The sequence below is a fragment of the Python bivittatus genome, unplaced genomic scaffold, assembly GCF_059951505.1.
Source record: "Python bivittatus isolate LINGU-HERP-01145 unplaced genomic scaffold, Pbiv_v1 ctg000980_np1212, whole genome shotgun sequence".
NCBI lineage: Eukaryota > Metazoa > Chordata > Lepidosauria > Squamata > Pythonidae > Python > Python bivittatus.
Genome location: NW_028277125.1, coordinates 25,197,688 through 25,269,776, shown reverse-complemented (window position 1 = coordinate 25,269,776; position 72,089 = coordinate 25,197,688). Strand labels below are relative to the sequence as shown.

The following is a 72,089-nucleotide window of genomic DNA, read 5'->3' as shown; positions in this document are numbered from 1 at the left end:
GGCCACAGCTGGTAAGAGGTTGGAAAGAATTGCAGAAATAATTTCTCCATGTTTTTCCTACCTTGACTGAATTTAAAGAACAGAATAAATACTGTAGCTACATAAAAGGAAAAAAAAGTGGAAAAAGACATAGCGGATGAAGATTGCGTCTCTCTCTCTCTCTCTCTCTCTCTCACACACACACACACACACACACACACACTCACACACACACACAAACACACAAACACACAAACACACACACACGTGTGTAGACTATTGGCTCAGAACCTGAGGTGGGGAAAATATACAGCATAAAAATATAAAGAGTCAATACAACAATCCAAACCACAAAAAGAAGAAGAAAAGTATGGCCAGACAGGGAAACAGCAGACATAATGACAATGAACCATACCATAGCCCAGTGCCTGAGGTAACAGCCAGGACTTTAAGATATGCCTAAAAGAAAGCTGGGCTGGGGCTGTTTGGATTTTTGGGGGTGCAGTTCTAGAAGGGACGTGCTGCAACAACAAAAAAACATGCTTCCTGGGTCCCATTGGATGGCATTGCTTAATAGACAGGACCTGAAACATGCCAACTCTGTCAGATCTTACAAAATGGGCAGACCCTACAGGATAAACATGATTTCTCAAGTAACAAGGTCTAGGACATGAAGAGGTTTATAGGTGGCAACCAGCACCTTGAATTACACCCAGAAACCTACTGGTAACTAGTGCAGCACAGAGCAGAAGTGGTATACTGGCAACCCCAAGTTCCTGCTGAAACCTATCCGGGTCTATTTGTTTCCTAAAATGGACTAATTTAATGGTTCCTACCTCCATGGTGGGGGTGGCAGAGAGCACTAGCAAGCCAAAAAGCAATCAGAGAGTGATCTGGCCATAACAAAGAACTTGTGATACTATCTTCCATCTTCAGATCACAGCTGCCCCAAGACATTAACCATATGGCCACCAGTGTGAGTCAGATGCTTAATTTTCTGGGTCAGGTCCATGGCTGCCATAGTGGACTTGAATTCCCAAACTGCATCAGACTCAATGCCACATGAGGGCGAACTGAAATTTCCCAGAACAAATAGCTATGATGGAGTTTAGCAGTTCAGAATAGAATGTCACCACCCAGCAGGAGGTCAGTATAACAATAAGAAATCCATCTGCTCCCTTAGAGCCCAACTCCAACCACAAGGCCTTGCATCCAGTTATCTACAGTGCAAGGCCTCTGAACACCATTAGGGCTTTCCAGATGACAAAATGCCATCCCACTCCCCCTGCTCTGGAGTCATGACTTGTGACACATTCAAAACCCAAGAGGGCATACCTCAGAGAGGGAAACCTCCCCTCCCATTCTGGGCTCACCCAAGTCTTGGTTATACATGCCAGGTCAGCTGCTTCATCCACAGATGACAGCTTTGTTACAAACTGACTGGGCATTTAGCAAGAATAGCCCGACATCAGGGCAACTGAGGATCTAATGATTAAGTACCAGGGTTGAATGCTGAGGGTTAGCAGTTAGGAATGATCTCAGATTTCAGTTCTGTCTGCCTGTGAGCAGCCTGTCCCCAGATTCCTATTATATCTCCCTCTGCCCATCACAACACTGGTGTTACCCCCTGCCCTCACCTCCCTAGCAATAACACAACTCCTCCAATCTTCCCTCACAGATCATAGGCCGCACACAATCAACCCCCAAGCAACTAAGCACTTCCACCCCATCGCAACCTCTCTAGCAACTCCAGAATTGTTCCTGCTCTCAAGCACTGAACAGTAACCAGGGTCAAAGGGCTCCAATGAGGGGGAATCCCTACATACAATCATCTCACATACCTACACCAATCTTCCACAGTACTACACCTACTAGTCCTGGACCACCAGAGCCTGATATTAGTAAATTGACCAACAGCACCAGTCCTAGGGCCAAGGCAGACATACCAGACAACTAAGCCTCATCAGCTGCAAGGCTCTGGGTAATATGTCCCTTGATCTGACCTCAATCGCACTGTCCAGGTTCTCTGTCAACATGCCTCAGGGAGATATCCCATACCAAAAGGCCAGCAGGCACTGCAAAACAAAATTCCTGTTGCTATTGTACTACCAAGTCTACCCAAGCCACTCTGCTCCATGCAAAAGGAGAAACATCTGGAGAGGAGAAACATTTGCTGTGGCACCAGCAGGCAGAGCCTAAGATCAGGCAAGGATACTTATTTGAGAGACAGTCAAGATCTTTTAGAGGAGACCAGCTCACCAATGTCAATTTCCTGCTGCCTTCATGGAGTAAGCCTCCCTGTGCCAATCTCCAAAGCAATATTGAAGCCATTCACATTCCAATGAGGCCAACACTGACCACAAAAACACCAGATCAGATAAGAACACTCTGACAATCAAAACCATCGTCATCCTCCACCTTGAGCCCAAAACACATGCAAAGAAACCTCTTCTTGGGCCCAGACTAACACTCAAACTTTCCAGGACACCATGTTGGACAAAAATGAATGTAGGGGTATCGCTCAAATTTTCCAGGTCAACTCTGGAGAGTAGCATGCATCCCTATTGCCCAGTACATCTACAATTATAGAGAGTCAAATTAATCAATCAATAGCATAAAGTGAAATTGTCTATGCTGAATATGATAGGAGAGTACTTGTAGATGTTTGGCATCCTGGGAGGAAGCCAATGTACCCTAAGCTCTTTTCTCTGGAAGATAAAAAGATTTATCAACTAATACCAGCATGGGTGAAGAACCTCTTTTTTTTTTCTTTTTTTTTTTTTTTGACTTATCAAGGAAACTGCATTTCCTCTGGAATATTTGTTGAAAGCCACTCATCTGTGGTGGGTGAGATTAAAGCCATTAGGAGAAAGAGCCAATAGTCTAGTGGCAACTCTTTCTTTTTGTTACCCTCTTCTCATTCCATTTGTTTTCTTCTTTGTCTAGTAAATGAGCAGGGGAGGGACAGATGGCTCCTTTATCCATCTATGGAAGTAAGAAAAATTACATATATATTAACTGTAATAGCTTTTATAATGGTATAATTAATTATCTCTCTCTTGTTCAATCACATATGGAAGTAAGAAAGCTTCAGTTTGGCTACATACTTGAAGCTAATCAGTCCTCTCACACTGTGTCCTTCTAAAAAGGACAACAATGAACTTAATATGAAGAATATTGGCAGCGAATAATTAAGTTTGGATAAAAGGAACTTAAGTACTTACATAAATGAGTATTTCTAAGATTCTTATTTTAGGTAATGCTCAAGAAAGTGTTGTAAATAGCCAGCTAATATTCACAATACTCCAGTTCAGTATATGTCTATTAAATTATATTTTATTTAAACTTTTAACAGATTTTTAAAAGCTAAAGATACAAAACACAGTTATTAAAAATATACAGAATAAAAATATATAGAAATACTTTTTAGTAAAACTTTCTCCTCTTTCCTTCCATTTGTTTCCCTAACTGCTAACCTAAATATTTGTACCCTGCACTGAACATTGAGCGTTATTGCTAGTATCTGTTTAAGTCATTTGGATTAGCATGTGTAGTTTTAAAGACTATTGTTTCCAGTTGTCAGTGGCCTATGAAGTGGCTTGGAGTAATATGAAAAACTATATACTATTCAAGAACATGATGAAGTCCCACTTAGGACAGATAGCAGAAAGTGCCAGAAGAAACTTCAGGCCTTTGCTCAGAAGTGAAAAAGATTGTGATACTGGTGTGAATGTGCAGCAGCCAACATAGTTAAGGAAGTCAAGGACCTGATGCAATTTGAAAAATTTGGGCCCAAATACTATGATCTATGATTCCAATGAAGCATATGACCCTAAAGGCAGCGGAGCAAATGGCCCAGAATCTGGCAGATTCAAGGTACCAACATGACCACCCCAACATATCTGTAAGGCAGGAAAAACCCTGGCCAGTCAGAGTTAACTCAGGGGCTAAACTACATCTAGTGCCAGCTATGCCAGATCAAATACCAGCTACACCATATCAAGTGGCACTTAACATGCCACCAAGGAGCAAAATTCCTGACAGTCCTCTAAACACTTCAAAGGTGGAGAGGCATGACATCTCAAGAAAGACTGTCCAAAATGAAAGCCCAAGTAAACTAAGTTGATCTAAAAGTCCTAGGCTGGAGGAAACCCTAAGTAAAATGTTTCCTAAATTTTCTGTGATGCTTTTCCACCTGAGGTGAGTGGATGATATAATAGATAGACATCCACTAGCAGCTTGGAGAAATACTAGACCCATGAACTCCACCAAAGGCACCTCACTTATCAAGGACCAACATTTGGTCCAAGCAGCACAAGGATTACTCACTCTTTCATGTTTAAAGAACAGTAACTTCCAACTAAGTGCCTGGGTACTGCCATAAAAAGTACATTACATAAATCATTGAAGTCTCCTATGAGATCAAAGTACGTCATAAAAGAAGATGCTTCTTCTATTTCTATATTAACTCATTCTTTGCTCTTCTTGCCTTCTAAGGTCATCCCCAAGCCTGAAGGACATAATAGCAAACACAGCAGCCTCTATGAGTCTTTCAATCAGCAAAGCCATTGAAGCTTCCTCAGTGCCTTAGCTGTAAGTGGGAAGGAGGTAGTTAGCTGATTACTCCATTCCATAGGAGAGGTGAAACTCCTTGAATCTTAATCTATTGCTTCTCTCTCTCTCTCTCTCTCTCTCTCTCAATTTTCTGAGAGAGAACATTCTTACATCCATGTCAACCAAGCAGTTTGGGTGGAGAAATAACCTACAAACTTTGTGAACATCATATAGAAGATAGATGGGAATGTTGTTTTATATTTTAGCCAGCCAGGAAATATTGTGGAAATGAATTAGAATGAAATATTTCACTCATTTTACCACACAATAGCCCTGCTTTCTTTGTTTTCCTTGTAACCACTGAAATTAGTGCTCTTATCACAGATACTGTAGATGTCTCAGTCACTGGGTTGGTCTTAGATACTTTTAGAACAGTTCACCAGAACTCGGTAGGAGAAAGGAGGGAAGCACTTTTGTATGTTTTAAACCTGACACTACCATCAAGATCTATTCAATTAAGGTGTCATGTCTCATCTCAACTGGAAAAACAAAGGTAAAAAGCCAACTGGTTCAATAGCATTTAACAGCTGATAATAGTGTTTCTGCCTGATTTAGTCTAATTACACAGATTGCCATGCTCTGTGTTACAGGCAACCATGAATTATCTGTTCCCTAACTCGACTGTATATTTTTCCTCAGATTTTTGTGGTTAAGGTCCAAATAAAATTGCTGCACACAAAAGTTAACCTCCTCAAAAGTGAACAACTAATTGTTGCTTTTTCTTGGATTCTGTATCAGTAAGGGTTAAGGTCTGCCTCCAATCTCCATCATACATGAAATACAAAGCCATAAAAGGTGAGTGAAAATAATATAGTGGTTGTCTCCTAGTATATTAGTTTGCTTTGAATATAAGAAATATATTCTAGTATAACATATACCAAAAATATAACATATACCAGTTCTAATTATTACAAAGACCTCCTAAATTTAAGGAACAATTTACTTTCCCAAAATAATTCCAGATCATAAATTCAATGCTACAAAAGTGGGTAATTATTAAATAGATGACTGGGGAATCATCATATTACTGATATTTAACATTAAGATAAATGAAATGAAATCAAATTAATTTTTTCCTCTTTTCTCACCAACTACTATAGCTCCTGGCATGCCACAGGAAGGCCAAATTTAGTCCCTGCCCAGAAAACATTGAAGGAAGTCATAGCAGCCATTATTGTCCCCTTAGAATCTGCTGCTGGAGGCAGTTTTTATAGTCTGATTAATAGTAAGGCTTTGAGAAACATTTCAGGAGATTCATCAAGAAAAGGATTAAAGGGAAAATCCAAGAAAGAAAGGAAACATCTCCTGCAACTTACCTCAGCTTGAGCCCATCATGGCCTGAGGGAATGTGGCTTCACTCTGCCAGTCCACACAGTCTCCCCAAAAGCTATCAATTCACAACCACTTACTAAGAGGAATAAACAAAATTCTGTTTCAAAGGTTAACACGTTGCACCAGTTAAATCCAACAGCATCCTCTTCTTCTGTTATAATTGGCTGACGTCTACCCAATATTTTTCTATTTCCCTCCCAAAAAAGCCTGTTATTTTTAATAGTTGTTCTGCATGCATATGCCTCTTACAAACACATTTGTTCAGAGTAAATACTTCAGGTGAATAATAACTCTAGTTTGTAGTCAAGGGAATATCTTGGCCTGGGTGAATACAGATCTTTCACTTCTGCCTATTATGTTTCACCTCCATACAGCAAGAAATTCCCATCAATATTATTAGTCTGTGTATCCTCCAGAGGCTCCCTATGTGAATTTGCTCCTGCTGATTTATTCCCATATAGATTTAACAGGAGAGCTAGGAAGATCTCAGAGGCTCCGTCATAGCAATATTTAAATACACCTCTGGGTATAGAAGTATTGCTGATCTGTTTAGTTTTTTAATGATCCGCTGTGGAAAAAAAGTCCTTGGGGAAGCCCAGGTTTCTGCAGTTTTTAAATCTCATATTGTACTGAAATTTTGTATTTCCTTTCTCTAGAGAATGGTGATGATTACCATGCTAGTTACAAACCTTCCATTTATAAAACAAGCACCAAAACACACATGTACCAACATTTTTTTCAGGTTGACTCAAGAGAAAAAAAAAAAAACTTCACAAAAATATAGGTTATTCCACATGCTATTATGACATTTCTAACAAACTGTGCCATGAATTAATTTTCATAACATATAACTTGGCACATGAGTGGCATGTTTGGACTCACAGAAGAAGTTAAGGCTTCTGAACTTGCATAAGGGCCAGTACAAATGCTGCCAGCTTCTGCTTCAGATCTTTAGCTACCATCAAAAAGTTGGGGTGCAGTCAGACTGACATACAACATCATCAACATGGCCAGAAAGCATCATCCTGCTTTCTTTCTTTGCTTTAGACTTTCACATTTTAGGACAATGCTTCAAAAGGGCTCTTTCATGCTAAGCTGAACTAAAACAGAATTCCACAGCTCTGCTTTAAAGTACATATTTTTCAAGACAAAATATTCTGGCTACTCTATTGCAGGAGACTGAGGGCATGTAGAAGATTTCTGCAGGGTTTACTCCAGGGAAACCCACCTGTTTAAAGTAAAGCAAAGTATACCCTCTGCAATGGTGATTGTAAAACAGGAGGAAAGCAAATCTAAGCCCCAGAGGGGGAACGCTATAGTCATAAGATACTTTAGGAAAGAAGATCACACCAGGGTTCTATCTTATGTGCTGATGAAAGAGAGAGAACCATAGGATGCAGCAAGTTGGGTTACACCAATAGTCTTTTATCTGTTTCAGAAACTGTTCCAGGATGTATAGTAAAAATATATATTTCTTACCAGATTTATGCTGGTATATCCTTTGAAAAAAAATAATCAATATTTGGTAATCTATTATGTTGATTTGAACTTCTAAAAATCTAGATTCGGTATGAGAGAGATGGATTGCTTAAATGCAATCTTTGTTAACTTGGTAAGTAAGTCAAACAATTTACTCCAACAGCTTCAGTCTGACTCCCTCATCTCGAATATGGAAATGACAATGTTTTATCATCATCCTTTAACAACACTAGTAAAAACAACAGTCCACTATGGAGTTTTTTGGGGGGGAGGGGAAGAGTTCTGTCCTAAAAGGTAGAAGAATTACTAGGTTTCATTCAGCTTCATGGTTTACAGTTTGTAAAGGCCACTCTTCAATGAACTACAGCTAGTGAGAAACTCTAGAATTTTTATCAGGCTTTTATTTTGCTAATCCTCTGAAATGGGGCTTCTGATTAACTAGTAATGGAATATATGGTGGCTTGGGGGAAGGGATGCATCAATATCCTAGCAACCAATTAGAACAATTGCAGGATCTCTCTCCTGTGGGGAAAAACATATCAGAAGCACTTCCTGGAAACTGAAATAAATGGACTTCTTAAAACAAGTTTTACAGTTAATGAAAAGGGACAAACAACATCTTCCTGAATTCAGAGTATACCTCCCTTCTATAAAGTAAAAATATAATATATTATAATAGTGAATGCACAAGAAATGTCTGTTCCTAGCAGAGTCTTCTATAAACAAAAAGAATTTCTCCTGGAAATAGTGAATGCCTTTAATAAAATCTCTGTGTCTGCATGAACTTGTATGTATGCATACACATACATGGAATCACATGTGAAAGCAAGCAGAAATATAAACACATTCATTTAACAATATTTTAAATGCACAGCATAACTGGGCTTGCATTCATTTTCAGTGTTATGGGAATACACTGTAGCTTTTTTTTGTTTATTTCTGATATTTTCTTGAAATATTGTTTGGGAGGGAGGGAGGGAGGAAGGAAGGAAGGAAGGAAGGAAGGAAGGAAGGAAGGAAGGAAGGAAGGAAGGAAGGAAGGAAGGAAGGAAGGAAGGAAGGAAGGAAGGAAGGAAGGAAGGAAGGAAGGGTTTGTAACACTGTACCCTGATTGTCGAATAAAAGTAAGGGATTTTTTTTTTAATCTCACTTTGAGTGGGCTTTGCTGAACAGTACCACAACTGATCAGTATCACAACTGCATCAAGAAAGTGGAGCAATTTCTTTAAATTATCTGCAAAATGGCAAATAAACAGATGTGGGAAAGTGAGTGCAGAAAGAAAAAATTCAAAGAAAATTTTTATCCCTTTGAAAGTTTATTGCTTTCAAAATTCCAAAATGGTTATAACAGTTTCTTTTTTTCAGTCTCCCTTTTTCTTTCTTGTTAGGTAGTAGTTTTAAAATTAAAAAAAAATAGTACCTTCATATCAACATATTCAGTTAAATTACACAATTAATTATGTAGAAAATGATGCATGGTGCATGTTACAAATTCCACAAAACAAGGGTTCAGCAATTCCCAGCTTTAATTCCTATCTCTTTGTTATATTATTAAACAAACAAACATCAAGATGCTGTCATAAAATGAACCGGCTTCTCCTCACGCCTATCCATCACTGCTCAGATCTATTCCTTTTTTAAACTCGTCTGGCAAATACCAAAGCTTATATTTAAATATATGTTTGTACACATTGTAACATTGTGTCTTTTTACATTGAACTAAATCATTAGAATAAGGTGTAAAAGCTAATAGAAATGATTTCATAAGGTGCTGGAAAAAAGTAATACAAGAACAGCAAGAGTCCTCTGAGGCTCCATCTTTCAGAAGTACATCTCAACAGAATACATCTAAGTAAATCTCTTTTTTACAAAGCTTTCTGCATAGAGCTCACATGAAATCTTTATAAATCCCTTGATGCATAAAGTAAACAAAACTCCAAGGGAACTGTTTTATGGTATGTGATGTTGGCATCATAAAACAATGGAAAAGAATCACAAAATAGCCATCATATTCCATGGAGACATTATGGATACTTTTTAAAAAGCTCATTTGCTTATTGCTACGATATAGTCAAGTGTTATACCATCAAGTTGCATTTTAATAAGCCAAGAACATAAATAGAAGGTATGTTACTGAAAATGACTTCCTGTAGCCATTTTATTAGAATGTAGGATAGATAGATAGATAGATAGATAGATAGATAGATAGATAGATAGATAGATAGATAGATAGATAGATAGATAGATAGGAAGCAGGGCCACTTAACTCAGTTCAGAAATTCCTCTTTTATTGAACATTTCCATTCCAGTGAATTATAACAGAATACGCTCCATTGCAGTAGGAGCATTATCAGATCCATAACATATAAGAAATGCTACATATTGAGTATTTTTATTGATGATTTGGAAAATCAAGTTAGGTAATTTTTGATGGATTATGCAAGACATCCTAGGTTACAACCACATAAATTTGTATGGTTGTGAACTGGAATTTCACTGATATGAATGCAATCAAATTAAGCACATTTATTGGAAGTGAAGGGGAAACTTGATAAATTATTGCCTTCTAGATTGAAGCAGTATCAACCAAATAATATTATTCCTATAATAAAGAATTTTCAAGGTAAACTACATAAGATTTGAAGTCAATAAACCAGCAAATTATCAATTTTGTACTTGACAACACAATTTAGATTCAGGGATTTGGGATGATTTTGGGGGGGGGGGGATGAAATAAATCTTTCAAGGATTACCCATGCTCAAACTGCTTTTTTAGTTGTACCATTATCTTTTAATTGTTGATGCCACTAAACAGTAAAAAGTGATAAGTTCCAATTGATTTATAGTACAACAGTCAGTTGCACCCAATTAAATGGAGTCAGTGTAATTTACCTCCAATAGGATCTAAAATATCTGTGGAAAGTTGTATAGATTGGCACCTTCCATTTTGTTCGAATTCTTTTAAATAACTTGACATAATAAATCCTAAAGACTCCAGGTTGGTAAAGGCAAGTATTTCAAGTTGCTTATTTCAGATTATTATTGATATCAATAGAAAGTTAAGAATGCCTATGAGGATGTGGAAGTATAAACATGATCAAAATGAATATCATTCCAAGACTGATTTATATTCTTACAAAGATTTCTGTGTTAATATATGTCAGGAACGTCCAACAGATAGATAAAATATTGAAAATACTGAAAAAGTTCTTACAGGATTGACAGACTCCTAGATTTTCTTCATCAGTTACAACTTCTTAATGAAAAAGGGGGGTAATTTTCTAGGTTTTAAGCTTTACCAATCAGCTTATATGCTGGCATCTATATCTTTCTCAAAATTTAAGTAATTCTTTTCAAAAATTCTTTTCTGTTATTTGTCTCTCTTGATATCTTGGCAAGGCTTGGTTCCCTTTTTCTTGCCTTAAAGCTTGCAAACTACATTTGGATTATGTTGGGAAGTAATTTGATCTATATTTCTATGAGAAATTGATACTTTGGGACAATCCCTGCCTGAGAGTTGTAGGTAAATCTTTTAGTTTGAAGTTAATGGACAAAAAAACTATCAGGATCTTAAATTCTCAATTACCTTTTAAAAATGTTTCCTACTAAAGGTACACATGTATACACCTCCAACATGTATAAGCACTGTACAAATAGGACCCTACAAATATATGAAGGCAGACATGGGAAAGAATTTCAACTAGCTGATACAATCCAGATGTTTTCTTACCAATATGTGTGCATGCATTCATGAGGAACGTGAGGCACTCAGTGCTACTTTTTTTTAGGCTGAATGTAGACTAACAGCACCTTCATATCTAGTTCTTGCAATATAGCCAAAGAGGTTCTGCAGCCATGTGATCTCAGACTGTCATATCTGTTTGACACTCGAGTTGATTTATTTCCAAGTCAGCTGTAGTACTGAAATCAGTTTTCCGCTGCACGCACTGAAGCTCTGCAGAGCTTGAGAATGCTCATTTTCCCATTGCTGGGAACATTTATTTCTGAGGGACAGTTTATTATTATAAAGAGGGGAGGGGAGAGAGAGAGAGCATCTGCTAGAATCAATTCTGCCACCCCACCCCCTATTTCCCTCCCCATATTTTTTAATCTGGTGCCAGCAGATAGACTGTGCTATATTTGTTTAAGTGATAAGGTCTAAAAGACCCAGATGCTTGATGTGTTCACTTGCTTAGTTTTCACACCTTCCAAACTGTTTTGCTTGTTTCTGAACTGATGGACATCTTAATTATTCTGCAGCTGGAAGTGTTAATTATGCTAAAGAACTAGGTGATAATTCACATGTACTAAAAGTTCCCACCATGGCTTTGCCAAGGTAAGTTGAGCACCCTTTACTCATTTGTATAACACATAAATGTTTTGCAAATGTTCCTGGAAGCAAAATTATCTGCCTGAATTTGGACTTAATACCAGCTGATTTTATAGGAACAAATTAAACAAATTTGATACTGCCATTGGCATGTCTTATCCAAATCATTGCCTGGACTATTCACATAATATTAAATGAGCAGTCTGTCTGGGCATTCAAACTTTTATCCCATCAAGAGTATGTCATTTGATAAAGTTACACCATGAAGTGTATAAGAATTCTGTCCTGCTTTCTTGAAACAGAATGATGTATAGTGATAGACTATGATAGTACTCAAATTTTATTCATTTCATGTCCTGTTTTGTCACCTTGCTCTGGCTGAAGCAGGAGCTCTTGAAGTTTCATTCTTTTATTGGTAAGAATTTACCAAAATTCAACTCTTCCTTCATAAACAAGATAGAAAGAAATGAAATTGATATGGCTAGATTGACCTATCTAAATATGTGGCATAAACACAAAAGCTTGGGACAAGATCCTTGGAGAGCTCTACCAGATGTTACTAACTTTTAATTTTTAATATGGAAAATGGATGAATTATTAAATACATTATTGACAAGTAGACATCTTAACTGTAGTCAGTTATAGACATTTATTGAAATGCATTCATTTCTTCATAAATGGGTTGAATAATTCAAAGTAACGTAAATGTTGGAGAAAGCAAAATGTATAGATTTGTCCCCCTGATGGGCTGTTTGGGCATTCAGAATAAGGAGTACTGACCATTCAAGCTCTTCCAATAAGCATCCACTCCAACCACAGAGAACAGCATCCCTTTAGAACAGTGTTTCTCAAACTTGGCAACCGTAAGAAGTGTGGATTTCAATTCCTGTGCTGGCTGGGAAATTCTGGGAGTTGAAGTCCACACATCTTAAAGTTGGCAAGTTTGAGAAGCACTGCTATAGAATATCTAGGCCAGTGTTGTCCAAACTTGGCCACTTTAAGATGAGTGGACTTCAACTCCCAGAATTCTCCAGCCAGCCATGCTGGCTGGGGAATTCTGGGAGTTGAAATCCATTCATCTTAAAGTGGCCAAGTTTGGACAACACTGATCTAGGCCTATAGCTCAGACATCTTCAGGGAAAGAAACTTTGCACTGGTCCTCAAGTGAGGAAGAGCTCTGCACTATTAGGTATCCTGCTCACGTGGAAGCCAAGATATATACAAGTATATATACAGAAGCTTTCCCACTTTAGACATCCATAGTATGCATATTGTTGATGGTCTCCATGACAGCTACATAACACAGGCTGCCCCCACACACACACACGCACACCCCACACACACACATTTCTGCTCCACTGCTTCTTACCATCAGCACCTGGGTGCCCAGGCACTCTGAAATACTGAGGCCAGGTGTCCCTGGTTTATCCCTACCATCACCACCAAGCAGATGACACTGCCACTGGATGTCTGATCACGGCTGAACTTACTGTCATAGTTGCTGCCAGACCAAGGGTCACCACTAGTTCCACTGCCATCATTTTGCTGCTGAATCTTCTGATCTTCTGAAGCTGATCTTCCCAGCAGAGACCCTCTGATTATATTTTCAAGGCTGTACTAAGCTATCCATTGCTAGTCCAACTAATCTCACAAAATTATGGAGCATTACTGTGGATGATGTTGACTGACTTTTACAATTTATAGTCTAACCGGAGAGTTACATAAAACACCTATTATCCTAAATAATCTGAAAATTCCACTAGAATTGCAAAAAGATAAGGTGTTGGAACAACTATCAAAAGCCATAGATTCCAACAAAACAACCTTAATTGCAGGGAAAAGTGTGAAAAAATACCATCAGGAATCATAAGCTAAATATTTTACTGAATCTTCCTTCCTTCCTTCCTTCCTTCCTTCCTTCCTTCCTTCCTTCCTTCCTTCCTTCCTTCCTTCCTTCCTTCCTTTCTAGCAAATCATCCTATCATTTTGAGCTAAGTGATTCAATTTAGGCCACGTAGGATAGTTGAGATTTAAGAACTGGTAAAATGCCTTATATAATTATAATAAACCCAGTCAGAAACAGAATGATAATAAAAGTGGTTAGAATAAATTAAAGGTGAAATATGACAATATTGTGATTGATATATAGTATCATGATTTTTATCAATAACTTTGAACGATATGGATTTTGCATTTCACATGTAACAATATCTCATGAGTTAAATGAGATGAATCCAAACGCTTATGCTGAAACTAGAAGGCTTGAAAAATATAATTCATCAGTTAAACATCTGGTGTAAAGGAAGTCAGTCACTATGCTTTCCTCCAACAAATTTTGGAAACATCAGAACAAATCTTCAGACCAGTAATAAATTAATTAGGCTCCTATTCACAAAAGAATAGGACAAAAAAAGACAATAAATGTCCAGAGGGTAGAAAAGCAGTTTTCAAGCAGCAGAAATCAAAAAAGGCAGAATGTACAAAAGAAGAAGAAGAAAAGTGTAACACAAAGAAAACATGCAGTGCGCCTTAGAGGGAGGCAGCGAAATAGAAGCTTTAAAATAATAACACAAAGGACACACTGGAAAAAGAATTTGGAACTTTAAAGGTTCAGAAGAAAAAGAATTAAAACAAGGAGAAAGCTACAGAAATTTCAGAGGGTATAAAGGGAACTTTAAAAGATGCAGAATTTTGACTGTTAGCCCTGATCTTTGACTTAGGAAGACTTTGAAGACATAAAGCAACAAAGCATTTGACAGAAGCATAGTATATATAAATAATGCCTCTGAAATTTAAGCTCATCTGTGCCTCAAAAGGATTAATAATTTAAAACAGAGTTAATTAATTCCATTTACCTGATGTTATAGAAAATGTTCTACATTCTCTGCTCTTCCAAAATGTATGCTACTTTATAAACTAGTTTATCTATGAGATTGCATGCAGTCCTACATAGGTGTATCCAGGAATAAACCTATACAATACAGTGCTGTAAAAATAGAATCTTGACTGTTTTAGCTTGTGTGTGTGAGTGTGTGAGTGTGTGTGGTGGCATAGTAACCTGTTGCAGAACATAGTTCATGTAAAACGTATCATTACATAAAATATAGCATGATGTGCTTCCTGAACAGAGTGTTGTTGCCTCTAGCATATTTTACATTTGTGCCATCTTCTTAACTTCATCAGTTGCTACTGGTTCTTGGAATTTTTAAGAGAAAGATGAATCCTTAATATACTCAAGGATAATTCCTTGAGATCTATAGACCTACGGTACATATACGTTTCTGCTTTTTCCATTGATAAACAAAAATAGTATCTTGCTGAACAGGGATTAAAAATAATTTTTATAGTAGCTGCTGACAATCGTGTATATGTGGTTTGAAACACACACACACACAATAATATACACGTACACTTGTGCGTACACACACACACCCCTCTGATATGAAAGAAGACTGCCTGAGCATTACTCTGGTAATTGTCAAATGAGCTAATTATAGCTGAAATCATAGTTATAATTCAACAAATGTTAGGCAATTTTTAATATCATCCATTTTAGGGGGAAGGAATTCAAGAACTGTGGATTTCATCTGAAAAACAGGATTTGCTTGGATCACGTTCTATAGTCATACCAGGTAAGGACCTGGATGATGTGGCTACATATGATCTTGAGTTTCATTAATTTGTATAGCCTTAGCTTCCTTTTTGACAGCTGTGGAGATTTATTTATTTTTTTACTACCTCAAGCAGCTCTGGTTAGAAATTGCTTGTTATTATACCTCTGTACCATGGCACAGGTAGAAAATAGTCATCATGCAGTACCCACAGTCCAGAGATAGCTTCCTTGAGAAGATTCAGGATGAGGATTTGTAAGACAGCACCATATCAGGTTGATGTAGCATGGTGAAAAAAATATATCCCAGATTATCACTTGTTCTTGCCAAGGTGATAGTGAAGCACTATGAGCAACAGCAGAGATCTCCATGCCCATATAGCACTAAAGTATTGAAAGTCAATACAGAACATCCCCACCAATATTGTGATCCATTCAAAATTGCCCATTCTCTCCATCTCCTGCTTGCTTTATTTTCTCCACTGAAAGCAGAAAATTAAATAGTCCATTTCACTGTGTAGGTCATTGACGATCTTCATTATCATCTCCATTTTTTGTGGCTCTCAGCATTCCAGATGATAGTGCTGGGCAAACTGTGTAAACAAAAATATGACTTTTGCACTGGCTTTGCTGAAAAATAATAAGCAAAATAGTTTTCCCTTAGGGAAGAATGGCAATTAAATTTAAAACCATCTTATGACTAACACTCCCTTGCCATTTACGGTCAATATCTGATCCTATTGCAATAAATCATTGATACAATTCAGCTATCGGGAAATGTTCCTAAGAAAGCCACACTTAATACAGGTCAAAGTGTTTGTGCACCTGCAAAAAACACAAAACTTTTGTTTTCTATGGATTCTGAATGAAAAAATAAGTCATGAGGAAACTGAGGGGGGAAAGTCCTTGTCACTTTGCCATTTAATTCAGGAAATACACATCTTTGCTAACTCACGAACAAGCTCTGCAGGATTAATATCTCTGTTAGTGTTATGGTTTCAAAAAGTGATTCAGTAACAGTATGTTCCAGGTCACAGGACTGTAGGATACAAATAATTGGGAGAAGATTATAAGCAATTCCCTTCCTAGGATGTTTGGGCTGAAAATTAAATGTTTCCAAGAAAACCATGCATGGTAGACATATTAAGCTCCATTTAAGCATTCACAAAAGTGTTTGCTTCATGACCAAACAGGCAAAGTTACACTGATGGATATTTTGCCCATAATTTTGCTCATGCATTGAATCAGTGTATTTTTGCTACCTCATCCAGATTGGCTTTAGGATTACTTAAATTGCTTGTATTAACTGAAATAATAAAAACTAAGCTTCCCAATGTATGCCTTATGCAAAGTAGCCTCAGCTAGATCAAGATTAGAGAGCCCTTTGTCAAGAACAATCTAGTTATCTCTATGTTTATTGATTAAAGATGAATTGATTCTAAATGGATCTCCTTTGCATACCCTTCAGACTTGACTACTTGCTTAAATAAACATGAAATAATAAAATCTGTGGACATTTACAAAGAAGCATCAGTTACCACATTTATCAGATGCTTATCCATCCAATGTGATTAGTAAGAATTATGTTGCTATTTCTGGGCTTCATTACAATGCCTGCACTGAATTTGAATAAATTAAAAATTAATAATAATAATTTATTTAACTTATATCCCACCCAACTCTCAACAACTCTCAATGATTAATTAAATTGATTTTAATTAAAAACACCACCAATCTAGCCTGTTAATTATTAAAATTGTGTCCATTATTCAACACATTCACTGACTCATGTCATTATTCCAAAGGTTCACATGTAAACATAGTAACATTTTTAAAAGTAAGATCTATTTGTTAATTTTTCAACCTATGGCAGATCCTTTTTAAAAAATCATAATATCAGGAAATGCTACTAAGACAGCCACAATTAAATCAGGGTGCTTGACCTTCTGTTTAATTTTAAGGTTGTTTAGAAAAATATTAGGACTAAAGGCTGTAAGCTTCATAAACCATTTACTTTAAACAATACAATTTAACCCTATAATAAATGGAGCTTGCTTAGAAGGAAAGTTGATCTCCCCCACCACCACCTTTGAAGAAAATAAAGCATATAAAACATATAAAACATATAAAACAATAAAGACATAAAATAAAGCATATAAAACATATAAAACATATAAAACATATAAAACAATAAAGACATAACTTTGGTTTTCTACTCAGTTTTCCTAGAAAAACCAAGACCGTACAATTATACTTTTCTGTCATCTGCCACAATACAGTTGCTGAAGATAATACATCTGAAATTATGAGGACAGATCAGTCATTGTGACACTTTTCTGTTAAAAAGTTGGGGGTATTCTATCAGATCTGTCTTCAAAATTAAGACAGATGGAATAAGCTTAAGTCAAATCAGGCATTACTTTCTCAAATATACAGCTAATAGAAAATATGCATTTAAGGGAATATAGAACAGGTTCCACAACTCTTACAGGTAGTCCTTGCTTAACAACTCTAACTGGAACCAGAATTTCCATCGCTAAGCAAATCAGTCATTAGGCAAAACATCACGTGACTGAACAGCTTAGTGACAGCAGTTTTAGTAGTCCCAGTTTCAGCTGTTAGGCCAGAACTTGTCAGGCCCAGCCCAAGAACAACAGGGAAACAGTCCAGCCAAGTTCAGTTCTTTTATTGCATACACCATATAGACAGAATCTTGCCACTCTAACCTAGTGGATATTCCCTGGGAGATTCTAGGGAGTGGCTATCCTAATTCCCTTCCTCTTCCTGCACTCCTACTCTGGACTGTGCTGCCTCTTGTTGCCCCCCCCCCCCAATATCCTGGAATGTACTCCCTCCTTCCTGAAACTTGGTGCTCTATTGCATTGCATCACATCACTTCCCCCTTTGTAGATACATTCCATCATAGGACCACACCATCGTTAGGCCAGGATCTCACACTTCTCCTGCCCTGCTGTGCTCGCCTCTGCTTCAACTCCTTCTACCCGCCTATCTGCCCCCATTTCTGCCCTTTTGGCCACCCTGCGTCCTGCTGTCCTACTGCCCTGCACCCCACAGCCCCTGACACCCACACCACCATGCACTCTGCCTCCCCTGCCAACCCCAGCTGAGCTTCACCATCTTCTTCCTCCCTCTGCTGGTGAGGGAGCCTGGCCCTTTGTGAGGTAGCTAGTGGCTGCATGAGGCTTTGAAGCTTCACATGGCCAGCATCTGCCTCACAAAGGGCCAGGCTGGGCGGGGTGCAGGGCAGCAGGGCGGCAGAGCAGTGGAGTGGCAGAGCAGTGGAGTGCCGGGCAGCAGATGTGCAGGGCAGAGAGCAGAGCAGCAGGGCAGTGGAGCACAGGGCATCCAAGAGGGCAGAAATGGGGGGAGATGGGTGGGGGTTGAAGTGGAGGTGAGCATGGCAGTGTAGAAGAAGCATGAAGTCCTGCAGTTGTAAATGTGGGCGGGCTGCCAAGTGCCTGAATTTTGATCACGTGACTGTGGGAGCAGTGCAATGGCCACAACTTCAGGGACCAGGTGTTAAGTATCATTCATTCAGTGCTGTTATAACTTTGAATGGTTGCTGAAAAATGGTCATTAAGCGAGGAGTACTTATAATGCACTTAGACTGGTTGTACTTGAAATCTAACTACTGAACTGAAACTTCTTAGAAGAATAGTTGACTTGGAAAGAAGACAAATTTTATGGAACCATTTTTTACATGTAATCACAAATTTCATCACTCTCCATGTGAATGCTGGCATACTATTATATTGAAATAAAATCATTCCATGCTTCTCTTTCACACACACACACACACCCCTTCCACAAAAAGAAGCATTGCTTCTTTCTAGTTTTGCCCTTATTTGTTTTTGGTTTCCAAATAGATATCCATAGGTCTCCCTATCTGGAGCCCAGAATTCAGAGTTATATGAAACTGTTTGTATAAATGTTGAGCATAGATCTGTGTAGTACAAGATGATCTACACAGAATGGCCAGTAAAAAAATAATACCAAGTTTGTTTGGGCTGGTAGCAAACCCCGAAAGCTTCATTTGTGGGGCAATTTATTTTAATAGCTTGATTTTAAAGGTATCAAGACAGACAACTATAGCTCTCTTTTTTCCATTTAGTAATCCTGCCAATGTAACATACTTCAGCAATGCTATGTTGAGGTTACCTCAGATCCCAAAGATATTGAAGGAAATGAAACTAATGGCCTCTGTAACCTCTGACCTATCTGTCGGGTACTTCTCTCTTTGTCAAATACTTAATTGGCGATGACATTGTCAGTGCCACACTAAAATATACAGCCTTAAAGCAGACCTGTATCAGTATGGTGTGCATTTGAGTACTCCATTAAATATTTTGTGAATTATTTTAAATCATTGTTATTGTACTCATGCAATATTTCCTCACAGGTTTTTATCTAATAATCTTTAAAAGCATGCTTTGTTGTACGCATCTTTCTGAAACACCAGCCTCTTGCCCGAAAATTTTGCAAAGATGGGGGGGTGTTACAGCTTTCCCAAACATATATACATGGTTGTAATCCAATTTTTGAGCAGAGTTATATGTTATGATGTACAATAGCAATCTCCATGAATTAAATGTCCATTTATGCCAACAATATTATGCAAGAATCTCTTTCCAAGGGTCTAACAATCTGTTGAATTTCTTTTTTTTTAACTAGCCAATTAAAATGCTAGCAATGACCATGTGCAGAGATATATTTTTATGACTTCTTTTAATTAAATCATGGAGCCAAAACAAAACACAAATGTTCCTGACAGCCTAGGACAAGTGCTTTAGAACTTGTGTCTAAATATATAGCAAGTCAAACGAGGCTGACAAAAAGCAAACATTCAGCTAGTTATTAAACCATAAGGCAGCAAAATGAATCACCAAGAGAATCATCTAGAGTCAATGAAGTCTGAACTCAGACTGTCCTTCATGTGAATTGCTGATTCCATTTATGCTATGGATTTTGAAAGGCTGAATTTGAATGGTGATTTTGATTAGCTCTTTAAATCGTTTTTTCTTGCAGAAGAAACATCAAGGTTTCCGCATTGCTATAAATTACATCACTTCAGTGGTACTGCTAATGTTTTCTGTATCAGCTTGCTCCTTTCCTAGGTTTTTGTAGATGCAGTTCTCTAGTATCATCTTTAAGAGACCTCTGACATATGCACATAAAGAGGATTTCTTCTTTTCTGTATCAAGCAACAGTGGCACAGCTCAGTTCTGGAGAAGCTAAAGTGTTTCATCCATTTTCATGGACAGCTCCATGTGTTGCAATAATCTAATCAAAGTGTTATCAAAGCACTGACTGTGAGTTTAGCACCTGAATTTGACATTAACAGTTTGCCCCATACAATTATATGTAAGTTATGTGTCTGTCAGAAGTGAAAAAAAAGACTAATAAAAGAGTGCACAGGCAAATGATAAGTTTGCTTCATATTACTGCATTTGGGAAAATATGCTACTACTGTTAGTTGGGGGGGGGAACCCTCACTTTCCATTTAAACAACTACAAAGGCAATGCAAAAAGAGCAAAAACTGATTCCAATATGATACAAATAAAAATATGGCATTTTCTGTCAATACTTTGCTTCAATATTCATAGTAAGTAAAAAGGATGAGCAGAAAACTAGATCTAGTCTTCTGCACTTATTGCACTGGTGAGGATCTGTAGCCCTCCAGTTCCTGGTGAATATTGATAAGTCCCAACATTCTTCACCTTTGCATATGCAGCTGTTGGGCTTGCAATATATGGCGGAACATGGGTTTCCCATCTTAGAAACCACATCTACCTGCATTATCTTCAGCTCACTGCATAGCAAAAGCATGTTGTACAATGAGTGATTGTACAATGAGGAAGGCAGAAGGTCTTCAATTTACAAGGTCTTAAAAATTATTAGTGAAAGAAAGATGTTAACAGCACATCATAATTTTAAGCAATGTTTGTAAATAAACAAAGTAATAGGCTACCATAGCATAAACGTAATCTAACATTGGTTGTCATGGAACAGTATTACAGTCAATCAGTTCAAAATCCCTCTTGTGTTGACTCAACAGATGGTGGTGGAACATTCACTGTTTTTGAAAGCAGCATGTCATATTTTTGAATAGAAGACAAAGATATTACAGCAGAATAAAACAATAGTGGAGCGTCAATGTTTCTAGTAGCTTGTCACAGAATGGCAGCCACCTCCATTTTGTAAGTAACTGACCAAAAGTTTATCAGTCCAGCTAATGACTGCCTCTCTTTTTTTTTTCCAGGGTGGGAGGTGGGAACTTGATGACTATGTTGGCTTGTCCAAAAATGATAAGGCCCTGCCATCCTATACTCTCTGGATAACTTTTCATGTATTTTATATACATAGCAACATAATCTGATCAACACAGATATGTTTGTTGCTGAGACAAAGTAAGGGAAGTTAGATGGATGGTTGCATTGGGAGTCAAGTGGCAGGAGAATTAGTGGCACCTTTTTCATAGTCAAATTACAGGTGCTTCTCGCTAATATTCACAACTAAGTAGAGGGACAATATTTGTGTAGGATTTGGATGCATCGGACCAGCAGTTGCTCAAGAGAGGCATTCTTGCACTTTTATTTGTTTGGGGGAGGGTTACTGACATATTTTGAACACGACAGAATTCTGATTTGATTCATGTGGAAATGACATATGGCTGGCCACTATTGAAAAAGAATTCTAACCCTTTTTTTCCTAGGAATATACATCTGGATGTAACCAAATGGCCTTTTTCTTTTACCTTTGAAATGGGAATATTCCAAAGACATTTTGATTTTAAGAAATATATAGGCAGAGAGGCTTTTACATACTGTATGTGTGTTTTCATGTGCCTCCATCATTTCAAAATTCACAGCAAAAGGTTGATGTTATAAAAATAATTATGATGGCAGGGGGTGGGGTGGGAATAAGGCTAACTCATTCATCCATGTTTAGTCTTATTCTCTAAAATTGTGAATAATGATCATGAGTATAGAATGAAATCCTTATACGGTTTGCTCTGGTTTTTCAACTGCAGTCTTGCAGATAGCCATGGGGAAAGTGAGATTGTTTGGCAGAAGTCTTAGTCTCAACATGGCTTCTTTTGTGCTGTATATTTTACAGCATATTAAACTAAACTATTCCATATCATGGCACGGTATTTATTCTAGTTCATTATTCACAGTTTAGCTATTCCTTTCTACTGCTTAATGCATTGCACGCACTGAGAGCTGCCAGTCTGGAAATCCTAGGCACGTTCACTAAGACAGACATACTAGTGAATTCATCTCTGAGTAGCCATGAAAGAACTTGGAAAATAAAATCTCAAGCTCTGAGTTCTTTTTGGTTCTTTTCTTCTTTTGGGGGGAGAGGGGGGAATGATGGGGTAGGAAAACATTTTACACACATGGTAAAGCTTAGTTCTGATGACAGCACATATGAACTCTGGGCTCACAACAATGCCAAGATGAAGAAACACAGAAGTGTATCAAGAGTTATGTTTGCAAGACAAGAATCAGTAACAGAGTTGAGAAATCATCTGTTCCACTTTAGATTTCAGTGAATTATTGTAGAATGTGATCTGGGAATTCATTTGTGACACTTCAAATGTGCTTTTAATCTTCTGCAAAAGTGAAATCCAGGAACATAGCTCTAGCTCTTCTGTAATCCTGATTTAACACTAGTTATGTCTACTGATATCAATAAAGCTGCCCCTTGCTAACATCAGCAAATACTACACAATTCTGATAATATGTTTAATAGTATTCCCGATAGGAATCTGATTTACATAAGAATCCTATATCTTGCCTCCAGACTTGAAACCAGATCTTGGCAAAATCAATATTCTGTTGTGTTTTCTCCAGATGTTTTTTAATTCTTACAGTACAGTTTAGTAAGTATAGTACAGTACAGTAAGGAAAGTTATTCATCTGCCATTGTAGAACTGCCTTTTGTATCTCCCATATCACCTAAAAGAATGGAATGGAAACTTTCTTTCCATTTTTAGACAATTATGGGTACAAAAAAGGAGTGGGGCAAGGACCGTAGGTGACTCTGGAGTCACAATTACCAACCTCTGGCCTAGAGAAAGAACAGGATCACAACTTAAAAAATAACTGATCCCTTTAAGAAATGCACAGGACCTATGCAGGGATGCTGGGCAAGCCCTTACTGGCACTTACATGCAGAACTGACCTTGCCTACCTGATCCAAACTTCTAGAGTGGGTCTGGTGGGAAGGCCTCCTCTTAAGAAGTACATAGGGAGTGGAGTCATGACTGGCCTTTTTGGTGGTAGTTCCCATGCTGTGAATTATGCCTCTCCCAAAGTTGCATATGGTAACAGCCTTTCTTTCATTTCACAAGCTTCTTCATTCCAATATGCCTCTGGCTCTAGTTGATTGCAGGGGTCCATCATAGTTATGTTTTAAAAAATATGTAACTTCTTGTTTTTATTCTTTTCATAGTATGCTGTTTTGTGCTTTGCCATTAACCACCCAGTGTCCATTTGCAAATATTGTGAATTAATTGATGAATTAATTAATTAAGCAGGGAAGAATCAGAGCTAGAAGAAAGCAAGGACTTTCAACCAACAGAATTCACACTGGAAAGGGATATTTACAGCAGTCCTTTCTTCAGCCTGTTAGAGGTTTTTATTACTTTGCAAGTTGAATGTCAAGTTGCAGATTGTAGACATAAACACTGAGGCTCATGTGAAACCCTCCCAAATGTTGCCTCTTGCTGCTGGTGTGTTTCCAAATAGGGAAGCCTTAAGTGGCTGCTAATGAACTAAGACACAGTACAACGTTCCATTTAATTTTGTGTATGTTTGTGTGAGAGCAAAATTCATCCTGTGACCTTTGCTGGGCCTTTTGCCCCATGAGATTTCCATTTTCCGGAGGAATTGGGATATGCACCAAAGCCAACCAATTCTGTCCCTTATTTTTCCAAGGAGAACATTTGTCTGTGACAATTTGTTTTTATATAGCATTATAGTCAAGGAACACAGAGTTCTGGGGAAAGCTAGTAAAAGGGAGACAAGGAAGTCTAAATAAAGCCTTTAAAAGAAGAGAAAAACAACCATTCAGAGAAAACGAAGCTAATAGAAGTACATTCAGAGAAGGCATGCACCTGTAACTGTTCTTCCAATTTCTCATATTTCATATTTGCTATGAAAGGATTTACTCAGAGTTTAAGGCAACATGTTGTTCTTTTGACATTTTTGTTCTTTCGAGTCTGTGCTCAGTAAAGTACAGATGGAAGCAAAGAGGTAAGAGAGATCAATGTATTGCCCTTGGACAGGGTCTATTTAGTAAACTATTTATGACAATCTCAATAAAACAAGTTACTGCACCCTTCTCAGCCAATTTAGACAGCTGCTTTTTTTTTATCACACTTTATGTTATCATTAAGCTACATTTCCAGCCCTGAGGCTCCATATTCAATACAAAAAACCAATGATACTGATCTGCCTTAGAAGGTTATTGCCAAGATTGCAGTAATTCCTGCAAAGTGCCTGAAACATTCAAAAGCTCTGGAGTTCACACACTGCATTAAACCATGATTTTTTTAACCATTGTTGATCAACCATAATTATAAACCACAATGGCTGGGTTTGTGCACAACACTAAGCCAAACCCAAAGAAAATACATTATAGCAGAGCCTTCACAATATTATCATGGACATCCTTTACAAGCCACAATGATGCTAAGTGGGTCATGATATTATTATGCAATTGATGTAAATTATAATTCACATCATTTGGGGATGTCACTTGCTGATGGACGTTATCAACCTGTTTGCAGGAGTGGAAACCACAAGTCCGGCTGATACAGAAGGCAACTACCCTCAGCAAGCTTTGCTAAGATTGGAGAACGGTAACAAGGAAGTCTGCTTTATATCCATTAGTACAGTGTTTCTCAACCTCAGCAATGTTAAGATGTGTGGACTTCAACTCCCAGAATTCCCCCAGCAAGCATCTTAAGGTTGCAGAGGTTGAGAAACACTGCATTAGTAGCATGAAAGAAGTCTTCAACTTCTATAGATAATTCCTAGGGGGGGTGGCCCAAGTTTGAATTATTCATTCCAGACACCATTAAATTATTATTATTATTATTTTTATTTAAATGTATTGGCCACCCATCTCCATTGGACTCTGGGTGGTGCACAAAACTAAGAGACATAAAGAGAACTAAAAATATTAAATCAACAGACAGCCCAGACTAACATGCTCTAGTAACAAAATCCACAAAACAAAACAAGGGCCGTTAAACAAATAACAGACATCAACCCCAGGCCTGGGACCAAAGCCAGGTTTTTAAAGCTTTCTGGAACCCTAAGACAGATGGTGTCATCCTTATCTCTGGAGAGATGCTGTTCCACAGGGCGGGAGCCGCAACAGAGAAGGCACTTCTTAGGTCCCACAGATGGCAACATTTAATGGAGATCACCTGGAGTGTACCAACTCTGCTGGAATGTACTAGACCGGCAGAAACTATTGGAGACAAGTGGTCTGTCAGATATTCAGGCCCTATGCCATACAGGGCTTTATAGGTAATAACCAGCATCTTATATTGCACTCAGAAGCCAACTGGCAGCCAATGCAGCTTGTGTAGCAGTGGTGACACATGGGCACACCAAGAGGCACCTGTTACTCATGCTGCTGCATTTTGAACCAGCTGTAGCTTCTGGGTGGTCTTCAAGGGCAGCCCCATGTAGAGTGCATTGCAATAATCCAATTGTGAGGTGACCAGGGCATGAGTGACTGTCTGAAGGGCCCCTTAATTGAGCACAAAATGAACCTGTGCAAAGGCCCTCCTGGCCACAGTTGCCACCTGCTCTTCAAGCAGTAGCTGCAAGTCTGGAAGGCCTCCCAAGATGTGACCAGTCTTGACTTGGGAAGTGCAGCTCCATTCAAGATCAAAGATGGTGACATCCCCTACCGAGGGGGTCCGAGTAGCCACAGCCACTCAGTCTTGTTATGATGAGCTGAATGCTGTTCTGCCCCATCCAGACCCAAACAGCGTCCAGACACTGGGTAAATACATTGACAGTTTCACCTATGCCACTTGGGGTGGAGATGTAAAGTTCGATACTGATGATACCGCACCCCAAACTGGCAGATGACCTCACCCAGTGGTTTCATGTAGTTGTTGAACAGGAGAGGGGAGAGCGCTAAGCCCCAAGGCACCCTACACATAAGGGACCACAGACACGATCTCACCCTCTCCCTGTCAACACCAACTGGAACCAACCACTGAGGAAGGAGGTGAACCACTGGAGCACAGTGCCTCCCACTCCTAATTCCCAGTCCAGAAAGCTACTGTGGTCGACAGTATTGAAAGCCACTGAGAGATCAGGGAGCACTAGGATGGATGCCCCACCCGCATCCCGGCTCCACCAAAAGTCATCAACAATCATGACCAATGCTGTCTCTGTACTGTACCCTGGCCTGAAGTCAGACTAAAATTGGTCCAGATAATCTGTTTCCTCCAAGACTCTCTGTAGCTGACATCCAACCACGTATTCCACAGCCTTCACCAGAAAGGGCAGATTGGAAACTGGCCAATAATTCTCCAACAGAGAAGGGTCCAGCAATGACCTCTTGAGGAAGGGGTGTACCACTGCCTCCTTCAAGGCTAGTGGGACCATCCCCTCTCTCAAAGGGGCCAAAACCACCACATGAACCCATCCTGTGGTCCTTTCCTGGGCTGTTTTAATAACCCAAGAGGGGCCAGGATTTAACTAACAGGTGGCTGGACTAACAGACAAAAGGACCTTGTCCACTTATTTGGGCATAACAGAATCTCATTCAGTCCAGATAATATCACAGGACTGTTCCCTGGACAATTCATTAGGACTTGCCCAGTCAGATCTAACTCTGAGTGAATCTGAGCAACTTTGTCTGCCAGATAGTATGAATATTCCTCACCGCTGCCCTGGAGATGATCCTGTGGCCCAAGCCCCCCAAAAGGGGCAGGTCATGCTAAACAGGGCTGCCGGGTTGCCATTGACATGTTTCACTACCCTGATTGCCACAATGTAGACCCAAATATGGGGTCTTACTCGTATTCAGTGGGATTCACTCTTTGTCTTTCAGTGGGGCTCTAGGCATTGCTTCAGGCATTTCATCTCTCGGAGCACTTTGGAAAACCAAGGAGTACCCTGAGATCAGTGCACAGAGAGAGGCCACATAGGAGCAATCCGGTCCTTGGCCTCCATCATGTGTATATTCCAGGCTTCAACCAAGGTGTCGGCTGAAGTGCCTGACAGATCCTCAGGAAAAACTCCAAGCTCCCTCTAGAACTCAACAGGGTCCATCAGTTGCCTGGGTGGGTCATCTGAATAGGCCCTCTCTTTAAACCAGTATCTGATCAGTAAGACTCCTGGTCTGATCTCTTTGGAGTTAATATGGAGAACTGCAAGTCATACTTTCAAGCATACTTTGCACTGAGCAGGGCACAGTTCAGTTCCTGGCATCTCCAGTTAAAAGGATCAGGTAGCAGGTGAAGGAGGACCTCTGCCAGTAAAAAGGACAAGACTTGATGATTGATAAATCATCTAATCTACTTTTTTAAAAAACAGAATTTTGTGTGGAGTTCTTAGTGTTCTCTGAACTTGGTTGTTTGCGTGCAGACCTTTCATTACCCAACTAGGTAACATCATCATGTGAGTATCAGGTTTGCTGCCTATTTATATGCAGTAACTTGTCCTGCCAGGTTTGGTGGTGGTGTGGTTTCCTCCTTGGTGTTTCCTTGATTAGGGTATTGTTCTCTGCCTGTTTGTCTGGCGCTGATCCCTGCTTATTAGAATGTGGGCTGCTGGAGGAAATGTGTTGCAGTCTTTTTGTTTCATTCCTAGACTTTTTAGTGTCTCTTTTGAATGGTGAGTAAATGTAGTCTATTTATTTATTTAGAGATAATTTTGTATTCCTGTGTCATTTTTCTCCTCAGTCATCAATTCATAGATGCTACTGTTTTGGGTACAGTTGAAAAAATAACTGAAGTTCAGTTACATTTCAGGAATAGAACTGATGTTACCTCCATATAATTCTGGCAAATGTTACAATCCAATAATTTAAAATTATAATCAGAGTAGAAGTGGCAACACCTTGCTGACCTTCAGGGTCCCCCCAAAATAAGCAAGGTCAAATCTGGTTAGTACTGGGATGGGATACCACCAAGAAACACTAGGGCTGTAGACTAGATTAGGAAGTTAAAAAGAAGGAGGAGGAAGGGATGACATATCACGTCCATGTTTCTATCAAGAAAATAATGTGGTCATGCAGTCACAAAAAGTCTAGCTCAATTCATAATCATAGTCAGATTGTGTAACTGCAGAACACTATTGAGCTACAATAGCCCTCAGCAGCCTGGTTCCCTCCAGATGTGTTAGGTCTAGAATTCACAGTAGAGGAACAGCCCTGCTAGTTTATAATCCTAGGACTGACAGCTCAACCCATCTGGGAGGCACTAAAATGAAGAAATCTGTTATGTCTTCTTTCCAGTATACGCCCTTTCAGCAGTGAACAAGGCTTCCATCAGTGAACTCTGGATGTGAGCTGCCCAGAGTTGTTTAAGATGGGCAGCCATATAAATCTAATAATTACATACATACATACACATATAAATAAAACTACTATATCCTTTAGCTGCTGTTCCTCTTTATCAATAATAAATAACTACCCATTTTATAACACATTTTTCAAACAAATTAACTGCATGGAAGTCCAAATGACAGCTCCCTTTGCAAACATTTTATGTTCTCTTTTTAGATGAAACACGTAGATGAGTCACATCTAAATGTCTATTTCCACTTCGAAAATTATTCAGGTGTATCACTTTTTTGAGGTGATGATTAACACTGGTGCCCAATTAGTGTCCATGAAAGCTGAGTGTTCACCACCTACAGAGTCTCCATAAATCATCACATTAACCCTTCAGTAAACAGGGGGTAGTAGTACAGTTTTGTTTTCGGGTAGCAAGATCCATGTATTTAAAAACTTGGATATTAAACACTAGAAAAATCATCATCTAGCCAATACCACTGTCAACTGATGAGTTGATTTTTTAAAAAAAATCAGAATTCTTAAGTTGCAAAATACATGCTTAGATTTTTAAAACATTCAACAAATCCATGAACGATAAAATGATTAGTGCTTACCAGTAAGGATGTCTATATATTACTTTAATATCTGAGGCAAAATCTACAAGCTGGGAGGGAGCAGCAATTAATTCCAGCAACTATAAAGATGAGCAAAATAAACATAGCTGTAACTTTAAAGTTTCCACGAATGTGTCAATGCACATTTTCTGGAAGACAAAATGAAGGCACATTGCTGAAAATGCTCTGTTTCTAGTACTCGGTAACCTAATATCTCTTATCAAAAAATTAGATTAATTAAGAGTTTCCTGTATCCCTTTGCTGCCATTTAGTGGCCTTACAGATTTTTGCAGACCAGAATAGGATCACTGAATAAAGACTAAAGGCTGGACAGGACCCTGCAGATGTAGCCAGGAGTGTCAGGGAGTGCCAAAAAAGTCCAGGTGGTGGTTACAATCATATGACCAAAGCCCCACCTCTTTGTGGGCAGTGCTCATGCAAATACCAAGGGGGCAGGGCTTGATTTTTTTGACCCCTCCCCAGGTATGCCACTGTCTCTTATATTACTTGGCTCCAGGCTCATCGAGGAAGGGGTGGGCAACCAATAAGGCACAACTGTCACAGAGGCATTTTATTCTTTCCAACTCAGTGGACTTTTAGGAAGAAGTACATAAAAAGTTTCAGGGTTTATTGGTTTGTCCATCTGTGTGATAACACCACAACTTTGGTGTGGAAGAAGTTAGCAAAAGAAATAATCTTGGCCAAGCTGAGTAGTTTGGAGAAAATTAATGTCCCTGGTTTAAGGCTTTGACAGATAAAACCAGTACTTTCAGTTGGGTCCAGAAACCAAGAAGCACCCAATTCTAAATGGCATGGAATTGGTGATATGTTCAGTGGTGAGTTCATTATTCTGCTATTCCCTCCCCCTCCTCTTTTCCCTTTATTATCCTTTTTTTGCTTTTATTTTTATTTTCTCTTTATTTTTAATAAAATACTATTTCTTCAAAATACTCCCAGATATGCATAATATTAATATTAATAACATACTGTTAACATACATAATAGTATATTATGTATAGGTATATATTGTGTACAAATGTAGATATAAATGCAAAACATAATGTACATAGTACAATGTTTCAAATTCTGGAGCCACAGGATGAAGATTGGGACAATGAAGGAATTATAACCTAAGCACATTTTTGAAAAATGCTGAAAATTATATTCTGAAATAAACATTCTTTTTTTGTTTTAAAGTGCAACTAACGTCCAAGGGAGAATGAGGATTCTGATCATTGTATCTGGCAGCTTTGGCTTCCATGTGGATTTGGGAATGGGAAGGCACTGTTTCATTATGAGTGTCATGTGTTCAGATAACCTAGAAAAACACCATGACATCACAACAATTTTGCATTATCATGGTTATGTCATTACCATAATCTCTAAACTGGCCATGACTAGTGCTGTCCAGGGAGAGGGGTGGTCCTACTATTCATCCATTCTTTGTGTTTTGATTCTTTTCCTCTAATTTCTAATATAATATATATTATATTATATTATATTATATTATATTATATTATATTATATTATATTATATTATATTATATTATATTAGATAATATAATATAATATAATATAATATAATTATATTATATTATAAATATAGTATAATATAATATAATATAATTCTATAGAAATCAATTAAATAAAAAAATAAATAAATTTGGGTAAGACTTGGATACAGGTGCTGTTGAACTGGCAGAGTGGCAGGATGTCTTCAGGTATGCGTATTGAAGTACACAATTGTTCTCCCTGAATGTAGTCCTACATCCATTTGGTGGGAATAAGCCCTACTGAATTCAACGAGATTTATTTACATAGATAGGACTATGCTTTAAACTATTGATACTAGTTCAGAAGAAAAATAGAAGGGTTTTTCTAAGCCCTCACATTTTAATCTATCATGTGTATATTTAAATTCATAAAAATGATACTATCAAATGAGTATTTTTGCCCATTCCTTTCCATTTAACCTAGTAATTAAATTAAACCAGATCCCTTCATAAAATAGGTCACAGTCAGTAAAACCCACAACATAAAATTCTTCAACTTTTTACTGCCCTTTCCTTAAAGACCCACTAACATGCAGGATGAATTCATACATTCATTAAAATCCTTGTTTCAAACACAAGAACGACTTGTATATTCAAATAAAAATATGGTGTCGAATAACACTAGAGTGATGACGTAGGAAGCACTTGGATTGTCTTGTCTGGACTCAGAGGTGAAGCAGAGTTGGGTCTAGTTAGGGCTTTGGTGGGAGTCCATCAGGAATACCAAACCTCTTGGCTAGACCAGGAAGAACATCCATAAAATATCTCAGAAGAAGGCAGTATCTAAGCAACTAATAAGACTGCATAGATGTGTCCATGAAGTCACCAGGAGTCAAGCCCACTCAAAGGAGACTTTACCTTAATGAACAAGGGTTATGCAAAGGGGCACTGTGCTTCATTTGTGAGACTCCTCTTTGAAGTATCTCTAGGAAACGAAGAAAAAATGTGCTTCTAAATAGCAGAGCAGCCAGTTAATTCACCTGGCAATAGCAGGTCCTTAACCAAAGCACAGGAACACACCTCCGCAAGTTATTTCGCCATGTCAAGGCAATGCATCAAGGTGGATAACTGGCTATCTGCACAATGTTGTGATTTTTTTCTTACTTGCTAAAAGGGAACAAAGAAGTAACCTGTCATATAACAGAAGAGAAAATTAAACATGTTTAATACCATTGAGAGCGTTTGTTTGTTTGTTTGTTTGTTTGTTTGGCTAAATGATACACCAGTTGAAATGAACTCTAAGCAGTTAACAGAAATACAGTACATTAACAGGTTTAAAACATACATCAAACAAAACCCACATCATAAAATAAAGTCCAAATGCCAGGGAACAGCCCAGTCCAGTTCAGGTCCATTTCGCATGTGGGACCCCAAAAACTTACTGAAAATTAAGTAAATATTTGCATACTTTTTAAATAGAAAAGGATTTAAAATATTTTAAGTAAAGTAATATGCCCAACTGTGTCATAGGGCTTAGTCTGTAATATGTTTAGAATTGCAGCCTTAATTCTATTATCTTTTGTGCCATAGTCTGGTTTGCTAGTATAAAAATTAGAAGAAATCAACCCATTAATGAATATTTAGAGATGGCTGACATCTTAATTGTATACTTAAGTCCACCGGTCTGAGATGGGCAGCTATATAAATTGAAAAAATAAATAAAATAAATAAAATACAAATCCACTCATTTCAGATTGGATTGCATGCACAAACCAAAATTTATTCAAAAAAAATATTTCAGAATTCAACTATTTATTTTTCCTCTGAGAAACATATACAAAATGAACATATCATGGAAATTTATATATAAATAAACAAATATTAGAGGGAAATGAACCCAAATCATATTGTATGTTTCTTTAAAAAATGGTCCTAAAATATGTAAAAATGGCTACATTAAGAGAACTACACATAATCATATATACAGATTTCTGACTAACTTTTCTTGCTGAATTTTCAGACAGATGGACACATCTACTGAAACAAATCTATGATTGGGAAAATGAAAAACAAAACAGGTTGAACTTAAACTGAAAGAGATGGTTCTGCTCGCTCCTTATATTAAAGAATTAATTAAATTAGGACTAGTTTAAAAGTGGAGTTTGCTAAAACAGAAACAAAACTTTTATTCTATGTCCTGCTCCACTGGAATATACTGTTCGATCCTAGCATACTATAGTGCCAGGCAAAAATTCTGCAAATATGCCCATAGATTAGCACATTGGTTAAACATTAAGTAAACTACATATATATTCCTTAGATGAATAATTGTTTTTATCATTATGTAGATTCAGTTAGAATATACTGATCAGACATTTTTTTTTTCTGAGAAAAAGCAATGTAAATTATCCTGAACTATTCTGCAGATGAAGTCTTAAAAAAAAAAAAAAAAGAATTTTCTTCACTCTTGAGACACATTTGAAATAATTTTACGAGTTACATTTCAGTTCCTAGTATCTGGTTTCAGTCACGTAACTGGGACAGATGGTATTCATTATGTTATTCAGGAAATATTAATGAATGGGATAGTCTTACCAAAAGAAAAGCTGCAATGCCTTGTAGCATCACATGCTTGTTCTGTATACTAACTGCAGGTTCATCCTCTGAATGCCTGTCCTGATGTAGCCAAGGTGGGCATCATTCAAACATGAGAGGGAGGTCTCAGAAGTCTTGGGAAAAGTCCAGCCTTTACAAAATTATGCCCAAATCTTTAAGGAGGGAAGGAGGAAGAACCAAGCCAGCAAGGAGTTAGCATGTTCAGAGGGCTCTGCCTGACTGCTGAAGGAACAGGGAAATTGGAGAGAAGAAAGAAACAATTGAAGAGAGCATCCTGGAAGAAGAGTGGCTGGCTGGCTGGAATCCTCAACTGGAATACTTCATTTATAAGTGTTGCAGGTCCCACTTTATTGGTGAAGAATGAAATTAATAGATTGTGTTAAGGACATCTTTAATTCTAATTACATTTTTTTAAAAAGAAATCAACATTAACACAATTTTATCTTGAATAATCAGAGTCCCTAAGAAAAAATATTTCTATACCTACCTTTTAAATATTTCTTATCACTTTTGGATGGATCTCCTAAAAACACTATCGGACCTAAGTGTGAAGCTTTACTGAAAACAATAAAGACAAAGCTCTACATAGCTCTATCAGTATGGCCAAGCTGACTGGGGTTTTTCCAGAGTTGACACCCAACACATCTGTATTGTACTAGGTTAGAGATGCTAGAGGTCACTTTCTATGAGAGAAGTTTAGCCAAGATCCTAGCCCCCATTCCCAAGTCTTATGCTATTTCTCTTTTCCACATCTGCCATTCCTTTCCCAGTCCTCCGGAAGAATACAGGGGAATGCTGCTTGAGTGAGTGCCATATCACTTGCAATGTATTACAGGTAGTCCTCCATTAACAATGCAAATTGGGACCAGAAACTCCATCGTTAAGTGATGTAGTCATAACATGACTACAACACTTAATGACAGTAGTTCCAGCCATCCTGGTTGCCACTGTTAAGTGAGGACCTCAAGTGACCACGACTTCTGACTTCCTGCCAGCTTCCCCATTGAATTTGCTTCTGGGAAGCTGGCAAGGAAGGACACAAATTGTGGGGACACTGCACCTGCTGTAAGTATGAGATCCGGTCATAACTACCACTCATTCAGCGCCGTCCTAAGTTTGAATGGTTGCTGAATGAGTGGTTGTTAAACAAAGACCAACTGTATATGCAGTTTCTAGTCATAAGGCCCTTTTGGGGGCAATCAGGGTAATTTCCCCAGATCCTATACAAAGTTACATTCAGTATTTGAAATGATCAACTGATGTATACTTTCCATTTCAGGCAGTAAAAATAACTACTTAAAATATAAACCCCAAGAATTCTTTCAGTTCTTTGAATTTTTCCACCTCCTACTAGGTAGTCTTCTTGGAGTCAAGCTCAAATCCCAGTGACTCCATGGACACCTTCATGTAGCTTTCATGGCAAGAAACTGGAAGTGATTTGCCATGGTCTTCTTAAGGGATAGTTTTTTTCACTTCCAGATCTAGCCTACGGTCCTGGTATTTCCTGCAATACTAAAAAATTATCATTCTCTTCTCTTAGGATCTTTTAAAAAAACAACTCTCAAGTCAACCTATCGACATTACAGTGCAAGGACAGTAGGTATGTCCCTTGCAAACATTTTGTAAGTCCCAAGGGATGTCTTATTGGCTGCTTCATTCATTTCAGAACCTAATTCCCACTACTTCAATACTTAATTTCATCTGAAGCAAATAAGCAAATAAAAGAGATACAGCAACATATAGATTCATTCAGCTGAGAAAGAGCACAAGTTTGAACATGCAGGTATTTCCTGTTTTGTAATATAAAAATTATGACTTGCAAAGGAAACAATCAAAGCGCTGTCTTGTCCTGTACATTTCCAAATGGATGTCTTGTACTTTGTACTTTTAAATACTGAAACTGAGTGAGCCCCTGAGACTCATACACTCTTTGCATAATAAATCTATCATGGATATTTATAAATCCCCAGACAGTCTATTTCTTCTGACAGTCTTCCTTAGAAACAGTTTGTATTTCACTCATTCAAAGGATTGTGCATGAGTGTGTGAGTTTCCCTGTCACAGCGGAGCTAAGCTTACAGGAAGAAAATTCAACCCAGGAAAACAGCATTCCTCTGTTCTGGTTAAAAAAAAAATGCTGTTGTGGAAGAGATGTAGTTTTTCCTATATCCTTCTTTTGGCACTCCATTCATGTCTTCTATCTGTCAGAGACAGATGATGTTAGAGTTTGACTCAGCCTGGCTCAGATTTAAGCAAAAGAATTTGAATAACCTAAATCCGTACTGCGTGAACGGAGATCCTGCACCCACATCTGTCTCTGCTTCAGGTATTCAACTGGTATATTCCTAAGGGTTACAACAGAGGTATGTCATCATTTTTTTCCAGAGCATGATCTCAACAGTCCAGATTCCTTGGGAAATATTCTATTTAAATAATAACCACTGCCAGAATAGAGTGGAGTTTCTTATTTGTAATAAGTTCAGATACTTCTGATTGGATTCCTCCTGCTATGGGGCAGAACAAGAGGCAGGAAATGCCTGGGTTTCTGACTGGGACTTGGGGCTTATTCTAACCCTGGCTCATGTCCGTATCACAGCCCTTCATGTAATCTATCTATTTAATTATCTATCTAATTTTTTAAAAGAACTACTGGGTAAGTTTATATTCACAATTTTCCTTAACTTAGACAACGTTACATGTAATTTCCCTTTCTTTACATTATCGGCTTCTGAAAAAGACTGAAAGTGCTTTGGTTTCTGTATCTGCATCTGCCTTTGTTACAGTCAGATGGAACGGCTGATGGGTGATAATTAGAGAACAGGCAAAGCCTTCCAGGTGGACCCAAGCTGTGCAAGAGGGTTGGTTGCAATTTTATTGTGGAGGGAAAAAAAGATCTTTGCCTAAACAAACGATAGATAAAGGCAAAGATTAAGTCCTCCTACATGTTTCCTCCAGCCTCCAGTGAGTGGCAGCTCTTAGCTGGCCTTGTCTGATCTCCAAAAGCTATGTAGGATCAGACTTCAACAGTACTTAAATGGGAGAACACTCGCAACCCCAGGGCTGTAGTCTAGACCTGGAAGTTGAGAAAAATATCCTAATAGAAGATAATGATAGAAGAAGATAATAAACCACTTCTATGGTTGCCAAGAAAAGTGCATAGACATGGAGCTCAACTCAGGAGCAACTTCCCTTCTTCCCCTACATTAGTCTTGTGCCATTAGACATCAAAATACAGACCAAATCCTCCATACTTATTTCTGAGTTAAAAAACAGCATTGTTATAGCTAGTATGAAAGATAATGTATAGTCTGGGTATAAGAACATTTACCCAAAATGTTCCAAAATTTAACATTTACCCAAAAAGTTTGGAATGTATCCTCCCTAAGCCTTCTAAAAGTGGTAATCAAACTACAATTTTGACATGACAGTGACAGATTATGGAAATTATTAAATACACAAAACAATATTCAATAGGATATGTAAATTAAATTCATTTAATTTTTATTTTGGCCATACCCTTAATTGAAGTGCAATCCTTGGCAGTCCATTCAGAGATCAGAGCCTCACCTAAATGCGTAAGAGTTGCCTGAAAAGAAAGAAGAAAAAGAAGAAAAAAATAATTCAGCAGTATCTCAGCTTGATTAACTATGTGGAATTTTAAAAATGAAGAGTCATAGGAAATTATGCAATTTCTCAGCTTTAGATATTCACCCCAGAGTTCAATAAACACAGTTTGTCCAAATGGCTAAGAGGATGCTGATAACCCTGAGTTCTAATCAGTGAAGCAGAGGCTTATTCTAATCTTGTTTATATTTTACAGAGTTATGTTATACAGCATGGAAAGGAGAGCAGTTAATTCTATACTTTGGAAGGAATGTGCTTATATAAAAATAAATAGATAGGAACTCTTTCTTTGTATCATTTCTATATTGTTATTTATTTTTATAATTGTGCTGCTGCTGCTGCTGCTGCTGCTGCTGCTGCTGCTGTTGCTACCCAAAAAAAAGGGGGCGGGGTCTTTGTCTTAAGGAATAGAAGAATCAGATAACTGTGATAAAGCTTTCATAGGCGAATGTGGATTATACTTATGCTGAACTCCAGGACAGCTGGAGTTCACCCATGCTTGATTGATACCTTGTGAAAAACAAGATAAACTGAAGGAGCACTTCTCGGTCTCAGCACAAATTGCATGAACTCAGATTTAAACACACACAAGCATGCACACAAGCATGTGATCACAAACCAGTATCCCACGTGAGGGAGCAACCAGTGTTGTGCCAAAGGAGAAAGGACTGTTAGGATAGATAACATTAGTTATGTCTAGAAAATACGTGACAAAGACCTCAGTAAATTAAAGAACAATGTTTAACACATGTACACCCACAGGCAGACACCGAAACAAATACTGTGGAATTGGATCTGCTGCTCATTTGCTCAGAGAAGTCAGAAGGAAAAAGAGAGGGACTCAGTAAATTGTATAGTAAACATTCAGCAAAGTTGACAAATAATGACAAATTATTTCCACTGAAAGCAATGAACTAAAAGTTACAAGATGAAACTCCATTTACTGAATCAAACTGTCTATCTGCCTAATGTTGCTGACATGATTGGTCACTAGGTTTTTGCAGTTGTAACATAAGAGCCCTGCCCTCGCAAACAGTGACAAGCAGAAGCTCTCCAGTTTTTTAAAAAGGATACGTCTAGTCCTATGTAAAGTTGCCAGAGATTTACCTTGGGACTTTTACACTCATAGCATGCACTTTCCAACTCATCTTTAGCCCTTTCAATGGCAGGATTAAAAGTAAACATGCTTCCCTTTTCATCTAGGACCCTCTACATGGAGACTTGCCTGGAACAGTTGCAAATAAAGAGCTTCCAGCTTCTAAAAGAGAACGGCCAGGACCTCAGCTATGCTGCTGTCCCCAAACCACCGTTGCCTGAGACACCTATTTCATTCTAAATAATGATTGGGTTAGCCTTGACCCCACCTCATCTTCCATGACTAAATATATCTCCCTGTTCCTTTGTGTCCAACGGTTTCATGGTTTTCTTTTACGTCTCTTGTCTTCTCTCTTAAATTAAATATTTATGTTGCATTGTTATAATATATTGCATAAGCAAATCACTTGCTCTGGCAGATGCTGAGGTGTGCTTGACTGTTCTCCATGGACACCTCACAGACAAATCCATTATGTGCCCTTATAAAAAAAAAAAAAAGCAGTAAGTACCAATAGAACTGGGTTTGGAGGCAACCAACCATCAAATATGAGTGCAACTGGGCAGGATGCTAATCTGCTACTTTAAAATCTTAGAAAAACTGTGTGTATGTGTATGTGTGTGCATGCATATAGATGATAGATATGGATATAGATACCTATACCTATACATATAAAAATACAGATGCGCACACACTCACTCACAGAGAGAGAGGGAGAGGGAGAGAGAGAGTTGACTGTGTACTTCATATATTGCAGCATACACGGTCAAAGAATTTTCATAAGGCAATGTTTGCATACTGAAACACAAAACAAGAAGAAACAAAATGAAGATAGAAATCACCAACATCCTTTTCATTGTGCACTGGTTCCATCTAGGAGAAAAAGAAGCACCTTATTGAAAGGCCGGTAAAAGAAAACATCATTCTCTTAATTGTCTTTTACCCGGCCTTTCAATAAAGCACTTCTCTTTCTCCTAGATGTTTTCCATCTTTCACTCAGTTATACGATGCTATTATTATATAATTAATAAGTACATACCTGCATGGTTTTGAATTAATATTTTTCTGATGTTTCCCTCTCTTTTGTTGTGTTTATTTACTGATTTATTTATTGTCTTATTGATGAAAATACCAGGGAAAGAAAAGAGGGACATGACCTGTTTTTCTTTGTACATCAGGTACATACTATACACACAATACCTCATCTGCAAATGCTAAACCTTACAAACCTGCTTTATATAAAGTCATTTTACTATCTAGCCAGATCACTATGATATATAGACAGCTGCAGGCTGTTTTACAGATCGACATACATCACAGCAGCAATTATCCATTTTCTAGACCTGCCTGAAGATGTTAGGAATCTTCTGTATACAAACATGCTATCACTAAGCTTTGCCATGGCCAATAATATGTTTAATTTTTTTTCCATGTTCACAGATAATTACTAAGCTGTGCATGCTTCAGAAATAATTCAGAAAAAGTGCTTTGGACCTCAAATGAGTTCAGCACCTTTCTGCTGTTTATTAAAGATTTTGATTTTCAAAGCTGGGCAGTCAAGATCCAGTTTTATTAGCATTTTGACTAAGCAGCCTATCCTATTTCAGGCTTTCAATGATCCTAAAAAGTAGTTGGGGCTGCTTTAAGGAATCTACTCATTAAAGTTAATGCAAAATTTAAAGCAGCTTGCATAGAAACCAGAAAAGGGACAGACTACTTTATCGAATAGCAGACATGTGTTCAGCTCATGTGTAGCCCAAAGCACTTTTTCTAAATTATTTTTACAGCATGCACAGCCTAATATTTGGGGAGCATATCTGAACTACATAAATCTATAGGCCTAATATATGGCAAATAAGGACCAGCATTTTCTTCATTTATTTGCTACCATCTAGTGGTTGTTTGGAGTTTTGCAATCTAGATTTGGTAACCCCTCCTAATAATTACTTTATCTCTTAAAACAAGAAGGAATCCAGTGGGTAAGGAAGGGCAAACAGTTATTATTAGTAGGATTCTGGCACTCTTTCTGTCTCTTGTTTTCTTCTTTGCTGTTTCTGCTGGAAAAAGAGAAAGTATGTTTCTTCATTAAAAAAATGTTTTGTATATCTAATGGAGTAAAGTTAGTATATTTAAATGGAGGATCACTCTCCTTAATGCAGTTTCAAATTTTAAAATAAACACTCCTTTGAGCTGAACTTGACTTGTGGTTTTCTTGGCAATGAAATGGAAGTGAATTTGTTCTTCTGTGATATTTTTTCAAAATGTTTTGTCCTTTGTAAATGGTCCCTATTTTGTTTCCTTCTTTCTCTCTCCCTTCAAGCAAACCTATTGGAATAAATGGAGTTTGTCCTATTGATTTCAATATCTTTACCCTAAATCTAAATTTTACTAAGCCAGACTTCAATCCACATTTTTAAAGAAATTGTTCTTTTTTCCTTTTCTTAATACAGTGTTTATCAAGACCTGCAAGGCTGGCAAGCCCAGGAAACAAGAACCACGTAGACTTCTGGAAAGATCTTTATCACTAGGAGGACAACGTAACAGAAAGTTGAAAACCTACCAAAATCATTTTCCTGCACAACTTATGTCTAGAGCAGAGGTCCTCAAACTCTTCAGCTCATTGACACCATCATGAAGTTTCAGATTGTTCGACTACCAAACATTTATTATATGAAAATAATTTAATAAACACTATTTTCACTAATAGTACTACAAATAATATTTTTATTTTTATACTAGGTCTATAGTAGTCTTTTATACTAAGACTCGCTATCACCACTACTGTTTGTCATTGCATTGATTCCTCCAACAATTCTGAACAAGTCAGGCCATGGCTATCAAACATCAAAAACATCTGCCAGGTTATCCCACCTCCTTTACATGGACGATCTGAAGCTGTATGGAAAAACACCATCTGAAATGGAATTGCTGCTCAACACTGTCCAAATATAAAGCCAAGATATTATAATGGAGTTTGGACCAGACAAATGTGCCACCCTTACCATCAGCAAGGGAAAAGTAGTGAAAACTGAAGGAATCAAGATGCCTTATGGAAATAACATCAACAGCCTGGATGAAGAAGATCACTACAAATATCTGGGCACCCTTCAAGCTGACAACATCAAGCACACTGAAGTCAAGAAAAAGGTTAGTAGTCAATACATCATGAGAGTGAAGAAGATCTTAAACTCCAAACTCAGTGGAGGAAACACCATCAAGGCAATTAACACCTGGGCAATTCCAAGTCATTAGATACACAGCTCAAGTAGTGGACTGGACTCAAGCAGAACTAGAAGCCCTGGATGGGAAGACCAGAAAAATAATGACAATGAATCATGCCCTTCATCCATGCAGCAATGTTGACAGATTCTACTTACCAAGGAGCGTAGGTGGGCATGGAATGTTGCAAGTACCCGAGACAGTTGAAGAAGAAAAAAGGGCATTAGAAGAATATTTGAAGGACAGTGAAGAATATGCACTGAAGCTAGTACACCATGAAGGCTTACTGAATACTAAAGAAACCAAACTGGCCTAATGAAAGACCAAATGAAAAATAGAAAAGAGGCATGGCAAGGCAGTGTTACATGGCCAGTGCACAAAAAATCTTTCAGGCAAAGCAAATAACAAGAAGACCTGGCAATGGCTAAGACCAGAAAAGTTGAAGAAAAAGACAGAGGAGCTAATTCTGTCTGAACAAGACCAAACCTTAAGAACAAATGCATACAAAGCCAGAATTGAGAAGCCAGCAACAGACAGCAAATGCTGCCTCTGTAAAGAAGCTGAAGAAACAGTGGACCACCTAGTCAGCTGCTGCAAGAAGATTGTATAGACTAACTACAAATAACGGCATGACAAAGTAGCAACAATGGTGTATTGGAGTATCTGCAAGAAATATCATTTGCCCACAAGCAAGAACTGGTGGGACCACAAAATAGACAAAATAACAGAAAATGAAGAAGCTAAAGTGCTCTGGGACTTTAGAATTTAAACAGACAAGCACCTTCCACACAACACTCCAGACTTAACAATTGTTGATAAGAAAGACAAAAAAGTCTGGATAGTAGACATTGCAATACCTGGAGACAGCAGAATAGAAGAGAAAGAACTGGAGAAAATTACAAAATACAAAGACCTGCAAATAGAAATAGAATGACTGTGGCAAAAGAAAGCAAAGATAGTACCAGTAGTAATAGGGACCTTGGGTGCAATCCCAAAACAACTGGAATACCACTTGAAGACCACCATCAGTCAATTGTAAAAGGCAGCTTTATTTGGAACAGCTTCCATCCTGTGGCAATACCTTTAACACCATCAGACAATAACATCTGCCTATCCCAGGTCCTTGGGAAGGACTCAATAGGTGGATAAAAATGCCAAATCCAGTCTAAACATCTGGCTGACTGCAACCAACGATAATAGTTTATTATTTAGAGAACATTGTCCTAGAGTGATGAAGATGGAGTTATGTTTAGAGTCTTTGTTTCATGATTCCATCCTCCCCTGGACTCAAGAATCTCTTTTCTAACAGCCTTGTTTCCTCTGTTAACTGTCTTGCTGCCTCCTCTGTGTCCTCAAAGTCTGTTAAGCAATCCATCACATTTCCTTCCCCTTCAGACTTTATCTCTGCTATTGAATACACAGAGACACCACCTTCCCAGTCCATAAAGATGGGCCAGGACTCTCCTCAAGATCAATGGATAAATCTGATATGGAAGAACCCTCCCGCCCCTGTTCAGTATCTGAGTTTCAAAGAGCAGCTTGCAAGGCAAGCAGAGCAGGGGACAAGATGCTCTCTTCTTCCTGGTGATCAAATTGTGGTGTGGCAGGAAGGAGTTCAGGGGATGAAGCTTGTACTGTATGAAAATTTCAGATAGAACTGGCAAATAATATAGGGTGTGTAAATATCTACCAGTTCTTCCCATAATCTTTCTGTGTCAAAGTAGCCTTTCCAGTGAACTAAATATTCTAACCTTCCCATCCAGAATCTATAAACATGCCAATAACAGAAATGCAGAGACTTGTTATACACAAATTCTGCACATGGAAACTAGTCAGGCTAATTGTCCTGTTGATATGCTATACAGTAAAGCAAATATTAGTAGTAGTATGCTGATGATACTCAACGTACCTCTCTGCCCCTGGCATCCTAAGTGATGCTGTTGATGTCCTGTCCCAATGCCTGGAGGCTATAGGTGTCTGGATGGGGAACAACAGGCTTCAACTGAACCCTGGCAAGACTGAGTGGCTTTGGGTTTCAGGACCTCTGAATATGGGACTTTACCATCTTTGGTAGTGGATGGGGTGGCACTGCCCCAACAGACCCAGTACACAACTTGGGTTTCTTCTGGACTCACAACTCCTGCCCCTCAAGGAGCAGATGGCAGTTGTGGCCAGGAGGGCCTTTGCACAACTTCATGTTGTGTGCCAGTTGTGCTTGTTCCTGGATCATGAAGCTCTGCTCACAGTTTCGCACATCCTGGTCATCTCCCAAATGGACTACCATAATGTGCTGTACATGGGGCTGCCCTTGAAGAGTATCCAGAAGCTTCAGCTGGTGCAAAATGCAGTGGAATGGACAATTATGTGTGCCTCTAGAAGGACATATGTTACTTCCAAGGTCTCGGGTATGCCTTGTCATGCTCAGTTCATCAGAGTAGCCTTCCCAAAACTGGTTGATCAAGGCAAAAATCATTCTAGTGCATGAAAATGAAAATCTGCTACTATGCACATACTCAGCATAGTAATTTCCTCCTTGTGGAAATTTTCAAATCTCCTGATTAATGGTTGCTCTCCTGATAGTGTCATCAAAAGGCACCTTTGAACTTCTGCATAAAAGCAGTAGCTGTGTAGTAGGTGTCATTGCTTTTAGTGAGTGGTTCTGCCCATCTGCTGCTCCTTTCAAAAGACTGACAACAAATGCAGCCTTGGTCTGATCCATAGGGAACTCTGCCAGCTTGCCCGCCATGCACAATTTACACTGGGCAGTGAAAGTTAGAGTCATCCCCCCCTCCCCAGTTCTCCAGCAGGTTTCCGAGGGAAGAGAGTATTGCCAGCAGTGCAGCAGCCTGCAGGGCCAGTCCTGGTTGAGGTAAACTGTGATCCAAAAACCAAGTTAACTGCAATATGGCATGTGCAAACTGTTGATATGTGTCCCTATCTGCTGCCAATGCTGCAATAACACCTCTGCCAATTGCTCTACCAAGGATCAGAAGCCACGTTAGGTCCAGAATGCAGGATCTGGTGCCTTCTTGATAAGAAGACTTTCAAAATTAATGTCAAGCCCTGTGAGGCCAGCAGACTCAGGAAACAAGAACCACTTGGATTTCTGGAAATATCATTATTGCAAGTAAGGAAATGTAGCAGAATCTTGAAAGTCTACCAAAGTAATTCTCTTGCACAACCTAGACCCAATATAATTAAGGCAAAGTTATGCTGAGTCTCTTTCTCATACTTCCCCTGTCCCCTAGATTCAAGAATTTCTTCTATAATGGCCCTGTTTCCTCCCTTAACTGTCTCACTGCCTCCTCTGTTTTCCCAAGGTCTATTAGGCATTCCATCACAGTATTATTTACTACACTAAATTAAAATTCCCTTCATGGCTGTTTTTTTTTCTCTCTCTCTCTCTTTAATTTGCCTAATAAACAGAACACCTGGTTGTTGAAATTATCTACCCACAGACCATTTTATCTATCAAAGACTTAAATTCAGACCCACCAATGGATCTGAATTATGTAAGCTTTATTCCATAAAGAATTTATCTCACAAGAACAGATACATCTATAGAAATTGTAATTTGGATTATTCTATAGGTTTTAATATGACATCCAGTAAGCATTTTGGATTTTTTTTTTTAACATGTGGCATTAGCAGTAGAAATCAGTAAATAAGCAAAATAATGGTCTGGTGCTTCGTCTTATCTAGTCAAGTGTTAAACCCAGAAAGAATTTTATTACCCATTCTCTTTCCACAATCCCAAACAATTTATGATTGTAGAATATCTTTCATCTGACTCAAAATGTAAACATTTCTATAATCTGCTGCTTTGTGAATGGAGATGGGGGTGATAAACTGCTGTTTGAAATCCTACAGCATCACGACTTTTGTAGATTTACAAATTTTCATGATTTCATATGTCACTTTATGAGAGAATTCATGCATTGCACTAAACAATAAGATGATCTGTTTTGTGTTTAATGTATTGTATGAACACAGCTAATTGTGATTTATTTGGTACACCTATGATCAATGAACCCGATTCATGTTTCAGGATTTCTGTGATTAAAAATAAAGTGAATATTTTAGTATGCAAAGCTGCTGAAAAAGCTTATCCAGTAATCCTCAACATGTATATATGACGACAGAAAAGAAATAACCTTCACAAGAAAACCCAATAGTCAGACAGCAATTCAGTATATGCATATGTACTTACAGAAAGTGGTGTAATCATACTCAGTTACTTCTGCTGTCCTTACATTAATCAAGATATATGAACATTAAAATGGCCAATAGTGAATTTGTTTGGTTTCTAATATCCAGAACTATACCTCAGTATTGATTCCATGTACATTTTTCTCCGAAAAATTGTGTAACCGTGATGAGAGATACAAAGAAACTCTATTTCTTTGGAAACTAATCCTTAAGGGGACTGCTGACTCATTGCTTGTGATAATTGGCTGAGACTTCCTGTGAAATGCTATGATTGAAGGAAAACCATGCTTTGGGTGATGTGGATACTGAGTCCAAAGGAAAAGAGGGACAGCTATACATGTTTATATACTTTGGGGGAAATATCCAGGCCCAGGAAAGTAGCTGCAAGTGAATCTTGGGCATATGATCTCTTTCTCACTCTCTCAAGATTAATAACAGACATGAAGGGGCTGATTTACTGCTTGCTTCCCCTTGCTCTATTAAAGAGGTGTACAGATCTCTTCCTAAAGGTGCCATAAAATTGTTCCATGTCATAAGATGGAAGGAAAAAACTAGGCTATAGATGGCAAGTAATTGGATTTAATTACTTTTATTTTTTTCCTGGCCTCACCTATTTCTTTGTCTTACTCTCATCCACCTTTGGTGCTGTCTCCCATGTGTGTGTGTGCGTGTATGCGTGTGTGCTTTCAAATCAGTGTTGACTCCTGGCGACTGCCTGGACAAGTCCCTGTAGTTTTCTTGGCAAGATTTCAGAAGTGATTTGCTGTTGCCTCCTTCCTAAGATTGAGAGAGAGTGACTGGCCCAAGGTCGCACAGCTGTCATTGTGCCTAAGGTGGAACTAGAACTCACAGTCTCCCGGTTTGTAGCCTGATGTCTTAACCATTACACCAGACTGGCTCTCTGTTGTCTTCCCTAGCATACCATTTAAATGCCAAGTGTGGCTCTCAGAATCAAAAAATTATGCACCCCAGTTCTCCTTGTATATCTGTAATATTACAATATTACAATATTACAAAATAAATCTCCAATGACCATTCTTCATATGGAAATCCTAATTAAGTGCTTCTCAAATATATGAGGAGTACATCACAATAATATCGTGGATTTTAGTAGTTCCTCACCATAAATGGCATTTCTTTTTCTGCTTTTCTCAACTTGTTGCCTTCCAGACTGATGGATTATAACCCCAAGAATTCCTAAGTAGTCTTGCTAAAGCCACCATTAGCCATGCTGTCTGAGAATTTTGAAATTCCTAATCCCAACTTTTCTAGAGGACCCAAGTTTCAAGAAGTCTGCTTTATTTGAACAACTTCCAGGTAATTACAGTGAAGTAGACATAAAATTAATACTTCTTCTGAAATAGAACACTAGAACTTCCAAGAATTACTAATAAAGATATATAATTATTTTATTTTATCCAGTAATGAATCCTAGTGAATATCTTTGATGCCAATTCTGTCACTTTGTAATGTTACCATGCTGTATGTTGTTCTTTGTTTGTTCCTCTCTGAAAACAGTTCGGCATATTCTCCTAGCCCCATGATCTGAACTTCTGTCTTCATCAATTTATCACTGACCTTTAAGGCTTATGGGAGATGAAAAAAGGAAGTTGTCCATCAGCTGTCTAGAAACCAGAAAGCGCTGGTTCTCTCTCTCTCTCTCTCTCTCTCTCTCTCTCTCTCTCTCTATATATATATATATATATATATATATATATATATTCCAACACTAAGAATTTATTTCCTGTTCACTGTGGGAAATATAATTATAGGTGACATGTTAACCTTAGTTTTTTTCTATTTGCATTTTTTCATCATTAAATATAGTTCTGCAGTGTTATTTTTTTATACCTGACAATTTAAACTTTTCAGTCAATGTCCTCCCCACTGCTTGAAAAGAAGAATTCCACATATTATGGGATGTCAAAATCCCTGTCACTAAGGGAGCTCAGTTTCAGGGAAAATCAGCAGAAGATAGAAGAGTAGTATATTGTATGTACCCTTACTTATTCTTCAGTGGTCAGTTAGCAGGAGGACTGCTAACCCTCAGGCAAAGAGCTAAGCATATGTATTGTCAGATAAAACCATAGGTCTGCAGACTGAAAGAAGGAAATAGGTAATAAGGAAGAGGAGAATGTTAAAGAGATAAATAGGTGATAAGCCAAAGAAGAAGGGGAAACATTTCAACAAAGCTGCTCTGTGCAGAAACAACATTGCCAACAGCTCTTGCTTCTTCACTGGGAGCCAGAAAATAAACAATTGTCTATCTCACCCAGAAGGAAGGAAACCTACAAAAGAACAGAAACTTAAAAGGCAATTCACAGCAATAATTGCCGCAGAAACTTTCAATCTCTAAAAACTAATCCAGATGTTTGGTCAAATCATGTTTAAGGAAGTTTAATCAAGGATTCATGTGATATTTGCAAATGTTAAAGTAGGATTTGCAATCAGCTGGCAAATTAAAACCAGTAACTATAATTTGAAGTGAGTTTTTAAATTACATTTTAAGATTTGTTTCTTGATTTTATTTTTCAGCACAGAAAGGGTCAAGGCAGTCCCTGGCCACATGCATATAGGATAAAAAGCAACACACACTCACATACACTAACACACACATAACAGATGGAAAGAAAAGAAGAAAAAGGCAAGATCAAATACCAGTTCTTAAAATTTAATACAATTTATTAATTTTAAGCTAGATACAATTCCAGCCATTCTCAGTGGAGCTAGAACTGATGGAATTACTTTGGTTCCCATCTCACAGTTTATTTTGTCTGAATTATGTCTGAATATCTAAATTAACAAGGCACAGTCATATCCATGGCTCCACTTCCAGATCAGGGATCCGTATGAAAAAGGTGAGGATGTGAAAAATGTAAGCAATCCTAAACTGTGTCTGTAAATATGGAAATTTAAACCATTATAAATATGGCTAAGATAGAAAATCATGTATATGGCTGTATAATTAGATATAGATATACGTGCACATGCTCACACGTATGCTTCACACGCATCTAATCCAACAGGGTCATAATACTTCTGATTCATGTTAACACGAAAGCCCAGTTTCTAACTCTGGATCATGTTGAGCTTTCAGGATTCTCTCCAGTGAGATATTCCTTCCTAAAAGAGAGTTGTGGCAAGCCTGTGATGGGATCCTTGAGTCCCTTCGCAACTCATGTATCATCTTGGGAGCAAGCTGTCTTCAAAGAGTAAGCTAACCAGGCAGAAATAGATGGGTTAATACTATACAACAAAGCTATCACCAGACATACTACTAGTAATGGCAGTAGCAATTGTTTTATTTCGTCTGCACTTATAACTAAATGTGGTACAGACATACAGTATAGTAAAATAACAATTAAAACAGTAATGCATTACAATGAATCATAACATCATTATAGAAAATAAGGAGCCTTTACACTGAAAGGTCCATAACATGTATCAAACATCTATGTCAGGTTCAGCCCAAGAACAACAACAAGGCAATCCAGTACAGTTCAGTTCCTTTATTAGCTCACACCTAATAGACAGAATCTCGCCAGGCTAAACCTATGCTAAAGCAACTAGTGGATATAACCCCATGAAACCCTAGGGAGGGGCCAGCCTCATCCTCTTCGTCTTCCCATACTCTTGCTGTGGGCTGAGGAGGCGCTTGCCCTGGAATGCCTCTCCCCCCTCCTGACAACCTTGAACTTCCATTCCAGATTCTTCCCCGTTCATGCCATCCATTACAATCTATTAATTTAAAATGAGAAGTTAAAAAAGCATTTATTTTAAATCAACTTCAGAGAAGCCTATGAAAAAATAATTTTAAGCAATCTGATTCCAAGTATAAGTCTGGGGAGGGTATATTCCACAAAGCAAGTACCAGGTGAGAAAAAGCTCTTAACCACAACATGGAAATTGTAGTAAAGTGTAGAACCACATGATAATGGCCCAGTAACAATCAAAAGCACAGGTATATAAGTCACCAGCAGTTCTTTCAAATAACTGGGGGTATCCATATGTAGGTCATAGTGTGTCAATGCCATCAATTTCTACTGGTTACCTTTCTCAAATTCCCACACAATGCTATGGCTTAACATTATGAGTGAACCCAGCTATGTTGTGCAAACCTAATTAATAAGGATTTATTTGATTAACCATGCTTAAACAACACATGGCTCTGTAAACCTTATTGATGTCTCTCAAGACCCATCATGAACAAATGCCTTGGTCTATGATCATAGTGAGTAATATGGTCCCAAATGAAAATCAGAGTGTACTTATATCATTTGTGGATTACATAAACTACAATGGGTGGATCTCCCTCCCTCCCTCCCTCCCTCCCTCCCTTCCTCCCTTCCTTCCTTCCTTCCTTCCTTCCTTCCTTCCTTCCTTCCTTCCTTCCTTCCTTCCTTCCTTCCTTCCTTCCTCTTTTAACCAATACTGTATCTGCCAAAAGTTTGGATTGCACAGCCATTGTAGTGGACTGTCAGCAAAGTAAGGAATTACTGTAACCACACTCCTTTCTATCCCCAACTTGATTTGAAAGTTGAACTGTAACCCCAAAAGAGCATCAAAATGTTTGCCCTATTGTACCAGCTGTGAATGGATGGCATCTCCCAGTGGACATAAAATTAGGCTTAGATTTCGCCATCATTCATTGTACAGCTCTGGAAAAGCATGTAACTTCAGTGTTCCATCTGTAGACTAGCAGTTAGTATTCACTCTCATTATAGGATTGGTACCAATGAAATAGTTACTGTATGTGAGGCAAGTTGGACATCCAAAAAGAATATAGACAATTAATTTAATAAAAGAAGAGAGGGTGGGGTGGAAGGGAAGGGAAGGGAAGGGAAGGGAAGGGAAGGGAAGGGAAGGGAAGGGAAGGGAAGGGAAGGGAAGGGAAGGGAAGGGAAGGGAAGGGAAGGGAAGGGAAGGGAAATTGTTTCACCTCTGCTTTGGAGGAATTAGTTTTTGATCCAGTTCCTAAACACACTTCATCTGGACATATCCAAATCTTACCAGATGTAATACAGTAACATTGCTGATAATGGAATGGACAAAACCAGAGCTGTTATGCTCAGGCAGAAAAATCCACAGCACATCTATATCAATGAAAAGCAAAACAAAACAAATCTAAAGCAAAACAAATATTGAAAAAAGCAAGAGGCTTCAAAATGAAGGATACTTCAAGCTGCAATTCAAGGGGTATTCATCACCATTATATGTCTGCAATGTTGGCTTTGTTGATTCTGAATTTAAACAGAAAGGGGTTTCCACAGATATAAATCTGCTCTCACATTTTCTGAAATAATTGACTAGTATATTTGTTTGAAAAACATTAAAGGTTTGTGTCTGGAAGGGATGATATCTAGGAATGAAGATATTAGTGCCTTCCTTTTTCTACCCAAGAAGCTTAGGGATGCCAGAGCATCACAAACAATTTACTGGCATTGCCCTCAAGAGAGTACATATTTGTGTGCATATTTGTGTGTATGTGTACACACACAAACACACACAATAACCACCCAGCTGTTCTATTGTATTTTTTGGGGGGGGAGGTGTTATGTATGATTAATGTTGTAAAAATTGAAACTCGCTTCTGCAGTTTTAATGACGTTCTGTTTGGTAGGAACAGCTTGCTGCAGCTCTGCAGCTGTTTACATACTCATTACCTTGAAGTACGTGTAGACTTCAAAAATTAAACTTCCTTTCACCTTCACTTATGCTTCGGTAATCCCAATAAAATCATTTAGGCAGCTTGCATTTCCCACACAGTCCTAACTGGGACTTGGAGAATAGTTCTTGTGTTTATTTCCCCTGAAAAAATTGCTCTCGTGAGTAAGGCATCAGCTTAGTGTCACATTTTATTTCCTTGAATTGTTTGAATCTTGCCCCATCTCAGAAATCAAGGCGTATATAAGAACATAAGAAAAGTGCTGTTGGACTAGATCAAAACTTGTCTCATCCAACACTCAGCTTCCATGTGTCCAAAAAAATGGTTTAGGGAAATCCACCAATATTAAGTGAACGTAACAGTATCTTTCTGCTTCCCCAGCAACTAGTATTTTGACACAAGGAAATCCAGAAGGGGGGAAGAAGAGAGGAGAAGTTCAATTCTTAAAGCTAAAAAAAAAGTCTTATAATGGCCAACAAGGAGGGAGACAAGACAGATAGCTGGCTGGAACAGCAGCACAAGGCAACAGTTGGGGAGCACCAGAAATGTTTGATCTCTCAGCAGAGGTGATAGAATAGTTTGGATTCTTTTCTTTTCTTCTGCCCTGCAGTGACTATCTCAGGGGGCAACTAAGGAAGCAAAGGATGGGTGAAGAACCACCTTATTTGAGTTAGCCCGTGCTTTTTGTCATTGAGGAGGCTACAGGGGAGAGGGCAAAGTTTGCAGAAATCTAGCTCTGATTGCTTGTTAAACAAAATGTTGTGGTTCACCAGCATGGAATCCATCACAGTGTAAATGGACATTTAATTCACAGACTACTAGAATCCACCACCAATTTTTTATTTGCTCAAAAATTACATATAAAATACATAGTTATATATACAAAATGTTTATATTTGGGGAAATGAATTCAGTGGGCAAAAATGCATTCACTTCAGAAAAGCTGTGCACCAAAAATTATTTATTTTGGAAAGATGCATCCAAGATATATTCAAAATGTGTATGAAATAGAAACTTACAAAGAAAAATATGTGCAGATTTTGTTGCTTGTTAACACCAGCATAATTGCATGGAACTTTAATGGAAAGGACATACAATTTATTACATGTGATATTGACATGGCTGTCAGATACACAATTCCACACATTGTTGAAGCAAGTACAAGATGGGTTAAGATAAATTAGAAACCTCTGGTTTATAAACGTAATCTGAGTTGTTATCTACAGAATTTTGCATGAAGGTTTCTTATCCTGTAAACTTTGCCCTCTCCCCTGTAGCCTCCTCAATGACAAAAAGCATGGGCTAACTCCAATAAGGTGGTTCTTCACCCATCCTTTGCTTCCTTAGTGGAAGAAGGTATGGGCAGTTGAAGCCAATCCATACAGGTGAGAGAATGGGATTTGTCTATGGAGGGCATAAAGATGATCTAACATTCTCTGCTTTATTGGCATGGGCAAAAATACTATCCACAGAGCAAAGCAGGATGCATTGATTTCCATTTTCGTCCTGCATAGATTGCTTTTACCATTTGGTGAAAGAAAGGGGCTAGCCCTCCCCACTTTGTTTTGCATGGACAAATTAATGGTTTCAGTTTGGTGGGACTTTTCTGGAGATGGTGAGGTTTTAACCCTTGGAAGCCCTACTGCTTCCTGATGCCACTTGGTTCATCAAGACAGCTGGGTAACTGGATCTAATATTTGGACCAGATTTAGTTCCCCATTCTGGAATAATAAATACATAACATAAAAATGATCAGACTTAATTGTAACATAAATCAGCACAGTAATTCTAACTTCTCCAACAGGTCTACAGACCACTGATGGACTGCTAATTCTATTTATATAGTTCTGCAAAATGAGCAAAACAGTTACAAATGTCAGTATCTGACGTGCACCCTGTATTATCACCATTTTTGTGGCTGGTACTGATTTACAGAGTTACAGAGTTACATGAATCCATGACTGATTACTTTCATCTAATTCTTATAACATTGGTACTATGGAGCTCCTTCTGAGAATATTATTGGTAGTGATTTTAACATCTATTTAAATATGACTTACATTAATGCTTGATTTGTCATGCAAATAAAAATAGATTAGATGGTCTCAGCCATTTTCAAATGGTCTGTAGGAGAACAAGTTTGAGAAATGCAGTTCTAGAAGATCTTTATTCTTACATTGACAGCAATTCTTCATAAAAGTTTTGCCCTTTTCACAAAACCCACAATGAACATTGTTGCTATAGCATAGGCTATATTTCTACCACTAAATGACTCACTGAATATACAGCATCAAAAGTTGCTTTGCCCTCCCTCCTCTTACGTTATTCATTCTCTTAGCTCCATGCAAACTTCCTTTTCTTGCATTTTCCAAATAGAAATGTGATTGCCCAGCGTCATTCTAGAGTACTTTGTAGATGAGAGCAAACATCATGAATTGTAGAATAAATGTAGCAGAAATGTGGCAGAAGTTGCTTCATTCCTAATGGCTGCTTGGAAATAAAAATATGGCCATGCAACATAAAAGTAATATTTTATTCCAAAGGAAATTTGTCTCCACATGAAAGAAAAATTACATTGTTTATATAACAAATAATGTAGAAAAAAGAAAAAGAAACCTCTATTCATAGTGTTCATTGGAAGCAAATAGACACCTTAAAAGACCAAACATTTGATATGTTCAACAATGCATGGTAAAGGCTTTTTGCTTTCCTTATATTATGCTTATTAGGATTAATAACTAAAGTAGGAGTGTCAAATACTTTATCATGAGAACTAATTCCCCCAAATGACTGATCCATAAGAAACAGAGAAAGGCTAAAACTTTCATAAAGATCTTGGCTACAAACCTCAACATAACAGAATTAGTAGAACATTTGAGACTAGGCATTACTAGTCTAGTATTCAGAGATAAAGTGAAGCAAAAGAGAAAGTTTCAATATTAAGATAAAATCATGTTTCCATCTTCATTTCACAAATAGCAGTTGCAGATAGAAGTCTTTTCTACAATGAGATAGTTCACCTGTTTCTGAACCTGATGGCTGCTTTGATGCCATTATTTATCACATTCAGTCTTATTTTTCCTTATCCTGGATTAGTCAACATAAGCTACCATGGATCACACAGTCACTGGAACATCAATGAAGAACTAATTAACATGCTGCAATGTGTACCCATCACTGAGGGAAATTGGTCAAGAATGAGCAGAATGCTACCTAGCTAAATCACATAGGAAATCCCAGCCAACCCGGTTTGTATGGCAAACAAGATGCCACCACCATTATAGGAGAGCAGCATTTCTCAACCTCAACAACTTTCTCAAACTCAGCAATTGGCTGGGGAATTCTGGGAGTTGAAGTCCATTCATCTTAAAGTTGAGAAACACTGCAATAGAGAGCCAATCCTGATGTCACTGAGGAAAGTTTTTCAGGATTATCCAAAATGCTTCTAAAACAAAGAGCATTTTGGCATAGACCTAAATCACTCCTCTGCCTTCTCCTGTTAATAAAATTATATCTAGTTTAAATAATGTTTTTGGAGTGACAAAAGCACTTTATCTCAATATTGCTTATTGACATAAACTTTACAACTATTGACGTAATAGTTACAGCAATTCTGCAGATAATACAATAGAATACATCCAAACTGGTGAGTAGATTGAGCTAAAAGTCCCTTGTGAGGGCCATCCAGTGAGATTATGACTGAGCTTTATTTATTCTAGATATTCATTCTAATCCTTATCTCTAACCCCTCTGCCAAAATATGCTCTATGACAGGGTTTTTCAAATAGTGTTCCACAGAACCTTGGTGTTCTGTGATAACTTGATGGGCAAAAAAACTGTCCATAGCAATTTTTCTAAGGTACAGTGGAAAGGGTGGGGCTTCTCAGTGGCATTCAGACTGCTTCCCCACCCCAGTGGTGTTTGTGCTCCTGATATACTGCTTTGCCTCTTGATCAAGAATATCAGGATTTTATTTTTTAACCAGCAGGTTCCACACCCTGAAAAAAGTTTGAAAACCCCTTCTCTACAATAATGCACTGTTAAACACAATATAGCCCACAGCACCACTGCAACTCTGATCTACAGAATTCATAAGAATAGTCGTTAATCCAGTCCTATTTTCATGATTACTTCAGAAAACACATTTTATTATTTGCTTACATTTAGAGCACATCTGTGATGCTAAGGATCAAATTACCACAATGGTGGAAGTGCAGATGAACCTGTGTTTCACTCCCGTGTGGAACATGTGTGCATAAGGCTGACAAGATTATACCACAGCTGAGATTACAGGGCTGAATGTGGAATACTCAGGGCTTCAATATCTTTAAAACTTAATCCACTCAAAGTTTTTTGGGGAACAAAAGCCAAACCTAGACCATTTCCCAAACTAACCTATACCACAATGCTCTATCTTCAGTGAATAAATAACTCCTATTTAGATGGCTAATGTCATCCTTGCCATGGGGGAAGTGAGGACGTTACTCCTAAAGACCTTTACTGTTGAAAAAGACAGATAAGGAACAAAATGCAAATTACTCTGTAAATTTTTTTCTAAAAGAAAACAGTGATAGTTCAGGTACATGGGAATATACATACTTTAACCAGGTTGTTTATGAATAAATAACATATATATTTAAAGTCTGTTAAAAATAAGAAAAGCCTTTGTAATAAGGATTATGCTTTGAACATCAAGACTTCCCATTCTTTAGCCAAGAATTCTCTCCTTCAGTCTGTATTAATGTTTTGTTGTTATGTTTCAAACTATTAAAAAAAAAACTTATGAAGCTGTTCTCTTCCAGGCTGCCTCTTAAAAAGCAAACAATATTAGTGGCAGCACCAGAAATTAGTCCTTTTGAAATATTCATACTGGAGGGTTCTTAGGAATGAATTAATGAATGAATGCAGTAAATTATGAAAACCTTAATGTTTCTATTTTGCTTGCTTTCCTTTTTGCTAATAAGATCTAATCCAATAAACAGTTCCACTATCTACAATGTTTAATTCATTTAAGAGCTAACTGTCATGCAGACTATATCTTTCATAGGATCTGTATTTTAGTTTAATTTTGCAAATGCAGATGAACACACACATACTTCTTGTCTGAGCATCAAATCAGATTTTGTTCCAAGTTGCTTAAAAAAACTTTCCCATATGCTCACATTCTCCAGGCAGCTCCTTTCATTTTCCAATTAGTGTGTGGTCTAAGTTAACGCTTTTTCCAATACATTTGTATTACATACAGCTTCTGGAAAGGATCTCATACAAAAGTAATCATTATTGCATGAGAAAGCATGTGATTTATACTACAAATCCTAATGTACAGCATACATTTTATGCTGTAGTTCTTGAGAGACACTCTAGAAATACTGATCAACATATAATACACATTGTCCATACCTGACTGAGACCATAGAGTAGTTATGGAATCACTAGCAGATCCAGGATTTAGCTTTCTCAGATGTTCAGCTTTAGAGATCTTGTTGCTAATCCTTATAGACCCAAGGAGAAATAGTAGAAAACAAGTTGGCCAAGGCCATGAAAAACTTAACATAGCTTTGGGCCAATGTTCAGACCTGATCGTGAGGTCTTCTTAATTCCACCAATGTTACTCATATTTCTGTTCTCCTTCTTGACTCATCCAAAACTCCAAGGAAGCTGTCTAATAACAGAGCCAACTAAAATATAATTCATACAAGCAACTGGGGGCGGGGGGGGCTTAAATTAGCCCAAACATTCAACAAAAATTGGATTTAATATTTGCAATAGATAAACAAATAAATAAGAGATGAACAAACTCCAAGAAAAGTCATTTACATTAATTTGAGGCAGGGGAGAATCATCTTATTGAAATATATAGCTATTTAAATTCAGTTTAATCACCCAGATGCACAGATTACACAGTTTTTTATAAATCGCTGACAGGTAAATCTCACAGGATATCATACAGATTGCATTTCAATCAATCAAACAAACAAACAAACTTTATTATGTGTCAGAGACCCAAACTGCCATATTGCATTTGTATAATGGGTCTGCTTGATGAATCCTACTTTGGATTGGAGAAGCAAGGCTTGACAGGGTCTGACCATGCACCTTAGGAACCTATAGGCTCTCAGGTATCTGCAGAGACTCAGAAAGAGAGGATCTATTGGAGAATGAACCTGCAGGTCTGGAGCAATCTGGTAATCAACCACATGCTACAGAAGCACATCAGCAGGCTGAGTCATCTGACCTAGAACCGGAGCAGGAAAAGATCCTCAGCCTCATGCATGCAAAAAGATCAAATGAGTAGAATGAAGATGTTTAATGAGGCCCCTCCAAACACATACATACATACATACATACATACATACATACATACATATATATGCATGCTTGAGTCACTGCTATTAAAAAGGGGCTTCAGAGTAAAACTTCTGCTGGTAAACAACTTTCCAACCTTGGACCTGACTTCCTGAATGTGTGCTGTTTCAGATTTCCTAACTGACCTTTGGACTGGTACAATATTATATTCTGCTCTGATTCTTGGATTTGCTGCATAGAACCATGGCTTCTGAAGCCAGCTTGTTTGGTTTTCCTGAACTCTTGTATTCCTGCACTTTGGTGAAATTTACAGCCACTATAAAGAGCTCTGACCTCCTGCACTTGTAATTGCTGGCACAGGACAACTTATCTGTTTTGCACTACAACAATAAATTTAAGATCTATATTCTATAGCCCAAAACTCAAACATTTGTGGCAACATTCCTACCTTGTGATTTCCTTTCGGCTTTACGTTGTCACCTGATTCACCCTTAAATCTCAAGTAAGACTAAGAAAATTATGCTTGGGTTGGGGCGGGAGGAGGAATAGATATGTCAAAGCAGCAGCTTCTCCATCCTTTGCTCCTGCTATCATGTAGCTCATTCCTATGCATCATCTGAGGAAGAAATGTTACTGTCTTAAAGAGTGGCAAACAAATGCTACATTTGTGGCTTCTTATACTCTGAAATACTTTTTTGAAGTTGTATCTAAAGCACTGCATAGTCCTCATAAGATTTTACAATTTTTTTTCTTTTATTATATTCCAAATCTAGTACCCAAGGGAGTTACTTTATTTTACCTAATTATAGGGGCAATCCCGAACCTGGAAGTTAATCAGTTTACAATGGTTATGTAGCATGTTAGACTGGAGCATTTCCAAATGCTGTCTTGTAGTCTCTTGTCTGTCTGAACATTGAGAACTGTTCTGATTCTACTGGATGAATTGTAATTCTCTTTCTACACAACCTTTATTTCTGCAAATAGAATTAGCAGATGTTCACCGTGACCTAGTGAGTTTTCAAAAGAAAGAAAATGCCCAATTGAAAGAAAATTGGGGGAAAAAACCATATAATTTCACAAACTGAAATCAAACTAACATGAAGATACTATCATTACTCCTACATGTGCACAATGATCTGTTGTATTACAATGTCAGGATGATAGGTAATTTATTATTTATCCCTCCCGGAATAAATAAAATCCTAATGCTACTCATATACTTTGTTGAAAAGTTGCTATAACCATCTAATTGTCACCCTTCTGCTAATATGGGAGTATCCTGGTTTTAGGAGCTAGCCTAGTCCAAACACCTCACTGGGACTTCTTCAACTTCCAGTAAGTCCTTTAAACAAAACTAGCATTGTGGATATCTTTCTCCAGAATCAAAACTTGGCAAAAATGAGATAAATCCCCTCCAATTCTTCTTTTGGAAACACAAACCAGTGAAAGAAAACTGCCACATGATGGTGAACAAAAAGAGGTCTACTACTAATTTGACCCTGGTTACATTACAGAAATTAAACAGTTGAAACAATGATAGTTAAAACAGTATAGCGTTCATTCAGTTCCTACTAAGTTATTTTGCTGCTGAAACAAAAATAATGCTAGCAATTCTGTTCAGTCTGTAAAGATTACGCTCTAATTCACCCATCTGGGAGATTAATATGGCTTTGTTTTTAGAAGAGGCACACACAGAAAAACTGTGTTTTCAGTTCCCTCATATTTAGCTGTTTAGAGCAATGCCTGAATGGTAGCCCATAACCACAACTCCATACTTCTGTTGTGTTGAATATTCTCCTGAACTTCTCTATTTTCCCCCTCTTCCTTGCCTTTTTCTCTCTGAACCATATTAGTTCTCTCTCATTCTCCTTCTCTCTACTTGGTCTCTCCTGGTAGCTGTTCTATTTGGCTTCCTCACCTCTTGATCTGTCCTTGCCCTTCTTTCTATTTTACTCTGCCACTCTCACCTGTTCCAGCTCCTCCCTCAAGTGCTTGGAACTCCCATTGACCTATCTCTAGATGCTGCTTCTATTGTAATCTCTTCCTGCCAAAAGTCTTTGCAATGAATTCTTCCTTGCAACATCCCTATTAAGGGTTGCAAAATATTATCTAGGCTTGATCTGTAAGGTTTACCCCGTTTGTCTCAGAGAAACTCTCCTGACACGTGTGTTCAGCAAAGAAGTTTACTCAAGCGTAACATAAGTAAGTACAGACAAAGCCAGGATTGGCTTGGCACATTTTACAGTACAATTTATAGTTCCCTGTTCCCGCGCTTAGCCCCTGTTGCTTGGTTACAGATTACCCGCAGTAATCCCCCCTTCACTCAAATGGCAGATTCAGTCCAGTTCTTTTGTGTTCTTGATTGCTTTCTATCAAGGGCATTGTTGTTGTATTCGTTGGGTCTTTCTGTTGCGCGCAAAGCTGGGAGTTCCCAATCACACGCTGATTGCTTTACTTCTAATCCACTGCTCTCCCCTTTGTCTGCAGCGCCCAAGGCAAATTGGCATTGACACAAAGTATCTGCTTGCAGTTTAGTTAAGCGGTGCCAGCTGGCCCATTAATCAGTTCGCGGTTTCCCACTTCCCCTTTTCCTCTGCTAGTGCTCGGGCGGTGAAACTGACTAAGCGAGGCTGGGCAAGTCCCTAGCCGTGCCGCGCCGGCTGAATCTGACATGATCTACATTTCAATTTGTTCCTTTTTGATCATATTGGCTGATGTAGATGCTTCAGTATCAATTTTGTTACCTTTTCCTAACTTTGGTTTTAGTTGTAGGGGTTGTTAAAACATAATATTATTACTTTATATGATTTTAAACAGGCTCAGCTGTGTGGGATATTTTTAATAGATCTAAAAAGAAAATGAGAATCTCTTATGTTTTTGCTGTTAAAATACTGTAAGCATTATTCCAGCATTTGAAGTCACCCATAATTCTTTTTTTTAAATAAAGAGATAAAAACTAACAAAAACTAATAATTAAGATAGAAAGCAGAAAAGAGAAAAAGGTAGAGAATGAAAAAGAAAAAAAAAAGATCAAAAGTGCAGAAAGAAAAAGTAATACAAAAGAAAAAATACTTCCGACTTTCTTTTACAATCTTTTATTTTTATATTCTCTTACTCTTACTTTACAACATAACTTTCATTTTTTATATTGTCTACTATTATTTCTAATCATCAAATCCATATATCATGATTTCATTTTTTTCTGTTTCATGCAAAAAGTCCAAAAGGGGTTTCCAATCAGCATTAAAATTTATCAGTATCACTTCTCTAATCAAACCTGTCAATTTCACCATCTCAGCCAGCTCCATCAATTTCACCATCCATTCTTCCACTATAGGTAATGTCAGATGAAATCACCCATAATTCTATAACTTTCTTGATTCCCACTGACATATCTCATTTTTGTCTCTTGGAGAATTCTCTGAGTATTCTTGGGTTTGTCTTTTCTTATCCATCCTTATTCTGACTGGGTATATGTTGGTATGACTGAAAGCTGTTGTGGATATTGGCATAGAATATTCTTATTCCAAAGCTCACCAACTGAAATAATGATTAGGTCCACATATAATGAAATGATTATCCATAGTCTTCTAGTGGTTTTATCCCATTGCATAAAAGGATATTCAGTGCATTATACATAATAAACAGAAACAGGAAGATAATCAAAAAGAGTACTGTTGCAAGACTAAATGCAAGCAATGAGGATGAGAAGATGAGACATGAGGCTCTGTTTGTTATGGAAAGAACAGGGAATATTTGGCAGTAGTAGAGAAAAGTGGTTATATGCAAGGAAATGCTACTTTATTTGGGAGTCTAAAGGGGAATTTAATTTAGCAATTAAACTATATAATAACACTGTCATACAGATCAAATATTTGATTTCTCGCACATCATTAAAAAGAACTTTCCAGATATAAAAAGCTAGACTAATAGCACAATCCAATGCATATTAATTTGAAAATAACTGAAATGGTATTCAGCAATGCTTTCAAATCTACTCTGAATTTATTATCTGTGTAGCCATGGGCTTTTTATAACATTTACTCCAAACCAGATGCAAAATAATCAATTTGATAACAAAGAGAGTTAATACAGTGTTTTTACCATATTAGAGGGAATTGCCTTTACAATCAGTTGCCATGATCTTATAAGCAGTTCTGCTCACCAGCAGAAAGTTTAATGTGGACACAAATACATACATGAAAAGACAACTACGGTGTTCACTGGGCTCTTGGTCAACAAATGCAAAACAGCTCCAAACTAGGCAAGGTTATGGGTTATATTCCCCAAGAAAAGTTACATGGGAATGATAAAGAAAGCAGTGTAAATGTGGGGTTTTCTCCCTGTTTATATACAGTAGTTTGCAAACCCCACACTCACTAACACTGAAGATGTTACCTAGTCAGGTAATGAAACATCTGCAATCAAACAACCAAGCTCAGAGAGCACCAAGGACTCTACAGTTCAACCCTGAGCTACATATATTCTCTTCTATTGGAAAAGCAATATAAATTAAACTGTGACCTTTACAGCAGGAATGTAACATCTAATAATACAATGTGATGACTTTACTATGGCTATCCCAGTGCCTCTACATTCTTGTCTACTAACAGGATTCTATCCTGCCCCAATGACAGATAGTAACACCATGTACCATAAACAGTAGCACTTATTATGCCCATAAACTGCCTCTGTTCACTTCTCTGATGTCACAAGAAAAGACATCAGTCTGGTTTCTGTTATCTGTCTTCTTTTTTCTCTGCAGTCTCGGTGGGTGGCTGTGGCATGCCTACTCCTTTGTATTTCTGTGTATCTCCTCAGGCTTATGCTATGTACAGGTCATCCTACACGATAACCCTCCACAAGTTGAAATGTTAAGGTTACTGTGATAGAAGAAGCCACACATTGAGAGACAGAGCAATGTGATTTAGTAACAAAAACACCCGTCTATCCTCATTAGGATCTAAATAATAGGAGCCCAGTTGCCTAATTCTTTTTCTATAAATAGATATAAGAGACACCAAAGCAAATACTGAAGCAATCTGAAATTGGTGGACTACACAAGAGCTTTGTGCCAGTAGAATTTGAGGATGTCTCCCTTTGATTACTGCTGTTGGCACTGATTGAAATCTTAGGGCTGTAAAAGTCTAGCACAGTTCATATAAAATATATTACTCAAGTAGCCAATGTATTGGTCTTTACCATGTCTGGGTGGTTCAACACATGCATTTCTATAGATAGAAGAGAATATCATCAGAGTAATTTGCCAATTTCCATGTCTTTTGAAGTTTCAGCACTTCAAAGTATTAATTAGCCAGGAACTTTCTATCCAACAGCAAGGTACACATATATATATTAACCACTTTTATTTCACTAAAAGTAGGTAAAGTCCTGCATAAAGAAGTTCCTAGTGGAAGCACCAATAGATATTTTTAAATATGATTCTATATAGCTTCCTTACCTTTAATTAATTATTATTCTGACTCTTGATATCAAATCCATATACAAGGAATAAGATCTTGCTCTATTTCCAAGAAGGGTTGGCAAGTTCTCCCCTTTTTGTGCAGTACAATTTTAAAATAAGCCATATTATCTTTGATACTGATATTCAATGTAATCTGAATGAATACACCAAAATACTAACTAAAATGAGTTTAGTTTTATGACAGTTCCTTGGATGGAGCACTTTAATTTGTTGTAGGATCCCACACACACACACACACACAACACACACACCTTTGGAATAGTGGTCAGATACAGGTGACATTTTCTTTAGTCTAATTTTTGTTAATGGAAAAATATTACATTATCTGCACAAAACAGAACACTAACTTTTTTATAGCCCAATGAAAGGAGGCAAAAATTATGAAGAGGACAAACAGGGAACCTTATTAATATATTAATAAAATAAATAAATATAGTCAAACACATCTTTGTTTCCCCTCATGGTGCCCTAGGACACCATTAATTTAAAGGTAAATAAACCTGCTCACATTTTTCTAGAAGTGCTTAGGTGAAGCTGTTGCATGAGGACTAGATACTTATCTATATTAATTTCTTCTAATTTGTCCCAGTCTCTCCCTATTCACACAGTTAAAAAGCAGATTCCAAGACCACAGAGGCCACATTTAAAAGATTTGTGGGGGACCCCATATCTGCTGAATACATGCTTCTATACAGTCCTCTGTTACTCCTGCAGTTCATAAGAATACAGATCATTGGAATTAGAGACACACTCAACAATTACCAATTGTTTTTTTTAGCACTTGCTTTTGTAAACTGGGGCAGTTATTCCAGTGGTTCAACCTATTGGTAATGTACCTGTAGCATTTACATGCCTAAGCAATTCAGTAAGGAGCTCTGCCATTCTTTTACAAAATGCTTGAATATCTTTGTAGAGCAAAGTCTTTAGAGGGAAAGAAGGTATTACTGGGGTATAACACATGGCCATGGAAGAAAAATCTTTCAAATGTGCAGTAAGGGAATTTGATGGAAGTTTAGAATACTGCAGGTCAGAAAAAAAGTTGTCCTAAACTGTATTGCTCTGTCATTGCTGGATATCTGGCCTTCCAGTAAAGGTCTGACTTACCTAATGACAATGAAGATCATTCTCAGAACTACTTCTTCTTCTTCTTCTTCTTCTTCTTCTTCTTCTTCTTCTTCTTCTTCTTCTTCTTCTTCTTCTTCTTCTTCTTCTTCTTCTTCTCTTTTCTATCATGGCCATTGAAGCTTATTCCCAAGAAAGTATAGTTAGGATTACAATCTCATTCTTGTTAAGGATGGATGGCTAGATGGATATATTGCCATTAATTTACACTGTATCTCAACTGCTGTTCTATGGACTATCACTGGAGATTTCTATCTGGAGCTTGCCATACCCTGTTTTCATAACGTGTCTAATTTGAGCCGAAATGGGTGTATTGAGGGAGGAATTTGATCTGCATGAATTTTCAGATCTTAAAGTGCAGAAGCAAGACTATCCCAAAGGTGACATATAAGCCCCTTCAAACATACTTCTGGGACTTTCTGCCATAATATGATGACGTGGTGCCAGACCGCTCTTTTACCCTCCTACACTTCTACCCTAGGGTATTACGTTACTAGTGGATGAGTGAGCACTATGGAAAGTCCAAACAAAAAGGGAGAAGCACTAGTTGCACTAGTACCATTAATGTTGTCAAAGAGACAATGTTGAGCTTTCATTAATTGCCTGATTCTGTCCCACTAGTCTATTACAATCACCAGATAATGCAGCTGAATAGGAAGAAAGAAAATAATATGGTTAACAAAAAATGAATCTAAGCCATATAAGAAAGATTGGAAGGGAGATGATTTATTCAGACAGAGGGGTGAAAGGATGAGTGAAATTTCAGATATAGTTTTATAATAAATAATATATTAACACATTTGGGAAAAGATGGTATGTGGGCATGTCACATTCATTATCCCACACTCTTCCTCTGATTACAAAGTCCAGTCTTTGAAATATTTTGAAAAACAAAATCAAACTGCCTTATTAATTTTGCATCTTTTATTTTATTTTATTGTACAGATAACAAAAACATTTCTTAGGATAGCTTTTTTTCACCCAATTTCTCAACTTCCTATTATCCTAATTAAATTTGAGATGACCATAAATAATGTACTATCAGGAATCCCAGAATGCTTAACAACAAAAGAAAATGTCTAATCTTAGTTCAATAACTGATACTTCCTTTTACTTTCTTGAAAAGCTAAACAAGATGATGTATCTTCTGAATTATACCTCCAAGTTAGGGCAAAAGTTATTCTGAGGCAGTTAAGCTATGGGGGGAAAAGACAGAAAAAGAAAGAGGACATGATGATGGTGGCAATGATGGTGAGGATGATGGGAGTCTTGTAGAGAAAATTCCATTAAATAAAATAAAACTATAGTTACTAGAATGGGAATCAGGGGATAGTCTGAGATCAATTGATATATTCTGCTAAACCACAACATTGTTAGTTTATAGCTTAACACATTGTAAAATCTTGAGCCAGTTGTGGCTTATGCAATAAACTGTAGTTGACCTAGTCAGAGAAAGAAAATAATACATCAGCCTTATTGCAACAGAACAAGTCTCAGTCTTGTAACACCCAAACAGGAGATAGCCCAGGGACCTTGGATACATAAAAATAAAAATATCCCTCTCCATAAAAATCCATTGGACGGTTTACATGTTAATAATATTTTATTAATAACTAATTAAATTACTAGGTACAGCAGTTTGTCTTTTAATTAACAGCCTCAGGCCATTACCAACTGACTAAGTTGATTTAAAATCTCATATTCTTAAAGGAACATCTAGTCGAACCTGTATGATCTCAAAAAGCTAAGCATGTTTCAACCTGAAAAATGAGAAATCACTGAAAAATCCTAGGTCTATAGATTAGATTAGGAAATTCATATTGTCACCATGACAATTACATGAACATGTGCATTTATAGAGTCACCAGGTTGAGGAAAACTTTATTTTAACACTTAAATTTTTTACAGGGTATAATTAGTAAGGTGGCTCCCTTATTTTTAACTTCTTTTTATTCTCTGTTTTATTTTGTTTTATATATTTTTTATGTATTTTATTGTTTTTAGCTTTGTTGTACGCTGTCCAGAGTTGCCTGTGGTGAGATGGGTGGCTATATAAATTGATTTAATTAATTGATTGATTGATTGATTGATTAATATCCCTTTTCTCCAGGAAGTTCAAGGGCAGAAACATAATACAATAAATAAACTAGTAAACAGTAGTTCATGCATACACTATTGCTCTGCACTAGAATATTTGTTTTTGCTTTTTAATTCACTGAGTAGGCTTGGCATACATTTGAAATTTTTCATCTTTGTGGGCAGGGCAATTTATCTAGATGTTTTCTGTGGAAGGAGAAATTCTCCAATTAGTCCAGGGCATGACTTCCCCTCTGAAATGATAGTAGTTCTTCTACTGAAGGAAAAAGAAAAAACAGTGAGAAGAGTTCCTTCATACCGCCTTCCCTTGTGATGTTCTCAAAGAGTGAAGTCAATCAGGTGTTGATCAATAGAAAGATAATGATACAATAAAAGACAGGACATTCACACAGACACACACACACACACACAAATCTTTGACCACCCAATAGTTAAATATGTGCAAAGATCACATTCTGTTGATGAGAATTTTTCCTAATTCTCCTGTGGGAAAAAAAATCAAAAACAAATTACCTCTTAGCAAATTGAATGAGAAGTGGTGGGAAAGTAATGCAGGAGAATTTGTCTGCTTAGCACCAATAATGGACATGGATGGATCATACATGATGGAGTAGAAAGAGGCTTACTTCTGGATTAGATAGGGTTCCTTGCTTGCGCTGATCAAGGCAGAATAATTTACCCAACAATGCCTTACAAGGCATATCTCCTTTCCCCTTCCACTAAGTCTCCCCTCATCTCCACTCTTGAAGCTATTGAAAACGACCTGCAGAATGGAAGGCAAAACAGTCAGGAACCTGGTAGCATCTTTCCTGAGTAACAAATTTTAATTAAAAAACTTAAAAGTTTAACACACTTCTCTTCCACCATAGACTAACATGGCTGTCCGCCTACAATGTCTACAGAATGGAAGGGAGTCATGTTCAATAGACCAAGCTAAATCCAAAAATGCAAGGGAATTCTTTGAAGCTTGGTATTCAGACAAGGCACCGATCAACAGACATGTAGAGATAAACAGCATCTACACACTGTTGAAAAGGAAAGGAAAGGAAAGGAAAGGAAAGGAAAGGAAAGGAAAGGAAAGGAAAGGAAAGGAAAGGAAAGGAAAGGAAAGGAAAGGAAAGGAAAGGAAAGGAAAGGAAAGGAAAGAAAAGAAAAGAAAAGAAAAGAAAAGAAAAGAAAAGAAAAGAAAAGAAAAGAAAAGAAAAGAAAAGAAAAGAAAAGAAAAGAAAAGAAAAGAAAAGAAAAGAAAAGAAAAGAAAAGAAAAGAAAAGAAAAGAAAAGAATCACGCAGCAATCATCACGCAGATAAGCAGAGGTTACCACCAGGCACACAATCAAGCAGTAATCAAGGAACTACCAGAGGAACAAAAAAAAAAAAAAACCCCATCCCCACCAACACTGGCAGGGCATGCCACAGTATATAAACAGAAAGCAAACCCCATCCCATTCTAGCACTGAAGATGTTACCTAGCCGGGTAATGAAATGTTTGCAAGAAAAGAACCAAGCTCAGAGAACCCCAAGGACTCCACAGTTCAACCCTGAGCTGCACGTATTCTCTTCTATTGATATCATATTCAATAGTTGTTCCTAAAACTGTTTAGGTTTTATACATATTTTACACATTATAAAGGAAATATCAGCAATACCTCTCTGAACAATTGCACTGTAGCTAAAATTAAGGATAGGACATTAAAGATACAGCTAGGAGCAAAAAAACTGTTTGCCTCAGTTTGCCAGTTCTTACAAGGGCAATATTAGCAGGGTTCTGCTCTTGGGCTATGAGTCTGCCTTCTCACTGCATGTGCTTGAACCAAGACCCTGACCAGATATCATCCTGAGCTGATCAGCCGCTTTTACATCCTCAGATCGGAAGGAGTCTGGTAGCACTTTTTCAGATTAACAAATGTATTAAAAGGCATAATTACTTCATTTTAGATTACTCTATTGCAGTGTTTCTCAACCTTGGCCACTTGAAGATGTGTGGACTTCAACTCCCAGAATTCCCTGGGGAATTCTGGGAGTTGAAGTCCATGGATCTTCTAGTGGCCAAGGTTGAGAAACACTGCTCTGTTGCATGCGTACCATCAAATGTGATGGCACCTAATCCAAAGGAACTCCTATCCACTCTCATGGTCTTGTAGCCCTGCCTCATTGATTCCAAGCTCTGTTTTTCCCCATTGTTCTTCCCATGGCTGGCTGGGGAATTCTGGGAGTTGAAGTTCATGCATCTTCAAGTCGCCAAGGTTGAGGAACCCTCATCTAGAACAGAAGTGTTTATTATTAAGGGCAAGTGAATATATATCTCCTTTGTTCCTCACAAGTAAGGAAATGTACTTCTGAAACCATGCTTTAGGTCAGGATACCTATCATTTTCCTTTCTAATACTGAAAAAAAATACATGGAATGCCATGCAACTTCTCTGGGCTCTCTCAGCTAAGTGTTGTCTTCCTTAAGCATGTCTGAAAAAGTTAAAGTATTAAACAAAATACTTCATTCTTCATGGCTTACACTGTTATTTTTAGGCTTTAAAGTATTGGTCTTCCTAAATCATGAGGATGATGTGGCAAATCTGATCAACAAATTGTTGTTGCTGTTTTTATCAAAGCTGTGACAATCTAATTAATATTATGTCTGAATTTGACTTGTCCTGTTTAAATCTACAGTTTCCTCTCCAATTCTTGAATGTGGCGTGACTAAATAACTATATACCATTTCCACATGATTAAGACTTGGATGAGGGTATTTGGATAATAAGGGATTTATATACTATTTAAAAGTGGAAGGGATACCAAAATAATTGCTTTCATCCTCGTGGGCTCAACATTAAGAGAACTAAGTAAAGGCATCTTTAGCTGAAAGTATCTAAATCAATTATTCCCTAGTATAGCCTGCCTCAAAGGTATCATTTTAATTAGGATACCAACATTAGAAGAGATTGCAGATTATATTTCATGTGAACTTTTTAACTTTATAAATCCCTTTTGGATATTATGCTTGTTTTGTATTTTTATTTCCCCCCCCCCTCTAATTTGTATTTTTAGATACTAGGTGTGTTAAATATACAGTATTCAACACTGATTACAGCACATGTAATACTCCCACAATGTCAGTGATAATGAAGAACATTTGTTTAAAATGTTTAAGTCCTTTAATTGTGTTTGCCACTATGGCAATGCATATTCATTCAAAACCATTTTGGAGCTATTCCATGGAGTTTTCAATGTGAATTAGGGGCTGCTGGAATCAAAAGATAATTGGCAAGGTCTATGTATATTTATATTATATAATACATATACATCTCAATATGAATAGGTATGTACACATACGATTCTTACAGATACTGTGTATAAGCACATGGATTTTTTTTTTTAATCCATTTAGATAAAAAGTAAAGAAAATTCTGTTTTGGGAGAGAAGAACACCAGAACACTTAGGAACAAAGATAAGGGAGCTTTATTTCTTTGCAACTAAGTAAAGTAGGGAGGGAAAAAAATCTGATGCTACAAGAAAACAAGACAAATGGGGGGAAATGCAATGGAAAAATGAGTGCTTTAGCAATTTTAGGATGGGAGCAAATTTGGGTGTTTTGCTCCCAGTGGATCCATGAAGGAATATGGCTGGCATTCATCTTCCACTTTTAAAATAATCTAACTTATTATTTAAAATGAATGGCCTAGCTGGAGATCATGCTACTTTTTCCTTTTACTTTTAGTGACCACAATTGGGATTGGCAAGTCAGTTGTTAAGCAAAATGGTCGCTAAGTGAAACATCATGATTTTACAGTCTTACTTCAGCTTTCCTTTGCTTTACAGATCTGCAAAGGCCATAAATGTGAGGACTGGTCATAAAGTTACTTTTACATCACCATTGTAACTACAAACAGTCACTAAATGAGGCAGTCATTAACAAGGACTACCTGTAAAAGCATCCCACTTATATCTGTGTAGTGCTGTTCAGACAGATGTCACATCTTCTGAATGTTAATAAGACCATGGCAATAGTGCAGAATCTTCTTTAAGACTGACTCCATTAGATACCATACCCTTTTTTTGCTACTTTGTGGCATCCTTGTCAGCCCCTTTCCCTCAAGACAGAGTAGATGAAAAGGAAATCATATTCCTAGCCTGCAACCCCATATTTAATGTCAGAGGAGTGCATGGAGATGTAACTGCATGGCTTTCATTCATTTCTCCTGAATCTAGTTGATGATAACACTTTGTTGACAACCATGACATGCAGTAAAAGTTAATAGTGAATTTCTCTGCCTCAATATCTACCAGGTGGTTGGAGAGATGTTGAGATAAGGCTTTGCACCTCTGCCATTCCTGCTCTCCAGCCCAGTAGGAATATAGGCAGATAAACTGTCTTCAGGAAGAGAGAGTCACTGTCTTTTCATTTTTAGCCTTTTCTAAGGGGACAAAGGAGGAGTGAAATTTTTAGCAATGACACTTTCACATACAAAGCTCTTTTGGCAGTAACACTCACTGCTGTCAAGCTATCTAATCTTTCCCACTGAAAGAGCAGGATGAAGCAGATTGTGCTAAGTGTGGGATAGCAGAAGCAGACAGGGCCCATGGGCAGAAATAGATGAATAGTAGATATGATCCAAGGCATAGGAGTCCTGGGGGGCAGGCAGGGGAGGAGTGACAAAATGCATTGCAACACCTTAGCACACCTTCCACCCCTTATGTACTTGCATGCAACATGGGAATGCAAATATGAAAGAGTGATGCTTTTATTGTAATATTACAATGCACATTTAGTCATTTTTGTCATGATTTTCAGCAAACTACTATGGGTAACATTCAGTTTGGTTTTCACTTAGCACATTTCCAGGCAATCCCTGTATCCAGATCAGAGGAAGCACTAACATTGCTCCATTTAGCTAGCAAAAAAAAAAAAAAAATACAGCTTGATGTTTATTTATGAAACATCAGCAAACAGCTACTGTAAACCAGTTAACTGACAAAATGGAACAAACGGCAGGTAAAAGCAGGGACAGAGAAAGGTATAAACAATAGGCAAGATATAAAAGGGCCAATGAGTTAACAACAATCGACATTATCTATCTATATCTATAACTATATAGCAAAAGGACAGAAGTTTCCAAAGCCAATGGAAACAATATTGTGGGTAATTAGCATGGACAGTCCCAAAGGGAGAGGACTTTGGTTATCCCAGCTTTAACCGGTTTATGTACATAATGGTAGCAAAATAGAGATGGAAAGTATGACTTAGTTGATCCCTCCTCTATTCTGCATCATAAAAGGACAATTTGATGGACAGGGATGATGTATCCAATAGTCATCACAGTTAAGAATGAATCTCTATGATCCAAGGGTTAGAAAAAGATAAAACTGTATGTTCTCTGCTTCAAGATAAATATTGCAGGATGCACCATTATGTTCCTTCATTACGTTCACCATTGTATAACTTAGCCTAGATTCCAGCAGGTGTCTTTTTCAAGAATTTAGTCTGGAAGTTCTTAGTGTACTGCAACCAAGAAGTTGCTCGGCCTGTTTTTATAGAAGCATAGAGTTGGAAGAGGCAGTTGAACTACCAAGTCAATCCCTACTCATTATAGCTAAAACATCCCTTACAGCTATTTATCAAGTGTCTCTTTAAAACATTCAAAAGGGG

The 72,089-nt window shown here is 37.7% G+C and overlaps 1 long non-coding RNA gene across 1 annotated transcript; it reads left to right on the top strand.

Moving 5' to 3' along the window:
- The first annotated feature begins 11,577 nt into the window (after positions 1–11,577).
- Positions 11,578–41,567, top strand: LOC148213559 (uncharacterized). The gene is made up of 4 exons (XR_015794376.1): positions 11,578–11,739; positions 15,290–15,365; positions 21,421–21,562; positions 40,795–41,567. It is a non-coding gene; the product is annotated as an uncharacterized LOC148213559 (long non-coding RNA).
- The last annotated feature ends 30,522 nt before the right edge of the window (positions 41,568–72,089 follow it).